The following is a 72,089-nucleotide window of genomic DNA, read 5'->3' as shown; positions in this document are numbered from 1 at the left end:
TAAGAATATGTCAGGCCAAGGGATCAAAAATTGTGACTGAATACAAGTCTCCTGTTGCTCATGTCCCAGAACACCTCAGATTCTATATTTGAGTTGCTAGGTCTATTTTGACATGATGAACAGATAAGAGCATAAGACATAGGAGTGGAAGTAAGGCCATTCGGCCCATTGAGTCCACTCCACCATTTAATCATGGCTGATGGGCATTTCAACTCCACTTACCCGATGCAAGACAGAGCTGGCACCAGGAAACACCTTTCAAGCTCCTACAGCAGATTTAACTCTAACATTTCTTCTAACCATTTTACACTTTTAAACTTAAATTCTAAATCTGTAAACTAGTAATAATGTTCTTTTAAATCAAATTATAGATTTGAAGATCCCACTGACATCCAGGCCCAACCACTGGCGACGCTGGACTCACAGACCCAAGACAGACCCACCTGTTTCCCGCAAGACCCACGAGAACAGTGAACCAACCCTTGACCCCACAGTGACCTGGCCACAACCCAGAACGGAATCAGTTCCGACAGCTACTCAGCTCATTGGAACTCCAACCAATCTGAGACCGGCAGCAGCATGACACTGTGCAAGTAACAAGGTGTGGAGCTGAATGAACACAGCAGGCCAGGCAGCATCAGAGGAGCAGGAAAGCTATCCACTCCTTGTTATCTCAGACTCCAGCATTGGCAGTTCCTACTATCTCTGAATGACACTGTGGAAGCCTGGCTTTCCTGAGACGGCCCGACCGGCCTGGGACCAACATCAGTGCCACACCAAGGAGGCCCAACCGGCCAAGGCCCAATCCCTGATCCGCCAACTACCAGACCCCTTGGAGGCCCGGCCCAACCAGGCCCAACTCACTCAGCTGGAGGAAAAGACGACTGGGTCCAGGAGGACCTGGGACTGCACAGGACTGGAAGCTCCACCGCCACGACCCATCCCCGAGGAGACCAGACCATCCCAGGCCCAAACTCTGACCGCCCCGGGGAGGGCCAGACCAATCAGAACTGACTCACATGCAGGAGCTGCAAACTCGCATCACCGACTCCCAGGAACATCAGGATGCAGGAAACCTACAAGGAAATGGGGAAATGTGCAGGCCTAAAGGTGAGGTTGAAACTACATGGTTTCAAGACTCCACTTCCCAGCCATACTCCTAGCAAATGTCCAAAGTATCAAAAACAAAATGGATGAACTCAGATCTAGACTTAAACCTCAATTCTGAGGAAGGGTCACCAGACCCGAAACGTCTCTGTTTTCTCCTCCACAGATCCTGCCAGACCTGCTGAGCTTTTCCAGCAACTTTGTTTTCTTTCAGATCTAGACTTAACCACCCTAGGAACGGAGAGACTGTTCTGTGCTCTGCTTCCCGGAGACTTGGCTCACCCCAATCATTCCTGACTGTGCCCAACATGCTGACGGGTTCTCCAAACACTGCGTGGACCACGTGGCATCCTCATGTAAGGTGAAGGGCAGTGGGGTTGGCTCCCGGTGCGAGGACATGGCAAGCCACTGCTTCCCGGACCTAAAATACTTTACAGTAAAAAGCCGTCCCTGCTACATACCTCAAGAGTTCACCTCTGTCATCCTGACAACAGTTTACATGCCACCTCACGCATGTGACAAATACCCAAGATGTGATCTACACTGCCACAAGCACACGAGACAAAATTCCCCGAGGCCCTACTCATTGTGGCCGGCAACTTCAACCAAGCCAACCTCAAGCAGGTGATGTCAAAATACCACCAACACATCTCCTACCCAACCAGGGGACCAAACATTCTGGACCACAGCTGCACAACCATCAAAGATGCCTATGATTCAATTCCCTGCCCACACTTCGGAAATTCAATCACAGCACTGTGTTCCTCCTCCCAGCTTACAAGCAGAAGCTGAAATGGGAGAATCTTTCACGAAAAGTACAGTGCTGGTCTGAGGCAGAGGAAGACAACCTCCGGGACTGCTTGGACTTGGTTGACTGGACCACATTCAAGTGTTCAGTGGAAAACTTAGACGAGTACGCCACCACTGTCACAGTCTTCATTAGCAAATGCATGGGAGGACTATGTAACAAAGAAGTCAATCTGAGTGTTCCACAACTGTAAACCTTTGATGGGTCAGGAAATCCACTCCCTACTGAAGACCAGAAGTGCAGCATTCAAATCAGGTGACACGGACCAATGCAGAAAATCCAGATATGACCTCAGCAAAGCCATTAGGGAGGCCAGGAGGCAGTACTGGACCAAATTAGAGGGCCAGACCTTCCAAACAGACTCCCGCCATCAATGGAGGGGCTTAAGCGACATTATGGGATACAAAATGAACAGTGCAAGATGGCGAACAATAACACATCCTTCCCTGACATGTTCAATGTTTTCTATTCTCAGTTTGAGAATACCACCAGCGTGACGACATCTGCCGCAACAGTCCCAGTCCAGTTCCCTCTGTCACCACTTCAGAAATCAGATCAGTCTTCCTGGGAGTCAACCCAAAGTAAATGACAACCCGGACAGTGTCCCCGACCGAGCACTCAGATCCTGTGCAGGCCACCTAGTGGAGGTATTCACCGACACCTTCAACCTCTCCCTCCTAAATGCCAAAGTTCCCACCTGCTTCAAGAAGACCAGCATGATCCCCAAATCCAAGAAAACACGTGCAGTGTGCCGTAATGACTACTGTGCAATAGGTCTGACTTCAATAATCATGACGTGCTTTGAGAGACTGGTAATGGCCCACATCAGCTCCAGTCTTCCAACATGCCTCGAACCCCTACAGTTTGCCTACCGATGTAACAAGTCCACGGAAGATGCCGTATCCTTAGCCCAGTGCTCATCTCTGGAACATCTGGACAACAAAGACATCTGTGTCAGACTCCTGCTAGTTGACTACAGCTCTGCCTTCAAGTCCGTTATCCCCTCCAGGCTGACCTCAAAACTCAGTGACATTGGTCTCCACTCCACCCTCTGCAACTGGATCCTCAGCTTTCTGACACAAAGACCGCAATCAGTGATGATAGGTAACTGCACCTCCACAATAACACTCAACATTGGAGCTCGCCAAAGATGCGTCCTCAGCTCCCTATGGTACTCCTGCACACCTGCGACTGTGTTGCCTAATCCCAACGAACGCCATCTACAAGTTCACTGGCAACACCACCACAGTGGGACAGATATCTAACAACCACAAGTCAAAACACAGGGGAGATAGTGGGCTTGGTGTCGTTGATGCAATGAAAACAATCTGTCTTCCAATGTCGGCGAAACTAAGGAACAAAGATCAACTTCAGAAAGAAAGAGGAGAACACACCCCCATCTACATCAACGGAACTGAGTTTAAGAGAGTGAACAGCATCACGTTCCTCGGAGTGACGATAACCGACGACCTGTCCTGGACTTCCCACGTAAATTCAAGAAGGCACAACAACGCCTCTTCTTCCTCAGGTGGCTCAGGAAATCTGGCATGTCCATAAGGTCCTTCACCAACCTCTACGGATGCACCATTGAAAGCACACTGTCCAGGTGCATAACAGCCTGGTACGGCAACTGCTCTGCCCAAGACCATAAGAAACTACAGAATGAAGTGTGCACAGCCCAGGCCGTCACGGAAGCCAACCTTCCATCCATGGACTCCATTTACATGGCTCACTACGGCAGAAAGGTTGCCAACATCATCAAAGACCCACCACATCCTGGAAATGTCCTCCTATAACCATTTCCGTCAGGCAGAAGATATAAAAGCCTGAACACACACACCAGCAGGTTCAGGAACAGCTTCTTTCCGGCCGTTATCAGACTGAATTGAATGGCCTCTAGTTTCAAATAACGTAATGCAACTGCAATATTACCTGTATGCCTCTAAGCCTTTTTGATCTGTACACCCTTTGCTTGCTGTGACCTGCCTGCACCACACGTAAACAAGGCTTTTCACTGTATTTCAGTAAACATGACAATAAATTAATCAAAATAATCCTGGTGACAGAGGCACAGCACAATGGACGGTATCCTCAATGCAAAGATAGAGCTTTTTCTCCTCAATTATTGAACGACGATCGCTACTACAAATACCGTTACGGACAAACATACATAGGACAAATAGACTGGTGAGTGTGAGGTCAGTTGGCTTTCCTCTCATGATGGTATTCTCATCACTTGTCTAACTTAATCAGCTGTGCTGCTGCTGCCAAGTTACTTTGCAATTGACATTGCAGTCCCTCACCTTGATTACAATTATACATATTATCCTCAGTGATGAATGAGTACTAATTTATGATCAGAGGAAGGATAGTGATAATCGGATTTTCTATCCCACGTTTAGAATACTATCGTGAGATTTTATTTCATTCAATGATGGGCTGTGGACTTCACTGGCAGCGCCAGCATTTATTGTTCATCCCTAATCACTCAGAGGGCAGTAAATCATCAACTACATTGCTGGAGGTTGGAGTCACATGTGGGCCAGACCGGGTAAGGACAGCCAATTTCCTTTCTTTAAGAACATTAGTGAAGCAGATGGTTTTTCAAGACATTCAACATCGGACATGTGATCATTACCAAATTCACTTCCTTAAAATTCCAGATTGTTACTCAATTCAGATTTCACCATCTGCCATTGAATGATTCAAACCCACGACCTCAGAACTTTAGCCATGGTTTCCAGAGATTATTCCAGTGACATTGCCACTAAACCAACACCTCCTCTGAATTAAATTTGGGATCAATGGGTTGAACTGCAGCTTGATTGTACTATATTAAGTTGCCAACACTGTTGGGCCTATCCTGTTTGGAGTGATGACAGAAAAGCTTGGGATGTCAGCTCGAAGATGTGATGCTGGAAGTTGTTGCTTGCCTTGTATGTGCCATAAGCTATTAGGAAGGAGGACTTTGGAGGGCTGACTGGGCCATATGTACTTTTGTTATATCTAATGCCTAGATTGAATGGAGTTGTCCATTCAATTTTATTTTTATGAGCTTTTTTTTCCTTCAGGTTTTCAGAATCTATAATCTGGATGCTAGTTATGCCTCAACTGGATTTCTGTGGAACTCAAAGTCACATGTAGCTTGACTGAGTAAGTAAGGATGAATTTCATCCTTAGATGACAGATGACAGGTTAGATAGAGGATCTCAATCGGCGCAGGCTTGGAGGGCCGAAGGGCCTGTTCCTGTGCTGTAATTTTCTTTGTTCTTTGTTCGTAGCAAACTATGAGGATCTTTCCAACAATCTAGTAATTACACGGTCACCATTACTGGTACATTTCCTTTAATTCCCAATTTATTTAAGTTGTTAAATTTAAGGCTGTGTTGTCATAATTGGATTTATTAGAACTCACATCTCCCAATTTTAGTCAGGCATCTGGATTACAAGTCCAATAATGTAAACACTGCTACCATTCCTGCAAACTAAGGTGAAAGTATAATGTTTTTACGGGCTACAGCTAACTCCCTGTCCACTTTCAAATTCTTTGCCACAGATTTCTTTTTTCCCTTTGAGACAGGCTCATCCCAAGCAGTCCAAAGCCATGCTGACTCCCTGTGGAGCAATCCAATCTGTCCCCTTCCTCTGCTCTATCAACAATGATCTGCACATTCATTTCCTTCAAGCTTCCATCCAATTTTCTTTAGAAGTTATTAATCATTGCCACTTCCACTACCCGGTTGGCATCATACAGGACCTTATTGCAGATACTGTGTAGGGCAAGATCGACTGGCTATCGAATGGACTGTTCAAATGCTGTAGCATCTCTTTTGAGCCAATCTGACTTAATCCTTGATTGTTCCTTGATTGGGTGTGGCAAATTTTCCTCACCCCTCCAGATCTCAAAGATACTGTGGCCAACAATACCCCAGAAACAAATCAGGGAGATGTTCTAACTCCCTTCAAATAACTCAGGTGATAAGGGCAACCTAAAAACAACTGGGTGAAATAAATAGTGGCTCTTACTGTCTTTCATCCTTATCTTGAACTTAACTTCATCACTGACAAATGTTGGAAAGACGAAATCACATATTGCGAATGAGAGATCAGCCAGCATTTGGATGTTCGTTGGTTTCAAGTTTCTATGGAAGGAATACATTCAATAAATGTAAACGACATTGTAAATTTGTTTGTTATTCTTCTTATAATTCACACACGATTTCTTTTTCCCTACGTATGCATATGCATCTAAACAGAAAGCTATTAAATGGTGGAGTAGAGAAGCCAGTCTAGCCTACCACATTCCTACAGTTCAAGTGATAAAAAGCAAGATTTGCAAATATGTAGCATGGTTTTCAACTTCAGGACACCCAAAGCACTTTATAGCCAACAAAGTACTTTTTCACAATTGCAATATAAGAAACACATCAAATCAATTTGCAGTCAGCAGGATCCCATAAATAGCAATAGGATAATTACCAAAAAGTGATGTTAGATGAGGGATAAATATTGATTCCAGGATATTCGAAAGAACATATCCCACCCATCTTTGTAACAACATCCATAGAAACAGGTTTCAGTTTAATGTCTCAACTGAAAGATTCATCCAGCACAATGTCCCAAACTAGATTTGAGTAAAAATTGGTGAGGACAATGGGAAAAATCTCAAACATGGCTGGCACAGAACAGACTTTGGTGTCAATATAATAGGTCAACAGCACTCGTTATTGTTAATGCACACATCAGACTGCATTATCTAATAAATGCACATGATACACAAATCTGCAAGTTTCCATTTGCTATGCCCTGCTCTTCCAAAGCTATGTGATTGTGCTTGCTGTTTAAATACATACAGAACATGAATTTGTTGTTCTGAATTCATAGATATGCACCAAGCATTCCTGAAAAGATTAAAGAGAAATAGATGGAAGAAGGCTTCTTTATTTTTTATTAAATCCATTTTTGTGGGATGTGGGCATCACTGGTTGGCCAGCATTTATTGCCCATCCCTAGTTGCCCTTGAGGTGGTGGTGGGCTGCCTTCTTGAACTAGTGCAGTCCACCAAAATAATCTGTTTTGTGATGTTAATTGAGAGATAAATATTGGCCAGAACACTAAGGAGAACTCTTCTTTTCTTTGAAACATTGCCAAGGGATGTTTAGCATCTGCCAAGCAGGTTGGCAGAGGTTTTTAAAAACAACTTTTTTCACTATTTTTAAACTTCCTCCTTCCACACTTTAAAATCTCTTTACTTGCACCTTTCTTTCTATCTCATTCTTTTTACTTTATGCGTTGGGTTTAATATTGAATTAGATATTCTAACATCCTGGTCAGGTCCCTTGAGCAAATTCAATTCTAATGATAGGCATCGCTCATTCACTGCTCACATCACAACCACTGCGTTGATATTAAGGAAACCACAAGACTCAAAATGTTAACTTTGCTTTCTCTACACAGATACTCCCGACCTGCTGAGTTTTCCCAGCAATTTCTGTCTTTGTTTCTGATGTTGAAATTAAGCATCTTCAGAAATTTAGTCTGATCTTCTTAATCACGTTGCTATATCTGTCCTGGGAGTGATTAATCACAACATTACCCTTTACCTAATCCCCTGGTGCACATACCATAACAGTGCTTTATCATGACTGAGTAGAGGTAGCTTTGCTCTTTATCTAACGCTAGCACCCAAGTTCAGTTGATTCTGTCCTGTGTTGACAGTGTGAAAAATCATGTCATTTGCCAGCACCAGCAGCCTTCAAGTTAGTGAATGTGAAATACGCCAGCAACTACTAACCTGTGAATAATATGTCTGGAGTGCAAGTAGATAAGACTGTCCACCATCTGTCCCAGAAAATTCTTGATCACCTAAGGGAACAAAGGCACTATGTATAAACAGAGCTGAACAGAACAGTCTGGGAGGAAGAAATCACTTTTATACTACTGATGGCTTGACAAGTAAATTTCCTGCTCTACTTGGCCAGATCAGGGAGGGGATGGGCAGACATGTTGTTCAGGTTGTACTCAGTGGCTAATCCAAGTTGAGGTGATTGTGGACTGGGACTCTATGATTGATGCAAATTCATCTGGGTTTACGGAGCACTCTCTGATGCGTCCCGTACTAATCGCCACTGAGCAGCCTCCAGAGTCAAGTGAAGAGAGATCATGTTTATTTATAATGCCTTCCATGGCTCAATATCCCACAAATACCTGCTGTCTGGGTTCACACGTCTGCAGAGGCCACTTATGAGAGGTATGAAGTTACTGACATCTGTGAATGTTGTTCATGTTCAATGACGTGATGGCGATTCATATCTAAAGGTCTTCACTAATGATGACAGAGATGTTTCCTTGCAGGCATCAGCGGTTTGTGAATAGATAATGAACTTCTGGCCAACTGTTTCCCCCATTTTCCATTCTCACCACCTTTGAAACCTTCCCAAAATCTTTACAACTAATCTGTTCACAGCTTCTGTTACTCTCATGTCCTGCCCCTGTTCCATAAAATGCCAGGAATAATCTTCCATTTTAAAAGCTTTACATAAAGCTCACTGGTTTGACATCAGCTGAGTATTGTGTCCCATTCTTCCCACTGCATCTTAAAAGAGATGACATGGCCTTGGAGAGGATGTGGGGCAATTTACTAGGATGACCAAAGCCAGTCATTTTAACACAGTATCCTGCTCACCTGCCCATTTGTCTGCAATCAGCATGCTGCAATGCTCCAGCAAATCACAACCCGAACACGGAGGAACAACATCTCATCTTCAGACAAAGCATTTTATAACCTTCTGGACTTAATATTGAGATTAACAACTTCGGGTTGTTAACTCACTCCATTTCTTCCTTTTCCTTTAGCTGTACTTGAATTCTCTGTCACAATGTCCCCCACCCCCAACTCCAGTGGGACCATCTGTCACCAGACTCAAAATGTCAACTCTGATTTTTCTTCATAGATGGTGCCAAACCTGCTGAGCTTTTCCAGCAACTTCTGTTTTTGTTCTTTCCAGTTTAGCAGTGGGAAAATTCATTGTTCTGCTATTCTCACATCTGATCACTTAATCTGTACCATCAGCACCTTCTCCCTCCCAGCACTCCACTCCCACACTACTGCATAAATGCTGCCCCCTCTACCCTTCACATCAGCTCTGATGAAGAGTCATCTAGACTCGAAATATTAGCTTGCTCTCTCTTCACAGATGTTGCCTGATCCACTGTGATTTCCAGCACTTATTTTTGCTTTCAGGTTGGAAAAGCTATCAACAAGTTAATTTAATAGAAATCTTCAAAATTATGAAAGGTTTTGATAGAGTAAAACAGGGACAAACTGTGTCCAGCATCAAAAAGGGTGGCATTCAGAGGGGCAGAGATTTTTTTTATGGATGATGATTGAAAAATCAGGATCAGTGTGGTTAATTGAACAGCTCTTTCAAGGGATGACACAGTAATGAACAACTTAATGATCTCCTGTGCTGTAAGATTCTATGATAAATACAAATTGCATTATTGATTATGTTTGGCACATTCTTAGTGAGCTACCAGGGAGTACTAAGAAACCAGCTGCAAAAGTAACAACGTCTTAATTTGTGACAAACACAAAATTAGGGGGCACGGTTAATACTAAGGAAAACATGTAGCCATAATAAACCTTCAGCTGATTTCTGAAAGATGATGGGAATGCAACCTCATAACTTCTGAGAGGTCAGACGAAACGATTTCCGGCACTCACTGATGGCTGAACAAGCTGATCTTGGAAATGTCAATATCTGCTAAAAATAGGGTCTATGAATTTGGTTCTTCAGTGGTTTGGGACAATTTCTGCTCATGCCATGTCTGCAGAGCTGGTAGCTGTTTTAGAACTTCTGAAACTACATATCACTGTAATGATGAACTTCTGCATATGGCCAATGTCAATTGCAGTTTCCTGCATTTCATGATAAACAATCAGAATTAACAGATAAGCACATAATTGACAAAAAATGTTCAATAAATAAGTGCAAGGTGGTATATTTTGATGGAAAGAATAAGGATGCAATGTACTCCTTGGAAAATACAAGCCTAAACTGGAGAAATACACAAACTACTAGAAATAGTGATATAGGTTAATTAAAGCCATAAAAATTTAAACAAACACTAATAGAATGGAACTGAGAAGTAGAGACGTTAAGTTAAATTGGTATAGAACCTCGAAAAAAAAGAATATTGTGGACTCTGGAGATCTGAAATAAAATAAAATGCAGGAGAAACTGAGCAACTCTGGTAGCATTTATGAGGAGACTCCATTTCAAAGAAACATCCACATATGTACTTTGTTTTCTTTCTAGATGCTGCTAGACCCGCTGAGTTTCCCCAGTTTTTATTTCAGATCTCCGGCATCCACAGTTCTTTGTTTTATTATAACGATTAATAGCAAATCTGCTGCCTGCATTACACCCTGGCTATACTAGGATGTTGACGATAACAGATGTTATCATCCATTGCTACATGGTCAAGAAAATTTTGATTCTACATGGTTCTCAGCCAGCTGAAAGTTAGCAGTCAGCTATTTCTCGGCCTCTTGGTTGTTAAGAGAAATATGAAGCTGGTTGAAAGTCTTTCCTCTTCCATCTTACCATCTCCCTGATTTTCTCCTTCATCTGTCTCTTGGTCTGGATGAGTGAAGCCAGATCTCCCACAGGAGAATAGTCCATGACCATACAAACTGTGATAGCTGACACCTGTACAGCAAACAACACAATATAATATGAAGGATAAAGAACTGGTGTTCATCCCGGCTACGTCGAAAGTATGGGAAAAGCTTGCATTTATCTAGTGCCAGAGACGTAAGAACTGCCGATGCTGGAGTCAAAGATAACACAGTGTGGAGCTGGAGGAGCACAGCAGGAAAGGCAGCATCAGAGGAGCAGGAAAGTTGACATTTCGGGTCGAGAAGGGTCTATCGAGTGCCTTTCACTTTTCAGGACTATATAAGCACTATACAAATCATGAAGTATTTGTTGCTTGAGGAGTTTGGAAACAAACAATCTTTTTTTACCTACCAAGATCTCAAAAAAACAGAAATAAGGTGAATGAAGAAATTGTCCACTTATTTTGATGTTAGTTGAGAAACAAACATTGGTCCAAGACACAAAGGAGAACACCTCTGCTTTTCAGCAAAATAGATCTGTTAGATCTTTTGTAACAAGTTGAAGAGGGGAAAGGAAGCTCAGTTTAATATTTCATTTCAAGGCACCACTCCACTGGTGCAATAATCACTCAGAGCTGCCTTAGCACTGACCCTCCAACACTGCAGGGCTGCCTCAGTACTGCTTCTCTGACTGTGCAGCAATCCCTTGGTTATGCCTCTCCATTAGTGAAACATTCCTCAGTACTAGCCCTCTGACAGTGCAGCAGCCCTTCAGTACTGATGCTCTGAGAGTGCAGCACTCCCTCAGTACTGGCCCTCTAATGGTTAAACACTTAGTTAATGCTGCTTCTCCATCTGTTCAGCAATGCCTCAGTACTGCTTTCCCAACAGTATAGTGCTCCATTGTATTGATTCTCAATCAGTACAACATCCTGTTACTACTGGCCCTGTGACAGAAAAGCACTCATCACTACTGCCATATAATGTGTGGGAAGTCAGAGGCAACAATACAATGTGTGGAGGTAAGCTGCTGTTATTACTGTAATGTGTGGGAAGTCAGAGGCAACAATACAATGTGTGGAGGTAAGCTGCTGTTATTACTATAATGTGTGGGAAGTCAGAGGCAACAATACAATGTGTGGAGGTAAGCTGCTGTTATTACTGTAATGTGTGGGAAGTCAGAGGCAACAATACAATGTGTGGAGGTAAGCTGCTGTTATTACTATAATGTGTGGGAAGTCAGAGGCAACAATACAATGTGTGGAGGTAAGCTGCTGTTATTACTATAATGTGTGGGAAGTCAGAGGCAACAATACAATGTGTGGAGGTAAGCTGCTGTTATTACTGTAATGTGTGGGAAGTCAGAGGCAACAATACAATGTGTGGAGGTAAGCTGCTGTTATTACTGTAATGTGTGGGAAGTCAGAGGCAACAATACAATGTGTGGAGGTAAGCTGCTGTTATTACTGTAATGTGTGGGAAGTCAGAGGCAACAATACAATGTGTGGAGGTAAGCTGCTGTTATTACTGTAATGTGTGGGAAGTCAGAGGCAACAATACAATGTGTGGAGGTAAGCTGCTGTTATTACTATAATGTGTGGGAAGTCAGAGGCAACAATACAATGTGTGGAGGTAAGCTGCTGTTATTACTGTAATGTGTGGGAAGTCAGAGGCAACAATACAATGTGTGGAGGTAAGCTGCTGTTATTACTATAATGTGTGGGAAGTCAGAGGCAACAATACAATGTGTGGAGGTAAGCTGCTGTTATTACTGTAATGTTGCCAGGAACTTTACGGGTATTCAGCGTCAGCCTGGATGCTGGGATCAGGTTTCTGGATTGTGTTGAATCCAGAATAAACCAATGTCATCAGCTAGCACTGGGAGGGATGACTGAACCTTACTTAATGTAAATTTGGGATACATGTCGCAGTGTTTGGATGAACTGTAGTTTACTTACAGTAGAGCTGGGATGCCGACCAGGAGAACTCTGGAATAGTCAAATCAAAAAATGCCAAAGGCAGGGTAAGCACTTCAGAAGCAGATGAGCCCATTAACAGCCACGTTAACACAGGCAGGGCTAAAATCACTCTGCCCAGCAGGATCTGGGGTTTGAACCCGCTGACTTTGCAAACTGTATTCAACACATCACCATACAGGAGGTGACCCCACTAACTGATTAGAGAGGTGAACAGAATATGATTACATGCACAGAACTGTCAAGCAATCACACCTCATACCTCATGATCCCAAGCAACAAATATCTCCTCATAACGGCAGATATTGGGATGATCCAGTTTTAACAGGATCATTGCCTACGAAAAGAAAAGGTAACAAATTAACACAGGGTTACACATCACTGACATAAAACTAACAAGGTACACAAACGTAATGCTAAAAATGGCTTCCTTTGAGACACACCTTTGTCACTACTCATCTCTCCAACTGAGGAATGAGTGCAGGAATGGAATAAAGCAGAATCATCACATGCAAAATCACCCTACACCCCAGAGTGAAGTTTCCTCCAGTCATTTAAATTGCAAGCAAAGTCCTCAACAATGTCCTAATCAGACACTTCCAGAACAGGAACAAAAAACAGAAGGTGCTGGAAAAAGTCAGCAGGTCTGGCAGCATCTGTGAAGAAAAAATCAGTTGAAGTTTCAGGTACAGTGACCCTTCAGAACTGAGGAAGGGTCACTGGACCCAAAACGTTAATTCTAATTTTTTTCTTCACAGTGTTTGATGGGAGCAGTGAAGATACGGCTTTTCCATTTATCTGACCCTGTGCTGTGGCTACTCTGGAAGTAAAGCAGAAGTTGCTAGAAAAGCTCAGTGGGTCTGGCAGCTTCTGTGAAGAAAAAAATCAGTTGAAGTTTCAGGTACAGTGACCCTTCAGAACTGAGGGAGGGTCACTGGACCCAAAACGTTAATTCTAATTTTTTTCTTCACAGATGCTGCCAGACCCACTGAGCTTTTCTAGCAACTTCTGCTTTACTTCCAGAGCAGCCACAGCACAGGGTCAGATAAATGGAAAAGCCGTATCTTCACTGCTCCCATCAAACACTCCCAGGACAGGTGCAACATGGGGTTGGACACAAAAGTGAGCTTTCTCTACATTGTTCCCATCAAACACTCCCAGGACAGGAAAGGCACAGGTTTGGATGTAGAGTAAAGCTCTGTACTGATTGGAATGAGGGCTAGGTAGGACTCACTGAGTACGTGATCCAGGCTGTTAACCTGGGCCAATCAGGGAGCCCTGGCTGACGGATATAAACAGCAATGTCAGGGGCTCTCCTCACTTTAACTGGGTGAGTGTCATATACTATGCACATGGAAATAAAGGGTGACAGGATAACAGCCTCTGGCTATTATTTCAGTTGTGATGAGAGAAAACATTATGCTCCTGAAGAAAATTTGCTTAGAACAGCAGTCTGAGTTGGGGTAAGCATTTCTGACATCATGCCTTTATTTAGGAAGCTTAACTTGTTTCATTCTGCTGTTGAAGGCTGGGCCCAGTATGTGGAATGAATGCATTGCTTTTCATTTGCCCAGAAAAAAAAGAGGAATCCTTCTGACTGCTTGTGGATCTGCAGCATTTTTGGTTATCAGGAGCCTGACTTGCCTAGAAGCACCACAGAGGCTAAAATGTTTCAAGAGTTGATAGATTTGGCTAAGAAATAGTATGACCCAAAGCTTCCCCTAATTCTGAGATGCTACTGGTTTTATGTGGCAGGTGAGAACTGGGGAACCCAAATTGGGAATTTTGAGGCTAAGATGACTGGCAGAGGCATATGATTTTGGGTTAACCCTGAATGAGATGCTGAGAAACTGTTTGGTATGTGGGATTAAAGATAACCATGCAAAAGATTCTACTAGCGTAAGTCCCAATGGACTTCGAACAGACACTACAACAGGCTCTGTTGTTAGAAAATGTGGCAAGTGGGGAGCATGTGAGCTATATGAAGTCCCAATGGAAGCGAACACCCTCAGTGTACAGGATAGCATATTATGAGGAAAATTAACAAGTCATCAAGGGTACATGAGGGGTTTTTGAAAATCAGTGTGACTGAAAATGAGAGGCATGGATAGACTCGATAACCAGAGACTTTTCCCCAGAGCAGGATTGACTGCCACGAGCGGTCATAGTTTTAAGGTGTTAGGAGGAAGGGATATAGAACATAGAACATTACAGCACAGTACAGGCACTTCGGCCCTCGATGTTGTGCCGACCTGTCATACCGATCTCAAGCCCATCTAACCTACACTATGCCATGTACATCCATATGCTTATCCAATGACAAATTAAATGTACCTAAAGTTGGCGAATCTACTACCGTTGCAGGCAAAGCGTTCCATTCCCTTAGTACTCTCTGAGTAAAGAACCTACCTCTGACATCTGTCCTATATCTTTCACTCCTCAATTTAAAGCTATGCCCCCTCGTGCTCGCCGTCACCATCCTAGGAAAAAGGCTCTCCCTATCCACCCTATCTAACCCTCTGATTATTTTATATGTTTCAATTAAGTCACCTCTCAACCTTCTTCTCTCTAATGTAAAAAGCCTCAAGTCCCTCAGCCTTTCCTCGTAAGATCTTCCCTCCATACCAGGCAACATCCTAGTAAATCTCCTCTGCACCCTTTCCAAAGCTTCCACATCCTTCTTATAATGCGGTGACCAGAACTATACACAATACTCCAACTGCAGCCGCACCAGAGTTTTGTACACCTTCACCATAACCTCTTGGTTCCGGAACTCGATTCCTCTATTAATAAAAGCTAAAACACTGTATGCCTTCTTAACAGCCATGTCAACCGGGGTGGCAACTTTCAAGGATCTGTGTACATGGACACTGAGATCTCTCTGCTCATCTACACTACCAAGAATCTTACCATTAGCCCAGTACTTTGCCTTCCGGTTACTCCTACCAAAGTGCATCACCTCACACTTGTCCGCATTAAACTCCATTTGCCACCTCTCAGCACAGCTCTGCAGCTTATCTATGTCTCTCTGCACCCTACAGCATCCTTCGTCACTATCCACAACTCCACCGACCTTAGTGTCGTCTGCAAATTTACTAACCCATCCTTCTACGCCCTCATCCAGGTCATTTATAAAAATGACAAACAGCAGTGGACCCAACACCGACCCTTGCGGTACACCACTAGTAACTGGTCTCCAGGATGAACATTTCCCATCAACTACCACCCTCTGTCTTCTTTCAGCAAGCCAATTTCCGATCCAAACTGCTATATCTCCCACAATCCCGTTCCTCCGCATTTTGTACAATAGCCTATTGTGGGGAACCTTATCGAATGCCTTGCTGAAATCCATATACACCACATCAACCAATTTACTCTCATCTACCTGTTTGATCACCTTCTCAAAGAACTCAATAAGGTTTGTGAGGCACGACCTTCCCTTCACAAAACCATGCTGACGATCCCTAATCAATTTATTCTTTTCTAGATGATTATAAATCCTATCCCTTATACCCTTTTCCAACACTTTACCAACAACTGAGATAAGGCTCATTGGTCTATAATTACCAGGGTTGTCTCTACTCCCTTTCTTGAACAAGGGAAACACATTTGCTGTCCTCCAGTCGTCTGGCACTATTCCTGTAGACAATGACGAGTTAAAGATCAATGCCAAAGGCTCGGCAATCTCCTCCCTGGCTTCCCAGAGGATCCGAGGATAAATCCCATCCGGCCCAGGGGATTTATCAATCTTCACCCTCTGAAGGATTTCTAATATCTCTTCCTTGTGAACCTCAATCCCACCTAGTCTAGTAGCCGGTATCTCAGTATTCTCCTCAACAACATTGTCGTTTTCTAGAGTGAATACTGTTGCAAAATATTTAGCGCTTCCCCTATCTCACCTGACTCCACACACAACTTACCACTACTATCCTTGATTGGGCCTAATCTTACTTTCGTCATCCATATAGAGAAGTCAGAGGGAGGTTCTTCACCCAAAGTTGTGAGCGCATGGAATAGTTTACCAGTGGTAGTCGTAGAAGCGGAGTCATTAGTGACATTTAAGCGACTGCTGGGCATGCACATGGCCAGCAGTGAATTGAGAGGAATGTAGGTTAGGTTATTTTTGGATAAGGAGTATTCCACGGCACAACATCGTGGGCCGAAGGGCCTGTACTGTGCTGTACTTTTCTATGTTCTATGTTCTAAAACTGCCATTGGAAGACTAAAACTTCGGTGGTCACTGAAATCTTTAAGCTTTCAGATTAAGTACCTTCTAGAAGGTGCTATGATACCATGATTCAACAGAAAAAGTTCCTGACTGAAGAATAGTGGAAAAAACACAGCATTCTGAAAAATGCATTCTGACTGTAGTTTAGAGAGTCTAAGTTTTAAATTATTTTTCTTATTACTTTGGTTTATATAAGTGGTACTTATACTTATTGGAACAGCATGACATTAGAATTTTGTACTGTTCAGGAACAGTCAGTAGTTAAGGGGAGTTGCTCAGTTTTTTAGCTGGTCTGTTAATTTGTTCACTGTTACAGTTAGGTAAATAAATTGTTGTGTGTTGCTGATAGTATCAGATTAATTTCATTTAACCGTCATTTCATTTAACCATCCCCTCTGTAACATACAACAGATTGGGAGATGAAAGGCAGGTTATACCATTTTTCCTATTTCCTTTAGCAGATTACAAGGCAAAGCAAACTTCTATGGGTGTTTTGGTTTTAATTATCAGTGGGGTTTGACCACCAAAACCACCACCTCCTCCCTAACACTCTATACCATTACCGCCGGAAGAGGATTCTCTCCTGAGCCATCCCAGGCACAGGAGATGAGCGACAGTCCGGTGCATGTTGTTATGTCCAAATCAGAGTTAGAGGAACTGGACTTGGAGCAAAAAAAATCCCTGGAGAAAAAGGCCTACATCCCAGACTGGGGTGATGTTGGTGCTGGGGGGATGGACTGAATAGGTTGGTTGGGTGAGTGTAGTGATTGAGTAATGAGATCCCTGATTGGGACTGTTAATCTGGGCCAATCTGGGGGGCCACGGCAGACGGATATAAACAGGAGATTCCGTCTCCTCTCTGTAGGGACTGGCTCTGAGCTGATTGGTCAATCCATGTATTGGGCACGTCAATAAACAGTGACTTTGTTAGGATACTGGTCTCTGGCTGTTTTTCCAAGCTCCCTCTACATTATCCCCCAACAAACACTTCCATAGAGGGACGGTATTGAGTTAGATCAGGAGTAAAGTTTACTCCACACTGTAACTCACAAAAGTAGAACTGGAGAAACTCAGCGGATCTGGCAGCATCTGTTGACAGTTAATGTTTCAAGTTCAGTGACCCTTCTCCAGAACTGATGAGAACCAGCAGATTGTGGTATTTATGCTGATGAGTAGGTGGGGAGGAAAAGTAGTCAGCAGATAGAAGACAAAACCTACAGAGAGGTAACGGATTGTTGACAGTGAGCCAGGGAAGAGAAGCCAGATAGATGATGGGGGGGCTAGGCGCAGTTGAAATTGGGTTGTCTGTGGGTATGGATAATAGACATGGTGAGAAGTGTTCACACTCTAAAATTGAATTCAGAGTTGTGTCCTGAAGGCTTTGTAAGGTCCCCAAGTGGAAAATGAGATGTTGTTCCTCCAGCTTGCATTAAGCCTCGCTGGAACATAGCAACTGGCCTAAGACAGATATATTGGGATGGAAACATGGTGTTGAAGTAGAGGCAACTGGAGGCTTGGGATCATTTTTTACTGACTGAACATAGGTATGACTTAGACTTGCTCACCGAGCTGGCATGTTTGATTGCAAACATTCTGTCACCCTTCTAAGTATCATTGTCAGTGCCCCTCCAGTGAAACGTTCGTGTTCTGTCCTGCTTGTCATTTGGACCGCTTTGCGGAACACCTACACTCGGTTCACACCAAGCAACTGCACCTCCCAGTCGCAAACCATTTCAACCCACCCCTCCCACTCCTTGGATGACAAGTCCATCCTGGGCCTCCTGCAGTGCCACAACAATGCCACCCAAAGGTTGCAGGAACAGCATCTCATTTTACTTGGGAACCCTGCAGCCCAAAGGTATCAATGTGGACTTCACAAGCTGCAAAATTTCCACTCCCCTGACTGCATCCCAAAACCAGCGCAGCTCGTACCTGCCTCCCTCACCTGTCCTCCCACCTGTCCACTCCTCCCACCTCAAGCCTACCCCCATCTCCTACCTACTGGACTCATCCTGCACCCTTGACCTGTCTGTCCTCCCTGGACTGACCTATCCCCTCCCTAACTCCCCCCCTACACTCACCTTTACTGGCTCCAACCCCACCTCCTTGACCTGTCAGTCTCCTCTCCACCTATCTTCTCCTTTATCTATCTTCTATCCGCCTCCCTCTTTCTCCCTATTTATTTTAGAATCCTGTTCCCCTCCCCCATTTCTGAAGAAGGATCTATACTCTCAACGTCAGCTATCCTGCTCCTCTGATGCTGCTTGGCCCGCTGTGTTCATTCAGATCTACACCTTGTTGACTCAGATTCTCCAGCATCGGCAGTTCCTGCTATCTGTCATTTATATGCCTTGGTTTTCTGGGGCGGTTGGCATCATTTCTCATTGTGTTTTTCAGTGGTTTGCAATCTGGTCCAGTTCAATATTTGGAGTTCCAGTTGGCATGCCAGTTTCCTGGCATTTGTTTGGCTTGTGCTATTATGGATGTGAGAGATAATGGGAACTGCAGATGCTGGAGATTCCAAGATAATAAAATGTGAGGCTGGACGAACACAGCAGGCCAAGCAGCATCTCAGGAGCACAAAAGCTGACGTTTCGGGCCTAGACCCTTCATCAGATGGATGTGTTGTCCCAGTAAATTCATGTTCTTCTTTGTCCATGCGTATCAAGACCAATGAGATTGGTCATGTCTCTTGGTGGCTAGTCAGTGTTAATGTGTTCTTATTGATAGCTAACACAGACTGGGTAACTGCTTTGCAGAACCGTCTACATTTTGTCCATAAAAATGTTAAGTTTCCAGTTCCTCGCCACTTCAACACACCCCAATGTTCCCATTCCAATATTTTGGTGAGGCTTGCTGCAGTGCTCCTGCAAAACTCAACACAACCTAAAAGAACAACACCTCATTTTCTGCTTAAGGATCCTACACCGCCTTCAGGATTCAACATCAAGTTTAACAATTTTAAAGGATGAGCACCTCCCACTATGTCGATTACCCATCCCCACACCCCAGGTCCTGTCATTACATGGGTTCCTTTCAACACAGCAAACCCATTTTCAGCCACTCAATATCATTATCACCCATTTATCTTGTCATCTTCTCTGGCTAGCTATTAACCCTTTGCGCACTTACCTTTCTTCCCCTTTTTCTCTCTTTCTAGGTTCTGTCTTTTACGTCACTCTGCAATGTCCTCATCAGACACTTCAAGGTCATCCACAGCACAGTTAGACGCGGAGTGAAGTTTCCTCTACATTGTCCCCAACAAACACTTTCAGATACCCACAGAAAAAGGGTTAGGCACAGAGTAAAGTTTCCTTGACTTCGATGGCTACACTCTGTGCAGTACAGCTGAACCCTATCCTATACACCAAACCCTGCAACGCAGGCTATGTACTTACTTCTTCAATAGCATGGTTGGCAGTTGCCTCGTCCATACATTCAACCTAGATTTAGAAGATGGGTGAAAATGGAACATAGTCAAAATTAAGCACTTCAAGGAATGCGGGCAACATAAAATTACATTGAGTCATAGAACTACACAGCACAGAAACAGACCCTTCTGTCCAACTATTCCTCACCAATCTGACCGAGTCCCATTTGTCAGCATTTGGCCCATATCCCTCTAAACCCTTCCAACTGATATACCCATCCAGTTTCCTTATATGTTGTAACTGTACTCTCCTCCAACATTTCCTTCGGCAACTTGTTTGCATGTGCACCACCTTATGCATGAAAAAGTTACCCCTCAGGTTATTTTTAAAGCCTTTCCCCTCTCTCCCTAAACCTATGCCCTCTATTTTGGATCAACCCCTCATCTGAGGAAAGGATCTTGGCTATTCATCCTATTCATGCCCATCATGATTTTATAAGCCACTATAAGGCCACCCCTCAGTCTGACGCTCCGGGGAAGAAAGCCCCAGACTATTCAGTCTCTTCCTATAAATCAATCCCCAGACCCAACAATATCCTCTTAAATCTTTTCTGCGCCCTCAAATTTAACAAGATCTTTCCTATAGAAGGGTAAGCAGAATTGTATGCAGCATTCTAAAAGTTGCCTCCCTGATGTCCTGTACAGGACAGCAACACGACATTCTAACTCCTATGCTCAGTGTTTTGACCAATGAAGGTAAGCAATGAAGATGAAGAGAAGATTGAGGGCAATGACACATTTCTGTTTGAACCCTGTATTGACCTCAAAAAGGCAATAAGGACCTTTGCTGACATCTCATCATTGAGGAGACAAAGGACACTAATAAATTTCTCTGGACAGCCAGGCTTTGAGGGTCTTCCAAGCCTTGGTCAACGTAAAGCAGTCGGTGCTGTTCCTAGCATTTTTCTTGGAGTTGTTGAACAATGGAAATCACGTCTATAATACTAGGATTTGGTTGGAAGACACTAAGTTTCCTGAAGGATTTCTCCAGAGACTGGGGAGATGATCACTAACAAGGATTTGGGCAATTGTCATCCCAGCGATAGAGTAGGAAAATTAAAGTTTTTGAAGATTTGCAGCACAGGCTGTGCATGAGGTTGTAGACTTGCTCGCTGAGCCGGACTTGGTTGCAGACATTTCATCACCCTGCTAGGTAACATTGTCAGTGCACGTCTGGTGAAGTGTTGGTGCTGTCCCTCTTTATGTGCCTCTGTTTGCTGGGGTGGTTGACACTACTTCCGGTTTTGTTTTTCATCGGGTTATATATCGGGTTCAGATCTTACTTTTGACTCTCGGCTATTGAAGTGTGGACAGGAAGAGCCTATCTCACCTCCTCAATTCATTCACTTCAATTAAATCCAACCTCTGCTTTCTCTGTCTCAAGTGAACAAACCCAGCACATTCAGTCTTTCACTACCACAAATTCTCCATTCCACTGTAACATCCTCAAATCCCCTGTGCCATTTCCAGTATCACCACATCCTTTCTGTGATGTGACAGGCAGAACCGTACAGTACTCTTGCTCAGGCCTGCCTTGTATCCATGTCAGGATTATACTCCTCACGATCTCTTTCTACCCTCTTCTTTTAAGCTCAATGACAGATCTGTTTGCTCATCCCCAACTCATTTCATTTTGTTATATAATAACTGATTCTTATGTCTGTCCTTGAATGGCTTTATCAGCATTAAAACTGGATGAGGGCAAGTCTGGCTGACAAGCAGGGGTCACATATTATTGCTGTGATTGTCTGTTGGAAACAATTTGGATGATTTTTTTTTTCCTTTTTTGTATATTCTTTCTTGGGATTTGGCTGGCACTGATATGTCCAAACTTTGTTGTCCATCCATTGAGTGCCACTGAACAGAGTGGCTCTCTAAGCCATTTCAGAGGGCAACTGCAAGTCAACTAGGACTTGAACATAAGAACTAGGAGCAGGAGTAGGCCATCCTGCCCCTCAAGCCTGCCAAGCCATTCAATAAGATCATGGCTGATCTTTTGAGACTCAGCTCCACTTACCCACCTGCACACCATATCCCTTAATTCCTTTACTGTTCAAAAATTTATCTACCCTTGCCTTAAACACATGCAATGAGGTCGCTTCAACTGCTTCTCTGGGCAGGGAATTCCACAGATTCTCAACCCTGTGGGTGAAGAAGTTCCTCCTCACCACCGTCCTACATCTGCTTCCCTTTATTTTGACGCTAAGCCCCCTAGTCCTAGTTTCACCTGCTGGCGGAAACAACCTCCCTGCCTCCACCTTATCTAATCCCTTCATAATCTCCCCTCATTCTTCTGATTTCCAATGAATACAAGTCCCAGACTACTCAGGCTCTCCTCATAAACCAACCCTCTCAACTCTGGAATCAACTGAGTGAATCTCCTCTGCATTCCCTCCTGTGCTAGTATGTCTCTTCTCAAGTAAGGAGACCAAAACTGCACTGTACTTCAGGTGTGGCCTCAACAGGACGCTATGCAACTGCATGATGAGAGATTACTTCATTGAGAGTATCATTTGCACCAAAGAGCTGTAGACACTTGGGTGTTGAGTATAGTCAAAATAGAGATCAATAGGTTTTTGGTCACTGTGGAAATTTGGGGCTAGTGTCAAAACATAGATGGCGTAAAAGGTCAATCATGATTCTTCTGGTTAGCAAAGCAGGCGTGGGGCTGAACAATTTACTCTTGATCCTATTTCTAATGTCTGTTGATTTCATACATAATCAAGGGACCTCAGGTTACATCACATCACTGCGCATCATGTCACTATATGTAAATTCCATGTCCAAGCCTGTATCATGTGAAGGATACCCATGTCACATTGTCATTGATGCACACATCACATGTGCCTAGGCATGTATCACATTACCATGGACATGTGTCATATCGGTCACAGATGTGTCACTTCACCATGGACACCTGTAGAAACCAGGCTTACCACTTTCATGGCAAATGTCTTCTCATCTTTAATACGCTTCACGATGTGCACAAGCCCATAGCTGCCTCTCGACTCTGTTTTCTGAATCTGGGTGGGGATGGAGCAGAGAGCGTTTCTGCACAGTAACTAGAAGTCAGAACTTTTGCTGAAAAGAGTATCATTAATGGGAAGTGAGGGAGGGGACGGCAACGGGGCTGAGGCGGGAGCTCGGGGCGGCCGGGTTTACCTCATACTCCTCCATGGCGGCAGCGATCGACGGCCTTCCCGCCCGTTACCGGGGCAACCCGACCCGCGCACTGCACCATGGGGCGAAGGGCAGCCCAAGAACACAAGCCTTTGGCGACAGTAACTCCAAGGGGAAAAAAGACACACCATTTCACACACTTCTGTTCGATATTTATTTTGTAATTGTCGGGTTTCATTGTTCCTTTCAAACTTGCACACGATTACAAAACGCGGGTGACCCGTAGGAACATACTGGGCATGCGCAGCGAGGGAAGCCTCAGCAGTCACGTGCCCTCCTGTCCCTCTTTCTTTCCTCCAATGTCCCCCAGAGACACTGAGGGTCAATTCACCCCCACCACCACCTTCCCAATGTCCCCCAGAGACAGGATCAATTCTCCCCCACCACCACCTTCCCAAGGTCCCCAAGAGACAGGATCAATTCACCCCCACCACCACCTTCCCAATGTCCCCCAGAGACAGGATCAATTCACCCCCACCACCACCTTCCCAATGTCCCCCAGAGACAGGGTCAATTCACCCCCACCACCACCTTCCCAATGTCCCCCAGAGACAGGATCAATTCACCCCCACCACCACCTTCCCAATGTCCCCCAGAGACAGGATCAATTCACCCCCACCACCACCTTCCCAATGTCCCCCAGAGACAGGATCAATTCACCCCCACCACCACCTTCCCAATGTCCCCCAGAGACAGGATCAATTCACCCCCACCACCACCTTCCCAATGTCCCCCAGAGACAGGATCAATTCACCCCCACCACCACCTTCCCAATGTCCCCCAGAGACAGGATCAATTCACCCCCACCACCACCTTCCCAATGTCCCCCAGAGACAGGATCAATTCACCCCCACCACCACCTTCCCAATGTCCCCCAGAGACAGGATCAATTCACCCCCACCACCACCTTCCCAATGTCCCCCAGAGACAGGGTCAGTTCACCCCCACCACCACCTTCCCAATGTCCCCCAGAGACAGGGTCAATTCACCCCCACCACCACCTTCCCAATGTCCCCCAGAGACAGGGTCAGTTCACCCCCACCACCACCTTCCCAATGTCCCCCAGAGACACTGAGGGTCAATTCACCCCCACCACCTTCCCAAGGTCCCCAAGAGACAGGATCAATTCTCCCCCACCACCACCTTCCCAAGGTCCCCCAGAGACAGGGTCAATTCACCCCCACCACCACCCCAAGGTCCCCCAGAGACAGGGTCAATTCACCCCCACCACCACCCCAAGGTCCCCCAGAGACAGGGTCAATTCACCCCCACCACCTTCCCAAGGTCCCCAAGAGACAGGATCAATTCTCCCCCACCACCACCTTCCCAAGGTCCCCCAGAGACAGGGTCAATTCACCCCCACCACCACCCCAAGGTCCCCCAGAGACAGGGTCAATTCACCCCCACCACCACCTTCCCAATGTCCCCCAGAGACAGGGTCAATTCACCCCCACCACCACCTTCCCAATGTCCCCCAGAGACAGGGTCAATTCACCCCCACCACCACCACCCCAATGTCCCCCAGAGACAGGATCAATTCTCCCCCACCACCACCTTCCCAAGGTCCCCCAGAGACAGGGTCAATTCACCCCCACCACCACCCCAAGGTCCCCCAGAGACAGGGTCAATTCACCCCCACCACCTTCCCAAGGTCCCCAAGAGACAGGGTCAATTCACCCCCACCACCACCTTCCCAATGTCCCCCAGAGACAGGATCAATTCTCCCCCACCACCACCTTCCCAAGGTCCCCCAGAGACAGGGTCAATTCACCCCCACCACCTTCCCAAGGTCCCCAAGAGACAGGATCAATTCTCCCCCACCACCACCTTCCCAAGGTCCCCAAGAGACAGGGTCAATTCACCCCCACCACCACCTTCCCAATGTCCCCCAGAGACAGGATCAATTCTCCCCCACCACCACCTTCCCAAGGTCCCCCAGAGACAGGGTCAATTCACCCCCACCACCTTCCCAAGGTCCCCAAGAGACAGGATCAATTCACCCCCACCACCACCCCAAGGTCCCCCAGAGACAGGGTCAATTCACCCCCACCACCTTCCCAAGGTCCCCAAGAGACAGGATCAATTCTCCCCCACCACCACCTTCCCAAGGTCCCCAAGAGACAGGGTCAATTCTCCCCCACCACCTTCCCAAGGTCCCCAAGAGACAGGATCAATTCACCACCACCACCACCTTCCCAAGGTCCCCAAGAGACAGGATCAATTCACCCCCACCACCACCACCCCAATGTCCCCCAGAGACAGGGTCAATTCACCCCCAACACCACCTTCCCAATGTCCCCCAGAGACAGGGTCAGTTCACCCCCACCACCACCTTCCCAATGTCCCCCAGAGACAGGGTCAATTCACCCCCACCACCTTCCCAATGTCCCCCAGAGACAGGGTCAATTCACCCCCACCACCACCTTCCCAAGGTCCCCTAGAGACAGTGTCAATTCACCCCCACCACCACCACCCCAATGTCCCCCAGAGACAGGGTCAATTCACCCCCACCACCACCTTCCCAATGTCCCCCAGAGACAGGGTCAATTCACCCCCACCACCACCACCCCAATGTCCCCCAGAGACAGGGTCAATTCACCCCCACCACCTTCCCAAGGTCCCCAAGAGACAGGATCAATTCTCCCCCACCACCACCTTCCCAAGGTCCCCCAGAGACAGGGTCAATTCACCCCCACCACCACCCCAAGGTCCCCCAGAGACAGGGTCAATTCACCCCCACCACCTTCCCAAGGTCCCCAAGAGACAGGGTCAATTCTCCCCCACCACCTTCCCAAGGTCCCCAAGAGACAGGATCAATTCTCCCCCACCACCACCTTCCCAAGGTCCCCCAGAGACAGGGTCAATTCACCCCCACCACCACCTTCCCAAGGTCCCCAAGAGACAGGGTCAATTCACCCCCACCACCACCTTCCCAATGTCCCCCAGAGACAGGGTCAATTCACCCCCACCACCACCTTCCCAATGTCCCCCAGAGACAGGGTCAATTCACCCTCACCACCACCACCCCAATGTCCCCCAGAGACAGGGTCAATTCACCCCCGCCGCCACCACCCCAATGTCCCCCAGAGACAGGGTCAATTCTCCCCCACCACCACCTTCCCAAGGTCCCCCAGAGACAGGGTCAATTCACCCCCACCACCACCTTCCCAATGTCCCCCAGAGACAGGGTCAATTCACCCCCGCCGCCACCACCCCAATGTCCCCCAGAGACAGGGTCAATTCTCCCCCACCACCACCTTCCCAATGTCCCCCAGAGACAGGATCAATTCTCCCCCACCACCACCTTCCCAATGTCCCCCAGAGACAGGGTCAATTCACCCCCACCACCACCACCCCAATGACCCCCAGAGACAGGATCAATTCACCCCCACCACCACCACCCCAATGTCCCCCAGAGACAGGGTCAATTCACCCCCACCACCACCTTCCCAATGTCCCCCAGAGACAGGGTCAATTCACACCCACCACCACCTTCCCAATGTCCCCCAGAGACAGGGTCAATTCACCCCCACCACCACCTTCCCAATGTCCCCTAGAGACAGGGTCAATTCTCCCCCACCACCACCTTCCCAATGTCCCCCAGAGACAGGATCAATTCACCCCCACCACCTTCCCAATGTCCCCCAGAGACAGGATCAATTCACCCCCACCACCACCTTCCCAATGTCCCCCAGAGTCAGGGTCAATTCACCCACACCACCACCACGCTTCCAGAGACACTGAGGGTCATTTCACCCCCACCCCCAATGTCACCAGAGAGACATGTGTTTGTGTGTGGCTGTGTGCAAATGTGTGTGGGAGTATACAGTGTGGTACACATGTGCACATGCACATACACAGACTCATATATGAATTAAATCATCCAAGATGTTTGTGTAGTTGTTGATACATTATGTTTTGCTCAAAACAAGAAATGACCCCAGTTTAAAACATATAGATTCTAAGCAAGACCTCACACCTAAAATGCATCATCTGCCCTAAGATGTCACCTCTTGTATACATTGATAAAACCTCTAATTATCTCAGGACAATGACTTGAGAGAATCTGGATTTTGCATTCTAATCAGTAGTCTCCTTCATAACTAAATAAAGATTTAACAGGAGGTGGTCAGTTTTAGGGTTGTTACCTTTCTGCTTATAAATTCTGCGTCTTGTACTCTCTCTCATACTCTACTTGAGGAAGGAGCGGAGCTTGAAAGTTTGGGTTTTCAAATAAACCTGTTGGATTATAACCTGGTGTCGTGTGATTTTGACCTTAAAGAGTACAAGGCAGTGCCACCCATAGCTGATCTGTAAACGGATAAGTCAGACTACCTTCTAGGAGGCCGTGTTGTGAACTCGGATGCATAGAGATACCTGTCGTCAGTAGATACACCACCTGTGGGTGGGCCTCCAGTAGAAGAGTTTGTAATGATATTAAATTTTCTGGACAAGGTCCCAGTCACAGTTAACAATATCAGAATTTGGACAAGGAACGATCCAGTCCTTTTCAAACTGAAATATCTAGTATTAATGGGAGGAAACAAAAGGCCATCACAAGTAGAATGTAAACCTTTTATGGACCGGAGAGACTAGTTCATGGTTAACAGATGCCCTACTGTTATGGGTAGCAAGACAATACTCCAGTGCAAAGTCACTGTGAAGTACTGGCTGAACTCCACCAGGACCATCCAGGTGTCTCCAAACCGAAGATGTTGGAAAGGCATTATGCAGACATAGCCACATTGTTGGGGCATTGCCCGGACTGTCAACAAGGACAAAAATTACCATCAGCAGCACCCACATCCATGGAATGGCCAGGTAAATCTTGGACTTGGCTGCACATTGACTAGGCGGGTCCTTTCGTGGGTTCGATGTTCTTAATCATTGTAGATGCCTCACTGAGAGTGTTTGGATTTGCATCAGTCCCATAGTCAAACACTGGAACGGTGACAGGAAAACTGCACACATCTTTTTCAATACACAGAATCCCGGAAGTGTTGGTCACAAATAACTGGCCAACATTGACCCGCAGGGAATTTGGATATTTGACCTATAAGAAGGGCCATATTCCACCATCATTCCAAGGCCTGGCAGAGCGAGCAGTCCAAACTTTGAAGGCTGCCTTGAAGAAACAGCCTACAGTCTCACTAGGTACCAAGCTGTAATGGTTCTTGTTTGATTATGGGACGGCCCCACATGCAACTACAGGGACAGCGCCGACAGAGTTGCTTAGAGGTAGAAAACTTTTCACCAGGTTAAACCTGATCTTCCCAGACCTTGATGGGGGCACGCGGTATTGGAGGGTGAAATGGTATCAGGAACTTCAATGATAATGGGAACTGCAGATGCTGGAGAATCCAAGATAATAAAATGTGAGGCTGGATGAACACAGCAGGCCCAGCAGCATCTCAGGAGCACAAAAGCTGACGTTTCGGGCCTAGACCCTTCATCAGAGACCCTTGACCGCGTCTCCCACATTTCCCGCAACACCCTTGACCGCGTCTCCCGCATTTCCTGCAACAGTCAAGAACGCCCTTGACCATGTCCCCCACATTTCCCGCAACACATCCCTCACACCCCGCCCCCGCCACAACTGCCCAAAGAGGAACCCCCTCGTTCTCACACACCACCCCACCAAACTCCGGATACAACGCATCATCCTCTGACACTTCCGCCATCTACAATCTGACCCCACCACCCAAGACATTTTTCCATCCCCACCCTTGTCTGCTTTCCGGAGAAACCACTCTCTCCGTGACTCCCTTGTTCGCCCCACACTGCCCTCCAACCCCACCACACCCGGCACCTTCCCCTGCAACCGCAGGAAGTGCTACACTTGCCCCCACACCCCCTCCCTCAACCCCATCCCAGGCCCCAAGATGACTTTGCATATTAAGCAGAGGTTCACCTGCACATCTGCCAATGTGGTATACTGTATCCATTGTACCCGGTGTGGCTTCCTCTACATTGGGGAAACCAAGCGGAGGCTTGGGGACCGCTTTGCAGAACACCTCTGCTCGGTTCGCAATAAACAACTGCACCTCCCAGTCGCAAACCATTTCCACTCCCCCTCCCATTCTTTAGATGACATGTCCATCATGGGCCTCCTGCACTGCCACAATGATGCCACCCGAAGGTTGCAGGAACAGCAACTCATATTCCGCATGGGAACCCTGCAGCCCAATGGTATCAATGTGGACTTCACCAGCTTCAAAATCTCCCCTTCCCCCACCGCATCCCCAAACCAGCCCAGTTCATCCCCTCCCCCCACTGCACCACACAACCAGCCCAGTTCTTCCCCTCCACCCACTGCATCCCAAAACCAGTCCAACCTGTCTCTGCTTCCCTAACCTGTTCTTCCTCTCACCCATCCCTTCCTCCCACTCCAAGCCGCACCTCTATCTCCTACCTACTAACCTCATCCCACCTCCTTGACCTGTCCGTCTTCCCTGGACTGACCTATCCCCACCCTTCCTCCCCACCTATACTCTCCTCTCCACCTATCTTCTTTTCTCTCCATCTTTGGTCCGCCTCCCCCTCTCTCCCTATTTATTCCAGAACCCTCACCCCATCCCCCTCTCTGATGAAGGGTCTAGGCCCAAAACTTCAGCTTTTGTGCTCCTGAGATGCTGCTGGGCCTGCTGTGTTCATCCAGACTCACATTTTATTATCAGGAACTTCAATGCTGGACCTCGAACTCCACTAAACGTGAAAGACAGTTTTGTACGGGGACAAAGTTTAGTTTAAGAATCATGGAATTGGCCCTGCATGGGTAAGAAGCATTTTCAATGCTAGGTCAGGACCAGTGATGTATAAAGTTCAAGTAGGTGCAACTATCTGGAATAAGCATGTGGACCATATGAAAGCTTGCTGTAGTTCTGTTTGGTTGACACCTTTCTTAGGAATATATCTGGTGATGCTCATGGTATGCCCTACTGTACTCTCCATTGATTCCCTGGCTTGATGGCAGTGATTGAGTGGGGTGAAATGCCAGGCCATGAGATTGTAGATTGTGTTGGGATATGATTCTGCTGCTGATGGCTCACAGTACCTCAAGGATGCTCAGTCTTGAGTTGCTATATTGTTCAGAGTCTGTCCCATATAATTTCCTGGGTTATCCCTGTTGCCTTTCTGAAACAAAGGAACAACATTGGCTACTTGCCAGTCTCCTAGAACCTTACCTATAGGTAAAGAGGGTACAAAGATCTCTGTCAGGGTCTCAGCACCTTCTCCCTTGCCTCCTTCAGTATCCTGGGATAGATGCCATCGGGCCTTGGAGACTTATCTGCCTGTCTCTCAACATCAGTGAAACTAAAGGTCTGATCATTGACTTCAGAAAGAAGGGAGGAGAACATGCTCCTACCTACATCAACAGAACTGAGTTTGAGAGGGTGAAGAGCATCAAGTTCCTAGGAGTGACGAAAACTGACAACCTGTCCTGGATTCCCGACGTAAATGTGACAGCCAAGAAGGTACGACAACACCACTTCTTCCTTAGCCAGCTCAGGAAATGCAGCATCTCTGTAAGGTCACTCACCATTTTCTACTGACAGCACAATGTCCAGGTGCGTAACAGCCTGGTACGGCAACTGCTCTGCCCAAGACCATAAGAAACCACAGAATGTAGTGTGCACAGCCCAGGCCGTCACGGAAGCCAACCTTCCATCCATGGACTCTATTTACATGGCTCACTACCGCAGAAAGGCTGCCAACATCATCAAAGACCCACCACATCCTGAAAATCAACCTCCTATAACCATTTCCATCAGGCAGAAGATACAGAAGCCTAAACACACGCACGAGCAGGTTCAGGAACAGCTTCTTTCCAGCTGTTATCAGACTGTTGAAGGGGCTCTAGCCTCGAGGAAGATAACCTGCAATATAACCTGTATGCCTCTAAGCCTTTTTGATCTGTACACCCTTTGCTTGCTGTGATCTGCCTGCACCACACGTAAACAAGGCTTTTCACTGTATTTCAGTAAACATGACAATAAAACCAAACGTTCAGTCAAGACACCCAACATATCCCACTTCTTAATATCAATATGCCCCAGAATATAACATACTTCTTCCTAACATTACCATCATCCCTGCCCCTCTCTTTGGTGAATACTGATGTGAAATCCTCATTAAATATCTCACCCAGTTCCTCTGGTTCCATGCATAAATTCCCTCTTGTGTTTAAGTGGACCTACAGTTTCCCAGCTACCCACTTGCTCCTAATATATGTATAAAATGCCTTGGGATTCTCATTAATCCTACTTCATAGATTCCTACAGCACAGAGACAGACCCTTCAGCTCAAGCTGGTCCATGTCAGCCAAAATGTCCATCCATGCCAACCTCATTTCCCTGCACATGGCCCATATCCTTCTAAATCTATTGGCTAAGGACATTTCATGGCCTTTCCTAGCTCTCCTAATTTCTTGGTTATTTTCTGCCTCCTTTACATTCCTAAAAAGCCTTGTTTGATTTGTGTTTCCTAAACTTTACATTTGCTTCTTTTTTTCTTTTTGACTAACCTTTCAATATCTCTTGTCGTCCAGCTTTCCAGAATCTTGCTATCCTTATCTTTCATCCCCATGCGAACATGCCGGTCCTGATCTCTAATCAAGTGGCCTTTAAAAGACTCCTGTGTGTCAGATGTGGATTTACCCTCAAACAACTGGTCCAATCTAATTTTTCTAATTCTTGCCTAATACTATTGTAATTAGTGATAATAAAGTGTGGAGTTGGATGAACGCAGCAGGCCAAGCAGCATCTTAGGAGCACAAAATCTGACATTTTTGGGCCTAGACCCTTCATCAGAAAAGGGGGATGGAGGGAGGATTCTGAAATAAATAGGGAGAGAAGGGGAGGCGGACCAAAGATGGATAGAGGAGAAGATAGGTGGAGAGGAGAGTATGGGTGGGGAGGTAGGAAGGGGATAGGTCAGTCCGGGGAGCACAGACAGGTCAAGGGGGTGGGATGAGGTTAGTAGGCAGGAAATGGAGGCCCGAAACGTCAGCTTTTGTGCTCCTAAGATGCTGCTTGGCCTGCTGTGTTCATCCAGCTCCACACTTTGTTATCTCGGATTATCCAGCATTTGCAGTTCCCATTGTCTCTGATCACTATTGTAATTAGCCTTCTCCCAGTTTAGCACTTTCACCTGTGGACCATTCTTACCCTTATCCATAACTGTCTTAAAACTTACATAATTATGATCACTCTTTCCAAAATGCTCACCCACAGAAATTTTAATTGCCTGGCCAGGGTCATTCCCCAACACAAGGTCTAGCATGGGCCCTCCCTAATTGGACTATCTACAGATTGTTTCAATAAACTCTCCTGGATGCACCTCACAAATTCTGCCTCATCCAAGCTCCGAAGGGAATCCCGGGTCACATGGTGAATCAGTGGTTAACACTGCTGCCTCACAGCATCGGGGAGTCTGGTTTGATTCAAGACTAGCGATACTGCTGGTGCAGAGTTTGCATGTTCTCTCCCTGTCTGTGTGGGGTTTCCTGGGGATGCTCCGGTTTCCTCCCACAGTTCAAAGATGTGCAGGTTAAGATGGATTGGATGTACTAAATTTCCATACAATGTCTGTGGATATGCAGGCTGGTTGGATTGGTTACAGGGATAGTGTGGGGTTCTGGGTGGGATGCTGACTTGATGGGCCAAACGGTCTCCCCTACATTGCTGCGAGTTAACATTGGGGAAGTTAAACTGGCAGCCCTAGCCTCTAGATCCGCCATAATAATAAAATGTGAGGCTGGATGAACACAGCAGGCCCAGCAGCATCTCAGGAGCACAAAAGCTGATGTTTCGGGCCTAGACCCTTCATCAGAGAGGGGGATGGGGAGAGGGAACTGGAATAAATAGGGAGAGAGGGGGAGGCGGACCGAAGATGGAGAGTAAAGAAGATAGGTGGAGAGGAAAGTATAGGTGGGGAGGTAGGGAGGGGATAGGTCAGTCCAGGGAAGACGGACAGGACAAGGAGGTGGGATGAGGTTAGTAGGCAGGAAATGGAGGTGCGGCTTGGGGTGCGAGGAAGGGATGGGTGAGAGGAAGAATAGGTTAGGGAGGCAGAGACAGGCTGGGCTGCTTTTGGGATGCAGTGGGTGGAGGGGAAGAGCTGGGCTGGTTGTGTGATGCAGTGGGGGGAGGGGACGAACTGGGCTGGTTTTGGGATGCGGTGGGGGAAGGGGAGATTTTGAAGCTGGTGAAGTCCACATTGATACCATTGGGCTGCAGGGTTCCCAAGTGGAATATGAGTTGCTGTTCCTGCAACCTTCGGGTGGCATCATTGTGGCAGTGCAGGAGGCCCATGATGGACATATCATCTAAAGAATGGGAGGGGGAGTGGAAATGGTTTGCGACTGGGAGGTGCAGTTGTTTATTGTGAACCGAGCGGAGGTGTTCTGCAAAGCGGTCCCCAAGCCTCCGCTTGGTTTCCCCAATGTAGAGGAAGCCACACTGGGTACAGTGGATGCAGTATACCACATTGGCAGATGTGCAGGTGAAGGGGAGATTTTGAAGCTGGTGAAGCTAGATCCGCCTCCGGGTCTAGCTCCGCCTTCTCTCCGCCCCCTCCACGTCTAGCTCCGCCCCCGGTCGCCGACGTGGCGGCGCGATGTGTTGTGGGAGACGGGCGAGGCCCCGCCCTCTGACGGTGTGAGCAGGCGTGCGGCCCTCAGTTCCGGCGGCGCGGCGGGAAGGCGACATGGGCCACAGCGACATTATGGGCGCGGCGGAGGACATCGCGGACCAGGTACCGGGGGGGGTTGCGACCCCACCTCCGCCCCTGCGCTGTCACATTCTCGGCCCGCGGCTGGGATACCGCGCGGTCGCCCAACCCCCTCACCTCGCCGACAGGCTCCGCCAGGCCTCAGCCTGGGGGGTGGGGGTGGTCTCGCACATCTTTACTTCGGAGTCCGCACCCCGGGCCGTGTACATTGGGACCGCAGGAGTCAGCGTGGCTTACCCCGGGCCCCCACATTCTTTCTGAACGGTAAAACCACAGCAATCTCTGGTGTTGGCAACAGGTTTCGCTTCAGTCTGTAAATGAAAGCTACTTGTGCCTGTGTTTACAAAGTACAGGGCCTCGAGTTTCTGCCTTGTTTCTCTGCGTCTCTTTGGAGTGCTGCTGCTTCTGAATGAACTTAACTCTCACCATCGAATGTGCCCAGGGTGCACTTCATTTTTAGTCTCTACTTAACATGTCTGTTGAAACCTGCGGGTATTTACAACTTTCTGGTGTGAATCCCTCTGTTTACTTGTACAATGCACATCCCTTCGTAAACAAGTCACACTAATTAAACCTTCCTGTCAGCAGTAGGTTTTACAGCTCTGGAAAATTGTACACGTATACTCATAGGACATTACAGCACAGTACAGGCCCTTCAGCCCTCGATGTTGTGCTGACCTGTCATACCGATCTGAAGCCCATCTAACCTACACTATTCCATGTACGTCCATATGCTTGTCCAATGACGACTTAAATGTACCTAAAGTTGGCGAATCTACTACCGTTGCAGGCAAAGCATTCCATTCCCTTACTACTCTCTGAGTAAAGAAACTACCTCTGACATCTGTCCTATGTCTTTCACCCCTCAATTTAAAGCTATGCCCCCTCGTGCTTGCCGTCACTATCCTTGGAAAAAGGATCTCCCTATCCACCCTATCTAACCCTCTGATTATTTTATATGTTTCAATTAAGTCACCTCTCAACCTTCTTCTCTCTAATGAAAACAGCCTCAAGTCCCTCAGCCTTTCCTCGTAAGACCTTCCCTCCATACCAGGCAACATCCTAGTAAATCTCCTCTGCACCCTTTCCAAAGCTTCCACATCCTTCTTATAATGCGGTGACCAGAACTATACGCAATACTCCAAGTGAGGCCGCACCAGAGTTTTGTACAGCTTCACCATAACCTCTTGGTACTGAAACTCGATCCCTCTATTAATAAAAGCTAAAACACTGTATGTCGCTTTAACAGCCCTGTCAACCTGGGTGGCAACTTTCAAGGATCTGTGTACATGGACACCGAGATCTCTGCTCACCTACACTACCAAGAATCTTACCATTAGCCCAGTACTTTGCCTTCTGGTTACTCCTACCAAAGTGCATCACCTCACACTTGTCTGTATTAAATTCCATTTTCCACCTCTCAGCACAGCTCTGCAGCTTATCTATGTCTCTCTGCAACCTACAGCATCCTTCGTCACTATCCACAACTCCACCGACCTTAGTGTCATCTGCAAATTTACTAACCCATCCTTCTACGCCCTCATCCAGGTCACTTATAAAAATGACAAACAGCAGTGGACCCAACACCGACCCTTGCGGTACACCACTAGTAACAGGTCTCCATGATGAACGTTTCCCATCAACGACCACCCTCCGCCTTCTTTCAGCAAGCCAATTTCCGATCCAAACTGCTATATCTCCCACAATCCCGTTCCTCCGCATTTTGTACAATAGCCTACTGTGGGGAACCTTATTGAACACCTTGCTGAAATCCATATACACCACATCAACCGATTTACTCTCATCTACCTGTTTGATCACCTTCTCAAAGACCTCAATAAGGTTTGTGAGGCACGACCTTCCCTTCACAAAACTGTGCTGACTATCCCTAAGCAATTTATTCTTTTCTAGATGATTATAAATTCTATCCCTTATAACCTTTTCCAACACTTTACCAACAACTGAGATAAGGCTCATTGGTCTATAATTACCAGGGTTGTCTCTACTCCCCTTCTTGAACAGGGGAACCACATTTGCTATCCTCCAGTCGTCTGGCACTATTCCTGTAGACAATGATGAGTTAAAGATCAATGCCAAAGGCTCAGCAAACTCTTCCCTAGCTTCCCAGAGCATCTTAGGATAAATCCCATCCGGCCCAGGGGACTAATCTATCTTCACCCTCTGTAGGATTTCTCATACCTCATCCTTGTGAACCTCAATCCCACCTAGTCTAGTAGCCTGTATCTCCGTATTCTCCTCGACAACATTGTCGTTTTCTAGAGTGAATACTGTTGAAAAATATTCATTTAGCACTTCCCCTATCTCCTCTGACTCCACACACAACTTCCCACTAGTATCCTTGATTGGGCCTAATCTTACTTTCATCATTCTTTTATTCCTTAAATACCTATAGAAAGCCTTAGTGTTTACCCTGATCCTATCCGCCAACAGCTTCTCATGTCTCCTCCTGGCTCTTCTGAGCCCTCTCTTTAGGTCTTTCCTGGCTACCTCGTAGCCCTCAAGCGCCCCAACTGAGCCTTCACATCTCATCCTAACATAAGCCGCCTTCTTCCTCTTGACCTGAGATTCCATCTCCTTCGTAAACCATGGCTCCCGCGCTCTACAGCTTCCTTCCTGCCTGACAGGTACATACTTATCTAGGACACACAGGTGCTTTTCCTTGAATAAGCTCCACATTTCTAATGTGCCCATCCCCTGCAGTTTCCTTCCCCATCCTATGCTCCCTAAATCTTGCCTAATCTCATCATAATTTCCTTTCCCCCAGCTATAACTCTTTCCCAGTGGTTTACACCTATCCCTTTCCATCACTAAAGTAAACATAACAGAATTGTGATCGCTATCACCAAAGTGCTCACCTACTTCCAAATCTAACACCTGGTCGGGCTCATTGCCCAGTACCAAGTCTAATGTGGCTTCACCCCTTGTTGGCCTATCTACATACTGTGTCAGGAAGCCCTCCTGCACACACTGGACAAAAACTGACCCATCTATAGTACTCGAACTATAGCCTTCCCAGTCAATATTTGGAAAGTTGAAGTCCCCCATGACAACAACCCTGTCTCTCTCACTCCTGTCAAGAATCACCTTTGCTATCCTTTCCTCTACATCTCTGGAACTATTCGGAGGCCTATAGAAAACTCCCAACAGGGTGACCTTTCCTTTCCTGTTTCTAACCTCAGCCCATACTACCTCAGTTGACGAGTCCCCAAACATCCTTTCTGCAACTGTAATACTGTCCTTGACCAACAATGCCACACCTCCCCCCCTTTTACCATCTTCTCTGTTCTTACTGAAACATCTAAATCCCGGAACCTGCAACAACCGTTCCTGTCCCTGCTCTGTCCATGTCTCCGAAATGGCCACAACAGCGAAGTCCCAGGTACTAACCCATGCTGCAAGTTCACCCACCTTATTCCGGACGCTCCTGGCGTTGAAGTAGATGCATTTCAAACCGACTTCTTGCTTGCCTGTGCCATCTTGCTTCCCTGAAACTTTATTTTGTACCTCCCTACTGTCAACCTTTTCTATACTCAAACTACAATTTTGGTTCCCATCCCCCTGCTGAATTAGTTTAAATCCACCCGAATAGCCTTTGCAAATTTTCCCTCCCAGGATATCGGTACCCCTCTGGTTCAGGTGAAGACCATCCTGCTTGTAGAGATCCCACCTACCCCAGAAAGAGCCCCAATTATCCAAGAATCCAAAACCCTCCCTCCTGCACCATCCCTGTAGCCACGTGTTCAACACCTTTCTCTCCCTATTCCTCGCCTCACTAGCACGTGGCACGGGCAACAAACCAGAGACAACAATTCTGTTCGTCCTAGCTCTCAGCTTCCATCCTAGCTCCCTGAATTTCTGCCTTAAATCCCCATCTCTCTGCCTACCTATGTTGTTGGTGCCAATGTGGACCATGACTTGGGGCTGCTCCCCTCCCCCTTAAGGATCCCAAAAATACGATCAGAGACATCACGCACCCTGGCACCTGGGAGGCAACACACCAACCGTGAGTCTGTCTTGTCCCCACAGAACCTCCTATCTGTCCCCCTAACTATGGAGACCCCAATGACTACTGCTCTGCTCCTCTTTCCTCTTTCCCCTTCCCTTCTGAGCAGCAGGGACAGACTCTGTGCCAGAGACCTGTGCCCCACTGCTTTCCCTTGGTGAGTCGTCTTCCCGCCCCCCCCTAACACACACACACAGTATCCAAAACGGTATACTTATTGTTGAGGGGAATGGCCACAGGGGATCCCTGCACTGCCTGCCGGTTCCCTTTCCGTCCCCTGTCCGTAACCCACCTGCCTTTTTCTTGTACCTGAGGAGTGACTACCTCCCTGTAACTCCTCTCAATAACCCCCTCTGCCTCCTGAATGATCCGAAGTTCATCCAGTTCATCATATGGCACAATTATTGTGTCTCTAATATTTCAGCCAACCTCATAACTATGAAGTGGTGGTGTTCGCTGAGTAGGTAATCAGTCAAACAAATGGAGTTACAGTATGACTTTACTATGTCTGGACTGAATTTCAGAGAATCTCTACAATGTGGGATCAGGCCATTTGGCTCATTGAGTCCACATCAACCCTCCAAAGAGCATCCCATCTCCCTACCCGAGCCCTGTAATCCTGCATTTCCTGTGGCCAATCCACCCAATTTGCACATCTTTGGACTGCAGGAGGGAACCCACACAGACATGGGGAGAATGTGCAAACTCCACACCGACAGTCACATGAGAGTGGAATTGAACTTTCGCCCTTCTGGGATATCTTCCTTAGCCAAGAGCCTTTAGTGAGGGAGATGAGTTACTTTTGACAGATAACAACTTCATGTTCGCCTTTAATTGTCCCATGTCTGTTTCCAGATCTAAATGGAATTTGGGTTCTTAAGTTGACTGCACTGGGGTGAAAACTGCTTTTTAGATTTTTAGTCTAGCAACATAACTGTTACACTATGTTTGTCATTGAATTCTGAGCTCCCAGGTCAAAGAGCTGGTTAAAACAGTAGTTGGTTGATGTATGCAGCCTCCTGTTACTTTGCACCGAGCTCTCCAGGATTGCGGTGTGAGCAAACTCTGGTGAAGTAATTCCTATTCTTTTTTTGATCATTATCTCATGTGGTATGGTTATCACTTACTGAGGCAACATTTATTGCCTGTCTGTAGTTGCCCTTGAGAAGGCGGTAATGAGCTGCTATTTTAAAATGTTGCAGTCCATGTGCTGTAGGTCAGAGACACAATGCCCTTAGGGAGGGAATTCCAGGATTTTGATCCACCAACACTGAAGGTATGATGATATATTCCCAAGCCACAGTGGTAAGTAGCTTGGGGGACTTGCAAGTAGTGTTGTTCCCTTGTGTCTGTTCCCCTTAAACTTATTGACGGAAGTGGTTTTGGGTTTGAAGTTGCCTTGCGCATCTTGGACATTGTATACATGACTGCTACTGAGCGTTACTGGTAAGGGAGTGGATGTAGTGCCAATCAAGCAATTTGCTTTGTCCTGGACGGTGTCAAGCTTCATGAATGCTTTTTGGAGCTGCATCCATCCAGGCAAGTGGGGAGTATTCCATCGCACTCTTGACTTGTGCCTTGTAGACGGTGGATAAGCTTTTGGGATTCAGTAGGTGAGTTACTTCCGGCAGTATCCCTAACCTCTGATCTGCTCTTGTAGCCATTGTGTTTATGTGGCTAGTCCAGTTCTGTTTCTGTTCAGTGGCAATCCCCAGGATGTTGGTAGAGAATTCAGTGATGGTAACACCATTGAATGTCAAGGGCTGGTGGCTAGATTGTCTTTTGTTGGAGATGATCATTGCCTGGCATTTGAGTGGCTCAAATATTACTTGCCACTTGTCAGCCCAAATCTAGATATTGTTCAAATTTTCCTGCATTTGAACGTGGACTGTTTCAGTATCTGAGGAGTCACAAATAGTACTGAACACTCTGCAAGCATCAGCAAACATCCCGACTTTTGATGTAATGGAAAGATCATTGAGGGCCGAAGATAATTGAGCCTAAGACACAATTGCGGCTCTTCTGCAGAGACAGTCTGGGGATGAAATGAATGTCTTTCAACAAGCAACCATCTTGCTATGTGCCAGGTATGACTCCAGGTGTGGTTGTGAGAATAGGAACTTTTAGAACAGCACTGCAAGTCTTTGGAGAGTGAGATCACAGGAAGTCTCTTGCAGACTAACACGTTGAAACATTAAAATATCCCTTGGATTTCTTTTAAGAAAACTGTATAAAGGAACTTAGACTTCTAGAATGGCTTTCACAGAGCATTTAACTCTGTGAAAGCCATTCTAGAAGGAAGTACATTTTGGTTTCAAGGATAGTGAGTGTTGTAATTGTCATAAACCTGGCAGCCACTTTGTGCACAGCAAGCTCCTACAATCAGTGGTATGACAATAGATGATCTGTGTTTTACTAATCTCTAAAGATAAATATTGTCAAAGGATATGGGGGAGAACTCCCTGCTCTTCCCGTAGTAGCTGTGTGGATCATTATATCCACCCTCAGAGGGCAAACAGGACATCAGTGTCCCATCTAAAGCACTGTGTCTCAGATGTTGAGGGAATGCTGCACCACTGCACTGCAAGTGCTAATATGAATTATGAGATGAAGTCTCTCGAGAGGGTAAAAACCATTTTGCAGGCGGGATCTACAAACCCAATTTGCCTTTTTGCAGCAGGACTAACCACAAGAAATAAACTTGATGTCAGGAGCTGCTTTTGGAGCCTCTGGAAGTTAACTGGTCACCTCTGTTGGGTTAATGAGCTTTCAGTTGTGAGGCCCATATTTAGAGAGAGGGAACAGCCTTCCTGCTGTCACTGACCTATTCATAGCTTCTTACAGTTTGGACTACAGCATATGGATAATTTGCGGCAGGATGTCATGGGAGAATGTATTTGGTAGGAACGATTGATTTAAATTGATAGTCTGTTGTAATCTGTGTGCTAGAGCTTGATCATTGTGTTTAGTCTGAAGCGCTATTATCATTCTGTTATGGGGTCCCCATGATGCCTGAAGATCTGCTGAATTCCCGTCTTCATTGGGTGGGTAGAAATAATCTTATGGCCACCGTTTTGAAGAGCAATAAGGGAGTTGTCCTATGTCCTGGACAATACTTATCCCTTAAGCAGAGTTTTTATTTTTCCACATAAACAATTTAGTAAACATCATACTGCCATGCATAGTTGTCTGCCAACTTTCTTAGCTAAATATTGGAATGTGCTCTGGATGTGAAATGTTGTTTGTAGAAGAACAAATTTTCGCTGCATTTGCTTACATGATGCGGCTAAAGTCTACATTTACCTGTTGTTTTTAAGTGTCACTGATTGACTCCCACACCCCATTCTGCCAGCAGACTGTATGGTAATGCTGAGAGCTGGATCTAAGTTTGTTCCAGAAACAAGGGAAGTAGAGTCAGTGGAGTGAAGACTAGCTGCTGAGGCTGCAAATGCTTTGGTAGAATCCAAACTAAACAAGCAATATACAGTTACTGGTCCACCTAGGAGGGGGTAAGTTCATTCCTCAAACCCCAGAATGAGGAGCTATGGAGTGGAAGGTATGTTAACTTGAACACATAGGATCTGAAGGGGAAACCATTTTACATTGCCGCTTGGGTTCCGCTTTTGCAGGCCTGTATGGAATTCTCTCTATCTGTTCACTGTAACATCTACAATCTCAAGGACACATACAGAACTGAATGGTGTAGGAGAGATTCTAATTGTTTTGTTGAAATCAACACTGGAGCAAGTATTTGAAAATGTATTCACAAGGAGAGGGTTTCTATATTTTGATAGTGCCTTTCATGAGCCTCAAGCAGTCCAATTAAGTGCTTCTGAAGTTTAGTCCCTGCTCTGATGACTGGGGTGACACGATGGTTCAGTGGTTAGCATTGGTGTCTCAAAGCACCAGTGACCTGGGTTCAATTCCAGCCCTGGGGCGACTGATGGAGTTTGCACATTCTCACCATGTCTGTGTGGGTTTCGTCTGGGTGCTTGGGTTTCCTTCCACTGTCCAAAGATGAGTAGGTTAGGTGGATTAGCTGTGCTGAATTGACCTTAGTGTCCAGGGATGTGTAGGTTAGGTGGATTAGCCATGCGAAGTGCAGAGCTACAGGATTGACGAATGGGGATGAGTCTGGGTGAGAGTCATTATGGACTTACTGGACCGAATAGCCTGCTTCCACTTTGTAGGAATTCTGTGAATCTATGAAACTCTTCTTGGTCTTGCACCTCCACCTCTAATCTCTTTCAGCCTCTCAATACTTCAAGGTTTCTGCACTGCTGTAATTCTGATATCTTCAAGAATGGTAAATTTCTGCCTTTTGGTTAAATTCCAACTGAGTGTTGAGCTCCACCTTTTTAAATACTTCTCAGAACATAGAACAATACAGCGCCGAACAGGCCCTTTGGCCCTCGATGTTGCGCCGACCTGTGAACTAATCTAAGCCCATCCCCCTACACTATCCCATCATCATCCATCTGCTTATCCAAGGACTGTTTAAATACCCCTAATGTGGCTGAGTTAACTACATTGGCAGGCAGGGTGTTCCACACCCTTACCACTCTCTGAGTAAAGAACCTCCCTCTGACATCTATCTCAAATCTATCACCCCTCAATTTGTAGCTATGTCCCCTTGTACAAGCTGACGTCATCACCCTAGGAAAAAGACTCACTGTCCACCCTATCTAATCCTCCGATCATCTTGTATGTCTCTATTAAATCCCCTCTTAGCCTCTTCTCTCCAATGAGAACAGACCCAAGTCCCTCAGCCTTTCTTCATAAGACCTTCGCTCCAGACCAGGCAACATCCTGGTAAATCTCCTCTGCACCTTTTCCAATGCTTCCACATCCTTCCTGTAATGGGGCGACCAGAACTGTAGACAATATTCCAAGTGAGGCCGCACTAGTGTTTTGTACAGTTGCAGCATGCCATCACAGCTCCAGAACTCAATCCCTCTACCAATAAAACCTAACACACCGTAAGCCTCCTTAACAGTACTATCAACCTGTGTGGCAACTTTCAGGGATCGATGTACATGGACTCCAAGATCCCTCTGCACATCCACACGACCAAGAATCTTTCCATTGACCCAGACCTTCCTATTATTCTTCCGAAAGTGAATCACCTCACATTTATCCGCATTGAACTCCATTTGCCATCTTTCAGCCCAATTCTGCAGTTTATCCAAGTCTCCCTGCAACCTGCAACATTCTTCCACACTGTCCTTCACTCCACCGACTTTAGTGTCATTTGCAAACTTACTAACCCATCCATCAATGCCTGCGTCCAAATCATTTACAAAAATGACAAACAGCAGTGGTCCCAAGACAGATCCTTGTGGCACACCACTAGTAACCAGACTCCAGGCTGAATATTTTCCATCAACCACCACTGGTTGCCTTCTTACAGAAAGCCAGTTTCTAATCCAAACTGCTAAATCTCCCTCAATCCTGTGGCTCCGCATTTTCTCCAATAGCCTACCATGTGGAACCTTACCAAAGGCTTTACTGAAGTCCGTGTACACCACGTCAACTGCCCTACCCTCATCCACATGCTTGGTCACCTTCTCAAAAAACTGAGGTTTGTGAGACACAATCTGCCCTTGACGAATCCATGTTGACTATCTCCAATCAAATTGTTGCTTGCTAAATGATTATAAATCCTACCTTTTACAATCCTTTCCAAAACTTTTCCTACAACAGACGTAAGGCTCACAGGTCTATAATTACCTGGGTCATCTCTACTGCCCTTCTTGAACAAGAGCACAACATTTGCAATCTCCAGTCCTCTGGTACTAAACCTGTAGACAATAAATTCTCAGGCCTGAGCCCCTCCTAGTAGGTTAATCTTGGATTGGATGGAAGTCCTTCATTGACTGGTGACAGGAGTATGAAATTGTGGTCAAAAGGCAGCATCGTGGGGCACAAAGATTAAATGGTACTTCACATCCGTTTTTAACTTGAGGCGTATGCAAGGCCAGAAGTCAAGAAGATGGACCGTGAAACTCTTGAGCACATTGACCTAAGAAGTGTGGAGGTTTTGGTTGATGTAAAGGTAGACAAATCCCCAGCTCTGGCTGAATTTTGTGGGATGAGGGAGGAAATTGTAGGGGCCCCTACCCAAATTTTTAAATCCTCTCTGGTCGTAAGAGAGGTGCCAAAGGACTGGAGGACTGTTAATATGACTCCACTTTACAGGAAGGGTGGTAGAGAGAGACTAGGGAACTATAGACCAGTGAATATAATATCAATGGGAGGGAAACTATTAAAAGTAAATAGTGAAGGAAAAAATTAATCCTCATTCAGAGAGGCAAGTTTTGGTCGGCATGGCTTTGTTAGAGGTGTCTGGAATTTTTTGAGTCAGAAACAAGGTACGTATTTGAGGTGAAAGTCAGGAGGTTTAGAGGGTGGTGGGTGTCTCGGATGCTCTGGCTGGGAGGTTGGTTGAGGTGGGAAACCTCAAACCTTTAGAAAGTTCTTAGATGAGCACTTGAAATGTCAATATTCAACACTATGGGCCTGATGCAGGTAAATAGGACTAGTGTACGTAGCATATTTTTGGCAGTATAGCCTTGATGGGCCAAAGGGCTGCTTGTGCAGTATGATTCAATGAAAAATCCCATCCGGGGTGGAGCGGGCTGTGGGGGTGTTTTGAGATTATGGGAAGTGGGAGTGGGGTTTAAGCACTGACGCTGTTTAAAGAGCAAGAGCTCTGGATGATACTTGATTATTTGTCAGAAAATCTCAGGCTTTTGCTTTTCACCAACTCCCATCCCTGCATCTTGTGCATCTGACTTCAGATCATCTGGTTACATTGTCCCAGTTAAACTGATGGCCTTCATTGTCTGAGCGTACTGATTTTAAGGAGAGTTTGTCGTGCTGTATCGCTGCTAGCTGATGTTTGTGTATTCTGATGGCTGATTTCCTTCCTGTCTGTCCATTAATGCTTGTAGCCGTTGTTGCATGGTATTTTGTTGGTTCTGCACGTTGTGGGAATGGGGTTTTAAATCCTTGAGTGTTTGTTATAGGGTGGCTGTGGGCTTGTAGGCCGTCCTGATTCTCAGTGGTCTTAGGAGTCTTGTCAGTTCTGATATGTTCCTGAAGTGGGGCAGTGTGACCAGTGTGTTAGGGTGTATTGTGTCCTCCTGTTGTTAATTTAATAGGCATCTGCTGATGAAGTTGTAGGTATATCCGTTGGTGGCAAAGGTTTTATATAGGTGCTGTTCCACTTTCTTGTCTAGTTTCTGGAGTGGTGCAGTGTGTTCTGGCCGGTTTAAATAGTCTCCTATTTAATTGAGGATTTAAAAACCCCATTCCCACAACATGCAGAACCAACATGGTTTACAAAATACCATGCAACAACTGTTACAGACCTTACTTTGGGCAGACAGGAAGGAAACTTACCATCAGAATACATGAATGTCAGCTAGCAGCAAAACAGCACAATGAACTCTCCTTAATATCAGTGCACTTGGACAATGAAGGCTATCAGTTTAACTGGAACAAGGTAACCATAGTACCCCAATCCAAACATAGACATGCACAGGAATTCCTGGAGGCATGGCTCTGCACCAGTAATGCAATGAACAAACATCTAGAATTGGAGTCCATATACAAACTGCATACAGATCAAAACCAGAAATGACACTACTCACCATAACAGGCCAGACAGTATAAATGCCAAGCGGAGTAGAACAACATTGCTTCATCAGAGGCCTCACTGTCACCTAGCATGACAACAAAATGTCTGAACGAAAACAAGCCAGCTTGGCAGGCAAGTCAACACCCTCGTCCACAATCCAAGCTACAGATCTTTGCTAAAAGTGTGATAGTAGTATCCTTGTCGATGATCTGACATGCCTTGCAGAAGTTGCCATGGCAAGGTTGCGTGGTCTTGTGGTGGATGTGGTCCTGAAGGCTGGGCAGTTTGTTGCAAACAGTGACCTGTTTAAGGTTTTGGTAGTTGTTTGAAGGTGTAGGGATGATCTTGGTGAGATGTTTGTTGCCTTCGACATGTTGAAGGCTGTGAAGAACATGACATAGTTTCTCAGCTCTGGGGAAGTACTGGATGATGCGTACAATATCAGTCATATCCTGTTTCTGTCTTCTGAGGAGGTCATTGCAGTTTTGACCTATGGCATGTCAGAACTGACGATCAATGAGTTGAACATCATATCCTGTTCTTATGAGGGTTTCTTTCAGAATCTTTAGGTTTTTGTTGTGTTCGTCCTCGCCTGAACAGACCCTGTATATGCGCAGGCCTTGTCCGTTGTGGGTAGCTTCTTTAATATGTTTAAGGTGGAAGCTAGAGAAGTGCAGCATCATGAGGTTATCCTTGGGCTTGTGCGAGAGTGAGATACTGAGGTGCACATCCTTGATGGAGATTTATGTGTCCAAGAATGAGACTGATTCTGAAGATTAGTCCATGGTACATCCAGCCGGATGAAACCTGTTGATGTTGCAATGTAGTCATTTAAGTGATTCCTTGCCATGAGTCCAAAGGAAGAAAGTGTCATCAATGTATCTGGTGTACAGCATTGTTTGGAGGTTCTATGCAGCAAAGAAGTCTTGCTCGAACTTGAGCAAGAAAATGTTGGCATATTGGGGAGCAAATTTGTTCCCCATGGTTGTTTTGTGTGTCTGGATAAAGAACTTGTTGTCGAAGGTGAAGACGTTGTGGTCAACAATGAAGCAGAAGAGTTGTAGGATGGAATCTGGAAATTGGCACTTGGTGATATTGAATACTGAGGATTTTGCAGCGATGCTGGTGTAGAGTTTTGAAACGGCTGTTGCAATGAGGAATGTTCCTGATTCGACTGGTCTGTGGGTGCTGAGTTTTTGTAAGAAATCTATCATGTCATGCCAGAAGCTGGGAGTTCCTTGTACAAATGGGTTTCAAGATGCCCTCGACATAGCCAGAGAGGTTCTTACATGGGGTCCCATTGCTTGAAACGATGGGACATCCAACTGCGTTGGTTTTGTGTATCTTTGGAAAGTAGTCCTCCACCTTTTTGTCTACACCTGAGTCATCCATTTCCATTGTGAAGACTAGTGCAAAATATTCATTGAGGATTGTGCCTCAAGTCTTCCAGATCTCTCTCTCTTCCCCCAAACCCCGAATGCACCTGCACAGATGCACGCACACAGACACACTACTTCTGCGGTTCTTCTCCATACACTTTTTTTGGGGAGTGAGCTGTATAACACTGCTGTTGCTGGGGTGGGATTGGGTCTCTCTCTTGTGAGATCAGTACAAAGGGACTGAGAGAGACTGGACAGTGTACTGGTCCCAAAGCTGTTGCAGTAGTTGAGCTGTACTCTCCGTTTGCTCTTTCACGGCTTTCATTCAGTTTTATATATTTGCAGTTTCTGCGGATGACCAAGCATTATCTGCCTCACCTTGCTCGCCTGTGTCTAATAAGCACCTTTCTGGAGGATGGGATACGCATGTGGTTTCAGTGGAATGAGCAGCGGGACTATATCGAGGCCACCTGGAATTGTGGCCATTTCCTGGCTATCTGTTTTGTACTGATCAATCTCTTTGGACAGTTAGGTAAGAGGCTATCAATAGTTCTTTTCACTGTCACCCTGTTTTATGCTGCGTCTTGGTCTGTTGACTTGTCTTCTATTCCACAGGTGGATGTATCCTGATATTAAGTCGAAATTTTGTGCAATATGCCTGCTTTGGACTGTTTGGAATTATAGGATTGCAGGTAATAAGGAAGATCTCTCTCACTACTTTTAATAATTAGTAACTTGAGCCTGAAAACTGTAGCTGGAGTCTGATCTCTCTGAATTCATTATCATTGTATAAATTTGTATAAAAAAGCTTAAGCTGCGCTTAATACATCCTCCCTCAAAAAAAGCTGTCAAGTTTATGATGGTGCAGAGATGTAGTGAGGCGTGAAGTAGCATCTCTGTCATTAGCTCAGAGACATAGGTCAGCCTCTACTCGTGGGAATATCAGCCCAGAGTCCTGCTCTTTGTCATAGTTCTGGTGTTTCTGCTGAGTTATACAGATTTCACTCCCTTCTAATGCAACCATAATTGAATACTGCATCTAACATGAGAGTTTTATGTAAAATTTCTCATCTGGGTGCCATTATCCATACCGTTTATTGCTGTTATTTAAACAGGACCATGGCTCACTTTTTTTATCTCCATGTGTCCACTCACCCTTTGGTGGTCTTTACTGCGCAGGCTGCCTGCCCTGTCTCCCCTCCTATGCTGCACAGCTTCGCTGTTTGAGTCAGTGTGAAGGCATTGAAGCCTCCACTGTCACAATGGCTTGACATGAATTAGTGTATGACGATATTTTTTACAACTCCATTTACCTGCTCTGGCTCCAGGACCCAACCCCATTTAATAATTAAACTATGAAGCACATTCTTATTGGCTTAGGAGTGCTCCTTCAGAATATTTGCTGCCCCTGTGACTGACGACATGCTCTGCTTGCTTGCACTCTGAGAGTGCAGATGACACAAAAATGGTGGGGTGACAGGTAGTGTTGAGGAAACAGGGAGCTGCAGAAAGACTTAAATAGGTCAGTAGAGTGGACAAAGAACTGGCAGATGGAATACAGTGTGGGAAACTGGGTTATGCACTTTTGGTAGGAAGAATAAGGCATAGAGTATTTTCTAAAAGGGGGAAAGGCTTCAGAATCTGAAGCACAAAGGGATTTAGACATCCTGGTTCATGGTTCTCAAGTTTAGCACACAGTTGTAGTTAGCACATGCAGTGTTAGCATTCATTTCAAGGGTGCTAGAATGCAGGATCAAAGATGTACTACTGAGGCTATATAAGGTTCTGGTCAGACCACGTTTCAAATATTGTGAGCAGTTTTGGGCCTTGTATCTAAGGAAGGATGTGCTGGTGTTGGAGGGGTTCCAGAGGAGGTTTACAAGAATGTTCCTGGGGTTGAAGGGCTTGTCATATGTAGAGTTGTTGAGGACTCTGGGTCTGTGCTCAGTGAAGTTCAGAAGGAAGAGGGGTTTTCCTGGCACGTTACAAAATACTGATGGGTTTGGATAGACATGGAGAAGATGTTTCCACTAGGAGGAGAGCGTAGGATCTGGGGGACACGGCTTCAGAGTGAAGGGACAACCCTTTAGAAGTGAAGTGAGGAATTTCTTCAGCTGGAGGATGGTAAATCAGTGAAACTCATTACCACAGAAGGTAATGGAGGCCAAGTCATTATGTGTAGTTTAGACAAAGATAGGTTCCTGATTAGTCAAAGGAATCAAAGGTTATGGGGAGAAGGCAGAATGGGGCTGAGAAGCATCAGCCATGATTGAATAGCAGAGTGGCTCAATGGGCTGAATAGCATAATTTGACCCCTATATCTTGTGGTCTTACAGTCTCTCACCCCTACTCTCTTGCACTCACTCATTCACCCTCTCTCTTGTGCATGCCTTTTGCCAAGTTAGGGAAAGCTCCTTTCAGAGTGGATCATACACTGTCCCTCTGTACTCTGCAATGAGGCTGGGGTGTGCACTAATTGCTCTGTTTCTTTGATTTCAGACTGTTGCCTACAGTATCTTATGGGACCTGAAGTTCCTGATGAGGTGTGTATTCCATTCTGGCCCCACCCCGCCCGACCTGTCTGCCACCCCTGTCTTCTCCCAGAAGTGTTGCTCTGCTGTGCATTCCAGCATCTCCCTTGCAAGCAAGGAAACTTTGAGGGGAACAGGGTAGTGAATCTGCAAGAACTGGTGGAGGGGTCGGAGACAACCATTAAAACCAAACATGTTTTGTAACACTTAAGTATGAAACACATTGCAAGGAAGGTAAGACTTGTCAGTGGGGCATCAGACAGGCTTGGATAGGATGTTACAGGTTTGGATGTGGGGAGAGGGTAGAGTACTAATGTGGTGGGGTGCTGGCGAGAACTGTAGGGATAGTTGGTGACCTGAGAGGACTTGGACCTGCTCTTTTCACCCACTCTGGGCTTGCATGTGACTGTACACAGCAACGTGACTTATAATTGCCGTCTGAAATTGTCTGAAACCTGCTAGCCAGGGATTTATGAAAATGGCTTACCACTGTTGTCTTGGGGCAGTTAGGGGATGGTCAAACATGTCAGTATCAGCAATGATGCCTCCATCCCACGAATGAATAACTTCTGAGTGGTGGCTGCGTGTGCATGCGGACGGGGGTGTTGAGGGGAGGGCTGTCTGTGCTCTCTAGGTGTGAAACAAACAGGTAAAGCTAAAACTGCTGTCACTTTATATTTTATAACATGCTGGAATGTGGCCTTTGATGTCCTGTTTTAATACTCTGTCCCTCTCTCTTTGCTCTGGTTAGAAACCTGGCTCTAGGGGGTGGCCTGCTGCTGTTGCTGGCCGAGTCCCGGTCAGAAGGTAAAAGCATGTTTGCTGGCGTTCCAACAATCGGCGAAAGCTCCCCGAAACAATACATGCAGCTGGGGGGCCGTGTGCTGCTCATCCTGATGTTCATGACCTTGCTGCATTTTAACGCCAGCTTCTTCTCGGTGAGTGGGGAGTTGGCATGTTGGGATGGGTTGTCAGAATGTGATGCTTAAAAATTACACATGGCAGTCGCAACAGGAACGTACTAACTTAGTTGAAAAGCACAATTCTTGTGCCAAAACAGTCCAGTAACTTGCAAAATTGAGTATGTGTAGCCCCAGTCATGCTGGATGGAGTAACTTTCACCTCTCTTCCACTTTTGGTACTTCTGATGCTTTTTCAGTTTGATTCTGCTCTTCCACTTACACCACCTCGAGGCACAACTTTTCAGTTTTTATTTCTTACTCTGTTTTGTCTTGGAACATCATTGCTTCTGTCCTTTAATCTCCCCTGCATTCTGGGCTATCTCAGATCTTTCTGTTGTTCTTTGCACCCTCCCTCCATACTTGCTTACTGTATCTTGGCCTGTCCTTGAATGTTGCCAAAAATAAGTTCCAACCTTTGTTGTCTGCTGCTCCCAGTTTTGAGAATAATGTCTACTTTGGATCTTGAGATGCTACTGTGACTGAACTAGCTGGTTTTTGACCTGGAGATCTGTGGGCACATGGGGTGTGGCAGGATATCCCATGAGGTCGTGGAACCTGGAGTACAGGATTTGCTTCCTTTTCTGCTGCCACTCTCTCAGCATTAAAACACTTAAATTCAAAGTGTGGTGTAGATTGATGGGCAGGTTGCCATTTACAACAGCTCCCCCTTGTCATTAATCGCAGTGCTGCTGAGCTTCAGGGTGCCTTGGAGCTATTCTCATTGTTTTTCCCCAGAACACTGGCCATTTGAGAGTTGAAATTTGTCCTGTTGGAAAAGATGCTTCCCTGTATCCACAGACAGTGCTAAAGTTGTAATGTTATAAGCCTTCATTTACACAACTGGGGAATTCTGAAAACGCATCCAAGATCCTATACAGGATGGGAAAATGAATTCCGTGGATCTAAGCAGTGCTGCCTTTCCAGTAGAAAGTGTATCCCCTGCTTGTTCCTTCAGCTCCCCTCTCCAGGAAAATGAGGCTCAATGGAGATAGGTGTCAGTGTGGAGTCTTGATAGTTCACATATGCATTTGCAGCTCTTCTTCCCAGACAGTCACACTCAAGATTAACCATTAATGTTTTAACATTCTATGTTGCAAAAGCTGAGTGTTCTTTCATTGACCTCTAAGGTAGTGATCCCACAGTGTGCTGTTCCCCAGGTGAAAGTGCGGCAGCCCCCTTTTAGAACACCTTTTCTAACTGCTTCCCATATGTGGTAAGCAGAGAGTATTCTGAAAGGGAGTACCATCTCATGCTGCTGCCAAAAGACTTTGCAGACCCAGCACCAGTGGCCTGCATGCATCTGTCACCTGTGTGCAAATTCTTGACTAGGGATTCCTAGGTTTGTAGCTCTGTTTCCATCACCACGGGACTTGTCACGGGGTTCACTTGCCGTTGAAGTGGAGACCATGGGGAATGGTCATTAAATGGTCAGATTCCAGTGACATGTCAAGCTGTGATGATTGAAGTCACCTTCCTGCTGCACTTGTTGTCTGTCCTTACAGCTGGTGTGACATGCACTCTTCTATTACTTGAAGACCCACGGTAGATGCTTTCAGCCCTGACCAAATGTAATCTTCAAACCGGTGTACAGTTGAGGTAGCAATAAAAACATGTTACATCTTTTTCTCAGTTTGAATGAAGGTCACAGATCTGAATAGTTAATAGTTTCTCTCCTCCACAGACTCTGGCTGACCTACTAATAGATTCCACAGTTTTCTGATTTTATTTCCGATTCCCAGCTTCTGCAGTATTCTGCTTCAGTAATTGTGTGTGTTGTGTGGTGCTTCATATAGCTGAGTAGTTAGTTGTACCTGGGGAAATGGTTTCTGAACCTGAAATCCCAGCAAGGGTCAGCACTGCACTGCAGAAGGATGTAATAACGTGGTCAGGATTAGGGTTATGTTCCTATCGAATCCAGAATGTATATATTGTTTTTCTCTTTGTAGATTATCCAGAACGTGGTGGGAACGGGTTTGATCGTCCTGGTGGCAATCGGCTTCAAAACGAAGCTGGCCGCTCTGACTTTGGTCATCTGGCTCTTCAGCCTTAACCTCTACTTCAATGCCTTCTGGACAATCCCTGCCTACAAACCCATGCACGACTTCTTGAAATATGACTTCTTCCAGAGCATGTCCGTGATTGGGGGGCTCCTGCTTGTGGTTGCGCTGGGCCCCGGTGGTGTGTCGATGGATGAGAAAAAAAAAGAGTGGTGATTGATGTAACATCTGCGAAACTGCTGCCACCCTTCACCTGCCTTCATCCTCATACCCTGTCCCCACCCCACCAACTTTCATCCCTCCCCTCTTCCTTATCAACCATCCTTCTCCACTGTTTTGTACAGTTTACAGTTTCAGTGCATTGTCATTCAGAACATGTATTGCTCCACTTGCTCATTGGTAACTTTACAAAACACAGCCTTATTTTGGCTTTCAGAGATAAAAGACAATGTCCAAAAAGAGAAGTATTTCAGGTTCGTACTTTTGACATTGGCTGTGTATTAAAGAATTAACTCCCTCTCTTTTTTAGGGGGTGAGAAAAGGTTAAAATTCAGTTCCAGTTCTGTTTCCTGCTACTGTGCAGAGTTAGTTCTCTTTGCATATTCTTATTCCAGGAGGAAGGGAATTGGAATGTTTCCCCAGCGCCTCTGAGTCAATTTGTAGCCATCCGCATCCCCTTATTTAATTACATTTCACTAAAAATGGCTATGTTCTCTGATAGGATCAGAACAATAATGCTTTATATAAAAGAACACTAAATTGTGCCAAAATGAGGTACCCCAATTATTTACAAGCCATCCCTGGTTCTGCCTGTCCAATTTCAAGCACATGCCGTGTTGCTCATTCCTTCTGAGAATGCGGTTTCTGTCATCTTTATTGACCAAAGCTTTTCTAAGTAGAAGCAGAGATCATGGAAGGCTGTTACCAAGCCCTAGTCCTCTTGCTAAAGGTTTAACAGCGGGCACTGCAAGCTGCCTGTGTAGTTGATGTACAGGTCAGGTGATTCGGAAAAGAGTGGGCTTTGATTTCCCCACTGTGTATGTGGAGTTAAGTGATTGGACTCAATTGCTTTGATAATCGCTGAGGGTTAAGAAGGGGGAAATTAACCCGGATTCTTGGTCCTCATCCAATTGTGCATGTAAGCAAAGGCATGCTGAGATGTATTTAATGTGTTCAGTAGGTTTGGCTTAATTCTCTTCCATCATATTTCAATACCTATCCATCAATCTCCAGGCTCCTACATAGTGTCCCTGTTGGTTAAGATATCTGTGGAAACTGTGCTACACACAGACAGCCCCTTCAATCCAGGGACAAAGCTGAATATTTCTGCCACCACTTCAAGAAAGTGCAGAATTTAACCTTGGGAGTGAATGATATGCTACATTAAAGTTTTTGAGAAGAGTTGTAGCTCGGGTTGTGGATGGGATTGTAGACTTGCTCACCGAGCCTGTGTGTTTGGTTGCAGACGTTCCGTCACCCTGCTAGGTAACACCGTCAGCGCACCTCCTGTGAAGTGTTAGTGTTCTGTCCCACTTGTTATTTCTGTGTGCCAGTTTGCTGGAGTGGTTGATATTACTTCTGGTTTTGTTTCTCAGCGGTTTCCACAACAGGGTCTAATGTAATGTGTTTGTTTGCAGCACTGTGACAAAATGTTTGCAATGGGACCCACTGGCTGACAAGCATGTCTGCAACCTGATCTGCTACATTTCCAAGTGAACTTTGCAGTGGAATGCTGATCATGTTAATGATGGATTTGGTCTCAATGAATACTGCCACTGAATATTCTTGTTTTAAAATTACTCTTGCTGTTGCTGCATATATTGTAATTTCCAAAAATGTGTTCTCAACTTGTCTTGTTCTTTATTTTTTTCTCAACAGTGGTTGCATCTTGGTATTCTACTAGTGTTTCTTTAACCCTGCACAGTGGCAGAATAGGGTAACACTTCATGGCTGACCCCTGTATAAATTGTTTGTTTTAATTAAATACTTTCAAAATGTCCAGGTACCCCAGGATTCACCCCCTGCTCCTCACGTAAGTGACTCTTGTATGGAATTGTGTGGAACACAAGGGTCAAACTTGACTGTGAAGCCTTCTGCAGTTGAAAAGCTGAAACGGTCAGCTAGCACCCAATGAACTGGAAATTCCTGACAAAACGTTGACTTCAGGAGAGGAGGGATAGAAAATAATTTATATATATATATTATACACAGCAATAAAGATGGACTGTTATTCTGAAGAAGCTCAGTGCAATAACTGTCAGTATTAGTCAATGTGCCTGATTGGGGTGGGGGCAAGGGGTGGTACAGGGCACCTGCATTCTGCGGGAACATGTTTACACAGCTTCCTTTTTTAAAATAATTTGACATATGGAATTCAAGGTCACTGGATTGGAATCAAGCTCTTGTTGCTGTGTCCACAGCAGCTCCAAACCAGTGGGTAATGGTTACTGCAAGATCCTAGAAACCTTTATTCTCTACTGAAAATTGTGCTATTGAATTTGTTGTTAAAATAAAAGCTGTGAATTTCCCTGCGACCCCTCCGCATTGTAGCATTCATCCCACTTGTTACTCAACTGAAGGAATGGGACTTGTTCTTTGTTCTGAATTAGCAGCTGCAAGGCAACAAGCGCACAGAGTACTTCCGTGTATTAGCCTCCTCACCTAAATATAGGTATCATTGCTGCATCAAATCCTTGTAAGCTCCCCTAGATCAGCTTTTCCTATATTCAGGAATGAAAGTGAAACCCCTCACTCAGTTGTCGCATGTCCATCCATTAGTGCCCACGTTGCAACTTGAACAACTTGAACTAAAGCATTGCTTCATTTGGAGCCAGTTTTGAAATTCACCGCTCAGTTCCAACCCTGCAACCTTGGCCTTAGAACATGCCCAATTTCAATCTTCACCTGCTTGGACCCACTTCCCTCACGCTCCAAGTTCTCTCTTTGACCAAGTCTTCTGGTCACCTGTTCAGTATCTCATGACAGCATCAAATTATGTTCGATTATCCTCCTTTGAAGCAGATGCAGCTATGATGCCATGTTATAGAAATAATTTTGTAGGCTGAATCCTTCTGAACCAACATGATTAACATAGAGGGAAGGTGTCTCAGTTATAGTTGAACAAAAGGTACAAAGATGCTCACAGCTTCACTTTCATGTATGCTTTACTTCCTACACAAATACAAATTGAAACTGTACAGTTAATACTCAGCACATTGCACTAGACCACTGAAGGGGAGGGCTGAGCTTTTCCCAGGGTTAGTTCTGACTTCCAGCTTTCAATTTTGTTTTAGACTTGCTGTGACTGTTGGGTCTTTGAGAGGCTCCTTTCTTCAATTTCTTCATGTTTGGTTGTGCTTGTGGCTGTGAATGGGGAGAAATATATACTGGATATTAGATGAAGAGCAATTTCATTTCCCAACTTTACATTCGTGAAAGAAAAACACCAAATGCCACTCAAGCCTTTCCCATGGCACAGCTGGACTCAGGCTGGTGTGTGCCATTACAATATTTAGTCATACTGCCAACTTCGCTCCATTTTCCTCCATACACTCACTAACAAAATTCTGTTCATCTCAGTCTTAATCTCCCTCCTATTTGGAGTGACTGCATCTTAGCTGGGAAAGACAGACTATGACAGGTGGGTAGTGTACATTTGCTAGAATAATCCTGGGGTTAAATTTGAGGAGAGGTTGCGCATACAAAGCTTGTCAGCTTTCTAATCAGCCCAGCCAAGTTCTTTTTTCCCAGGATAGGGGAATCCAAAACTAGGAGGGGCATAAGTTTAATGTGAGAGGGGAAAGATTTAAAAAGGGACCCAAGGGACAACTTTTTCCACACAGAGGGTGGTGCATATATAGAACAAGTTGCCAGAGGCAGATATAATTACAATTTTCAGAAGACATTTGGACAGCTACATGGATAGGAAAGGTTTAACAGGGACGTGGGCTAAACGCAGGACTAATTCAGTTTAGGAAAACTGGTTGGACTGAAGGATCTCTTTCTATGCTGTAGGACTCTGCAGGGATGTTATTGAACCTGGGCCTTTTGGCTCGCAGGCAGGCAGACCACCACTGCACCACAAGAGCCCAAGTATCACCTTGCTCAGAACAATACATGTCTGGCCCAGGTGGAATTTGAATCCCAAAGCCTTCTGAAACACAGGTAGAGACAGTATGACTGTGTCACACTATTCAGACTAAATGTGTACTCACCAGTACAGAACATTGAAAGAATAAAAACTGCTGGAGATCACAATGGGTCAGACAGCAAGCTAATATTCAGTCTAGATGACTTTGAAAGGGTGATCTAATTGAGGCAATTAACAGATTTGATAAGTTGGTGGAACTCTGATGTACTGGCAGAAGTGCGTATTAATGGGGTGGGGCAGTGGGAAAAATCTTTACAATTGAGCTATACATTATTATTAGTGCTTGGATGGTCAGCGTTGCTAACAAGGTCAGTATTCGGTGTCCCTTCCTAATTACCTTTGGGGGGCAATGTCAATCCACGGCACAAAAAGATTTATAATTGTTTGAAGGAATTCCAGACAACTCAATTTCAAAACAGTTTGAAGTCACACAACACCAGGCTATAGTCAAAGGTTTATCTGAGATCAAGTTTTCAGAGCACTGTTCTTTTGTCAGGTGAAGTGGATGGAAGTGCACAGGCACAGAATTCCATACACACACACACACGAGGTTGTGTGACCTCAGACTTTGTCCACCCTAGTCCTACGTTGGCACCTCCACAAACTAGTTTGATACATTTTTTTGGATAATGAAACTGAAAAAAAAGAAAAAGTTGAGAGAAGGAATTTAGAGCTAAACTAGAGATGCAATTAAATGGTAGAACAGGCCCAATAGGCTGAATGACCTCCCATTGGAATTGGCTTGTGGAATTCATTGCCGCAGAGTGCAGTGGAGGCCGGGACGTTGGATGCCTTCAAGGCAGAGATCGACAAATTCTTGATCTCAAAAGGAATCAAGGGCTACGGGGAAGAGTGCAGGGAAGTGGTGTTGAAATGCCCATCAGCCATGATTTAAATGGCGGAGTGGACTTGATGGGCCGAATGGCTTTACTTCCACTCCTGTGTCTTATGGTCTTATTCCTAAAATGAATGAAACACATTACTGTTTCTGTGTGATGGGTGCAGGGTTTACCTTTTTCCGTTTCCTTGGCAAGTCTATGTCAACCTCCATTTTCTCACCATCGCTGTGCTCCTCGTTTGGGAGCACCTCTTCCTTTGTGTCATCTTTTCTGCTAAAGAGGTGTTCTGCAAGACAAAATTTAACTGTTAGGAATCAACGGATCACTGAACCCAAGAATTAACATTAGTAGTAATACAATCAATCAATAAGTAGCAAAGGGCAGGGGCTGGTGTTGTGGGGGGGGGGGGGGGGGGGGGGGGCATGAATTACTGATTAATTATTTTTTCTTTAAACGTTCATTCATGTGACATGATCGTTGTTGGATGGGACCAGCATTTATTCTCCCAAAGGGCACTGTGGGTCTACCTACAGCGTTTCAAGAAACAGCTCAACATCTTCAAGGGCATCTAGGGATGGGCGATAAATGCCCAGCCAGTGATGCACCTGTCCTAAAAGTGAATTAAAAAAACTTATCGTTCATATCTTGTTGACATGGCAAAGGTATGGCTGCCTCCTTGAACTGCTGCAGTCCATGTGCTATAGGTTGACCCACGCTGCCGTTAGAGAGGCAATTCCAGAATTTTAACCTAGCAACACCGAAGAAACAGTGATATATTTCCAAGTCAGGTTGGTGAGTGGCTTAGGGGAGAACTTTCAGGGGGTGGTGTTCCCCTAGCCTTCTATTGTAGGTTTTAATTGATCGTGTGCTTAGCACTTTTGGCTGAAAATAGATGCAAGTGTTTCAGCCATATCTTATACTTGGAGGTCCTGGTCTCCCACCATCACTGGAGGATATGCTGGGGCTTGAGGGCACAGATTATGTTAGCTGATAGTTCTGAGAATGATCAAAGAGCTCATGGATGCCCAGTCTTGCCAGATGAACAAACTACTGGGTATGTTTAAAGTCTACCATTTAGCATGGTGACAATGCCACACAACATGAAGAGCACCCTCTATACAGACCAGACTTCAGACCAGGTCACTGATCGACAGGAAAATAAGTTAATATCAGGTGGGGGGAGGGGGAGGAGGCTGGGGGTTCTCAACTAACATTGATTCTGCACCCAGCGGTATGTTCACATAATAAATTAAGGGTAAGACATACGTTTTCTGAGGAGAGATTAGTGAAACACCAATTCTCTTCAGAGAAGTGTTAAGAAAGTGATATTCTTTTCTAAACTCAGTGAATTGTGATATGAAATCTGAGATACCCTCTTGAAAGGGGACCTGAAAGCTCAGAACCACTACTGGGATTCAGGCTGAAGGCTGCAGTCAGAGTTCCTGTTAAGTCACTCACCTGGGTACAAATCACTCATACTGTCACTTGAATCATCACTTTCACTTCCTTCACTCTTGTCTGGCTCCCAGAACTCCTTCCGATTGTGACGAGATTCCAACCTGTCGGATTCTCGATCCCGCTTTCTCTTCTGAGACAGACAGGCTGGAACAAAGGGCACCCCGAGGGCAGCACACTCATTAACTGGACCAAGACAGAGGGACAGTGTGTTAGTGGAGGTGGCCACCTCAATCCAACAGCTCACCTACACCCTGCCTGCCCACATCTACTGCCAGGCTAAAACTGATACTGAACACAACTAATCAATTACCACCCATCCACCACCAGCTTCCCTGTGTGTGCCAGGTCTGAACAGCAACATTCACACAAAGAGCTCACCAGGAGAGTTACAGACTGGGATCTGATCGAGGGTTTTGAAGTGACATATATAGAATAAAATGAACTTCAAAAATCATTCTATCAGTGCATTATGCACTTACATTTTAGTGCCTCCCTCCTCTCCCTGTCTGAACAGTACACTCACATTTCTTCAGTGCTTTCTGGTAGCGCTTCCCATTCACATGGCGAAGAACATGCTGTGGAATCTTGTTAATGTGGCGAATTGTTAATGTGCAGAACAGCTGGTGCCTGAACAAGTAGAGAAACATCCCACGTCACTTCATAGTCAACAATGCACTTTGTGGAACTACAGACAGTGTTGGAATGTAGGAACTGCATCCAAAGTGCGCATACTAAGACCTCAGAAGCAGCAACAGAATAACCACAAGATAATCTGCTTTTCTTAAAGTGACTTGCTTGATAAATACTGGCTAACACAACACGCTCCATTTCCAAAAGGTTGCAGTGACATCAGTCACACCCCCCCCAGCGCTGACTGCCCCCCCCCCCCCCACGACGACACGGCTCTCCCCCAGTGCTGACACCCCCCCCCCCAGCGCTGACTGCCCCCCCCCCCCACGACTCTCCCCCAGTGCTGACCCCCCCCACCCCCACCCGACAGTGCTTTGCTCTGTCTCTGACCCCATGCTGTACCTGTCCTCAGGAGTGTTTGATTGCCTTAAACCCCTGGATGCTAAGTATCTGACACTTACAGATTTTTAGTGCTGGGGACAATGTGTGGCTCAAATTGACGGAAATTAAATGGCTCCTTCATTGCCAGACGTTGGTATTTCTTGCCTTTGGTGTAGGTCTGCAGATCTGCCAGTCGGCATGGCAACTCATGCCCAGTCAGAGAACATTTCACCTTCACCAAACAACAAAACAAACATTACTCAGATGAAAATATTTGCAGTAATTTTAACTGAATGGAGAGCAAGAGGGTTAGTGTGTTCTCTCTGGTATCCTGGCCCAATATCCCTCACTCACCCAAAACCACAATGGCTGCCCCTGTGTTGTACAATACACCTGGGATCTTCTTATGCAGCTCTCTGCATATTTTTCTTCCCTTGGATCTTAATCAGTCAACTGATTACTGCCCTAGGGACCATCAGATTGAGAATCTGATGAATTTCTTCTGAGGTCCACAAAACTGAACTGACCATCTCCCTCAGTGAAATTGATCGAATGTGAACATTTACCTTAAAGTTGGCTTGTTGTTCTACCCTCTGTGTTCATTCCTGGTGCCACTGTTTAGGCTCACAATGCCTCAAGCTAACTAACAGCAACTTATTTTTCAATGATTCCAGGGATGAGTGTGCCACTGGGCTGATTCGTAGAATAGAAACACAAAAGATAAGGACAGGTGTAGGCTATTAAACCCCTCCAGTCTGCTCTCCCATTTACTACGATTATGACTGACCATCAAGCTCAATACCATAATCCCTCCCTCCCCTCATGTCCCTTGATCCACTTAGTCACGACAGCTATATCTACTTTCTTCATGGAAAGTGTTTTGGCCTCAACTAGGTTCTGCGGAAGTGAATTCCACAGGCTCACTACTCTCTGGATAAAAGAATTTCTTATCAGTACTGAAAGGTTTCCCCTTATTCTAAACTATCGTAACTTCCCATCCCCAGGGGGCCAGAGAAGGGAGGGAGGGGGGGTGCGTGGGTGGCTTGCCAGAGACGTTGGGGAGTGGGGTGGCCTGCCAGAGAAGTGGGCTTGGGTTGGGTGGTGGGGGGGAACTGCAATTTATTGTGACAGAGGTTAGTGCAAGAGGCCAATGTAACAATGGGGGCATTTCAATGAACGACTTGTTATTAAAAGGGGTAATTTCAAGGGAACGTGGAGGTATTTAAAGGCATCCTGGGGGCATGTAAACTGACAAGCGGGTGTTTAAAGGGTCGTAGGGCTACTTAAAAGGACCAAGCGGGTGTTTAAAGGGGCAACAAGGTGCGGAGCCGGATGAACACAACAGGCCGAGCAGGAAGGCTGACGTTTCGGGAAAGGGGTTGGGGGCACTTAAAGAGTAATGAGGTAGTAATAAAACACTCTGTCTCGCACTTACCCGGTTGTTGCTATCGGGCTGCAGCGCTGGGTGTTGCTGCAGGAAGGCGACTATCTCCGGGGCCAGTGGAGCAGAGACCACGCCAGGAGTCACCTGCATTAAGCTGGAGTCCATTCCGTAAGCATCAAGTATAACAACTGAACTTCCGGGTCAAACACGTGGGCCACCAGGGACTGGAAACATAAAGTGACGACACTTCCGGATTTAAAACCTAATAAACTTAACTAACAAACGAGAGAATAAAACATCATTTAATGTTATAATTTGAATTAGATTGTCAAAGTCCAGTGCCCAGATTCAGGACGACTGCCTCCTGACTCCAACAACAATGTTTTCGGTTCCAAAAGTCTCTTTGGAGTGTAGATAGAGAACTTCCGGTAAGATGGCGGATTTGAAAGTGCCCTATCTCCAGTAGCGAGTGAAACATCTGGAGCTTATTCGTGAGAATGGGCCCGTTCAATAAAAGTAAAACTTGAGGAATATCATTGTTTCCTGCTGCGAAATGCAGGTCTGTGTCCTTGCAAATGAAAATATTGTAAACTGTAACTCTGGCCGCAAAGAAAGAAGCAGAATTTTTTTAAAAATGTATAAATAGTCAAATGACTTCTTCAGAACTGAAGGGACAGCGAAATGATTGTGCCAATGCTGTTGACAAAGTGAAACCGGCTATAGGGTCCATGTTTCACACAACCCACCTATCTCTCTTGTATTTCTTCCTCTTCTGTTATTCCTTAAATGACCATTCACATCAACCATACTGCAGCAAGTTCTGACATGCTCTAGGTTAAATAAACAAATTACCTATAGCACTTTTCAGTGCTAACGGCCCAGAGTTTAGGCCTCCTCACGACTTCAGTGGAAAGATTTGTTCCACGGTCACCCTGTAAATCCCTTTCAGAATTCTGAGGGTCTCCATCAAGCCACCTTTCAATCTCTTTCAAGGGAGGTCAGCCTGTTCATTTCCGTTCAAAATCTCTGCTGCAGAAATCGTGTTACACCTTCTCAGGGCCTCCATCTCTTTTTCATGACATGCAGATCAGAGCTGGTCACAGCAGTGCTTCACATGCAGTCTGATCCCCACCATCTTTGTAACTTCAAACTCTCAGTGACTCTGACTTTGACTCCTTCTTTGTACACCACATCAAAAATATCATTATGAATTTATCTGTGGAGTGAGGCTTGAACACTCGGTCACTGAGCTTGGATACAAGAGAGTATACCACCAACTGAGCCATGGAAAATAGCAAGTGTGATGCCACTGTTTGAAAAAGGGGGTAGAGAAAAGGCAGGTAACTATAGCCTTGTCAGCTTAATATCTCCATTGAGGAAAAGTTTAATATCTCCATTGAGGAAAAGTTTAATATCTCCATTGAGAAAAAGTTTAATATCTCCATTGAGGAAAAGTTTAATATCTCCATTGAGAAAAAGTTTAATATCTCCATTGAGGAAAAGCTTAATATCTCCATTGAGGAAAAGTTTAATATCTCCATTGAGGAAAAGTTTAATATCTCCATTGAGGAAAAGTTTAATATCTCCATTGAGGAAAAGCTTAATATCTCCATTGAGGAAAAGTTTAATATCTCCATTGAGGAAAAGTTTAATATCTCCATTGAGGAAAAGCTTAATATCTCCATTGAGGAAAAGCTTAATATCTCCATTGAGGAAAAGTTTAATATCTCCATTGAGGAAAAGTTTCAATTAAGAATCAAGGAAGAAGTAGCGAGACATTTCGAGAGAAATTATCCTATCATGCAGACACAGCATGGATTCATGAAAGGCAGGTTGTGTTTTACTGGAATTCTTTGAGGACATTACGAGCACAACAGTGGGGAACTAGTGGATGTTGTGTATCTGGATTTCCAGAAGGCATTCAATAAGGTGGCACACAAAAGGGTGCTGGATAAGATAAAGGTACTCAGTGTTATGGAACATGTATTAGCATGGATAGAAGATTGGTTAACTAATAGAAAGCAAAGAGTGGGGTTAAATGGATGATTTTCTGGTTGGAGGTCAGTGCTGGGACTGCAATTGTTCACAACTTACATCAATGATTTAGAATTGTGCACCAAGTGTAGTGTGTCAAAGTTCACAGATGATGCTAAGATGAGTGGTGTGTGCAGAGGTCACTGAAAGTCTGCAGAGGGATATAGATAGGTTAAGTGAGTGGGCAAGGGTCTGGCAGATAGAGTACATAGTTGGTAAATGTGAGGCCATCCTTTTTTGTAGGAATAACAGCAAAATGGAATATTACTTAAATAATGAAAAATTACAGCTTGCTGCTACCCAGAGGGACCTGGGGTCCTTGTGCATGAATCACAAAAAGTTGGTTTGCAGGTGCAGCAGGTAATTAAGGCAGCAAATGGAATTTTGTCCTTCATCGCTAGAGGTACTGATTTAAAAATAGGGAGGTTATGGTGCAGCTGGATAGGGTGCTGGTGAGGCCACACCTGGAGTGCTGTGTACAGTTTTGGTCTCCTTACTTGAGAAAGGAGGTACTGGCACTGGAGATAGTGCAGAGGAGGTTCACGAGGTTGATTCCAGAGTTGAGAGGGTTGCTTATGAGGAGAGACTGAGTCAACTGGGACTATATTCATTGAATTTTGAAGAATGAGGAGGTTGATTCTACTAGTGGGTGAAACTAGAACAAGGGGACACAGCCTCAAAATAAGGGGAAGCAGATTTAGGACTGAGTTGAGGAGGAACTTCTTCACCTAATTGGTTATGAATATGTGGAATTCCCTGTTCAGTGAAGCAGTTGAGGCTTCCTTGTTGAATGTTGTAAGGCTAAGATAGATAGATTTTTAAACAGTAAACAAATTAGGAGTTATAGGGAACGGGCGAGTAAGTGGAGCTGAGTCCACAAAAAATTCAGCCACGATCTTACTGAATAGTGGGGCAGGCTCTCGTCCTGATGGCCTTCTTCTGGCCATATTCCTTATGGTCTTATGGCTAACACAGGGAAATCCATAGCCTATTAACACCACCTTTCAAGGAAACCAGCCAAGTGGCTGAATCATAACATTTTGGGATACCCTGTGATCTTGAACAGGGAAATCATAGCCACAGCAGCCAGGGACGGTCAGCATTTATTACCGACAAGGCATTATTTAGCAAGTTTGGTAGGCTGTGATACAGTACTAGATCAGGGATTAGATGCTCTGCACTGACCAATAAACAGGGGAAATGAGGGAACCAGTAAGCATCAGTCTGAAGGATGAAAAACTTTCCTCTCAGACACAGAAAATTGTCAAAGAGACAGACAGTGATGAACACTGCCCTAGAGGGTTTAAAGCAAAGTCCTATCAGAGTGTTACAGTAAGGCATGTGGGGTATATCAGTGTTACAGTGAGGGGTGTGGGGTATATCAGGGTGTTACGGTGAAGAGTGTGGGGGATATCAGGGTGTTACGGTGAGGGGTGTGGGATATATCAGGGTGTTACGGTGAGGGGTGTGGGATATATCAGGGTGTTATGGTGAAGAGTGAGGGGGATATCAGGGTGTTACGGTGAGGGGTGTGGGGTGTATCGGTGTGTTACAGTGAGGGGGGTGGGGTATATCGGTGTGTTACAGTGAGGGGTGTGGGGTATATCGGTGTGTTACAGTGAGGGGTGCGGGGTATATCGGTGTGTTACAGTGAGGGGGTGGGGTATATCGGTGTGTTACAGTCAGGGGGGTGGGGTATATCAGGGTGATACAGTGAGGGGTGTGGGGTATATCGTTGTGTTACAGTGAGGGGTGTGGGGTATATCAGCGTGTTACAATGAGGGGTGTGGGGTATATCAGTTTGTTACAATGAGGGGTGTGGGGTATATCGGTGTGTTACAGTGATGGGTGTGGGGTATATCGGTGTGTTACAGTGAGGGGTGCGGGGTGTATCGGTGTGTTACAGTGAGGGGTGTGGGGTATATCGATGTGTTACAGTGAGGGGTGTGGGGTATATCGATGTGTTACAGTGAGGGGTGTGGGGTATATTGGTGTGTTACAGTGAGGGGTGCGGGATATATCGGTGTGTTACAGTGACGGGTGCGGGGTATATCGGTGTGTTACAGTGAGAGGTGCGGGGTTTATCGGTGTGTTACAGTGAGGGGTGCGGGGTTTATCGGTGTGTTACAGTGAGGGGTGCGGGGTGTATCGGTGTGTTACAGTGAGGGGTGCGGGGTGTATCGGTGTGTTACAGTGAGGGGTGCGGGGTATATCGGCATGTTACAGTAAGGGGTGCGGGGTGTATCGGCGTGTTACAGTAAGGGGTGCGGGGTGTATCGGTGTGTTACAGTGAGGGGTGCGGGGTATATCGGCGTGTTACAGTGAGGGGTGTGGGGTCTATCGGTGTGTTACAGTGAGGGGTGTGGGGTTTATCGGTGTGTTACAGTGAGGGGTGTGGGGCATATCGGTGTGTTACAGTGAGGGGTGTGGGGTATATCGGCGTGTTACAGTGAGGGGTGTGGGGTGTATCGGTGTGTTACAGTGAGGGGTGCGGGGTATATCGGTGTGTTACAGTGAGGGGGGTGGGGTATATCGGTGTGTTACAGTGAGGGACGAGGGGTACATCGGTGTGTTACAGTGAGGGGTGTGGGGTACATCGGTGTGTTACAGTGAGGGGTGTGGGGTATATCGGTGTGTTACAGTGAGGGGTGTGGGGTATATCGGGGTGATACAGTGAGGAGTGTGGGGTATATCAGGGTGATACAGTGAGGGGTGTGGGGTATATCGGCATGTTACAGTGAGGGGTGCGGGGTATATCGGTGTGTTACGGTGAGGGGTGTGGGGTATATCAGTGTTACAGTGAGGGGTGTCGGGTATATTAGTGTTACAGTGAGGGGTGTGGGGTATATCGGTGTGTTACAGTGAGGGGAGGGGGGTATATCGGTGTGTTACAGTGAGGGGTGCGGGGTGTATCGGTGTGTTACAGTGAGGGGTGCGGGGTGTATCGGTGTGTTACAGTGAGGGGTGTGGGGTATATCAGCGTGTTACAGTGAGGGGTGTGGGGTATATCGGTGTGTTACAGTGAGGGGAGGGGGGTATATCGGTGTGTTACAGTGAGGGGTGCGGGGTGTATCGGTGTGTTACAGTGAGGGGTGTGGGGTATATCAGCGTGTTACAGTGAGGGGTGTGGGGTGTATCGGTGTGTTACAGTGAGGGGTGCGGGGTGTATCGGTGTGTTACAGTGAGGGGTGCGGGGTGTATCGGTGTGTTACAGTGAGGGGTGTGGGGTGTATCGGTGTGTTACAGTGAGGGGTACGGGGTATATCGGTGTGTTACAGTGAGGGGTGTGGGGTGTATCGGTGTGTTACAGTGAGGGGTGTGGGGTATATCGGTGTGTTACAGTGAGCGGTGTGGGGTGTATCGGTGTGTTGCAGTTAGGGGTGTGGGGTGTATCGGTGTGTTGCAGTGAGGGGTGTGGGGTGTATCGGTGTGTTACAGTGAGGAGTGTGGGGTATATCGGTGTGTTACAGTGAGCGGTGTGGGGTGTATCGGTGTGTTGCAGTGAGGGGTGCGGGGTGTATCGGTGTGTTGCAGTGAGGGGTGTGGGGTGTATCGGTGTGTTACAGTGAGGGGAGGGGGGTATATCGGTGTGTTACAGTGAGGGGTGCGGGGTGTATCGGTGTGTTACAGTGAGGGGTGCGGGGTGTATCGGTGTGTTACAGTGAGGGGTGCGGGGTGTATCGGTGTGTTACAGTGAGGGGTGTGGGGTGTATCGGTGTGTTACAGTGAGGGGTGTGGGGTATATCGGTGTGTTACAGTGAGGGGTGTGGGGTGTATCGGTGTGTTACAGTGAGGAGTGTGGGGTATATCGGTGTGTTACAGTGAGCGGTGTGGGGTGTATCGGTGTGTTGCAGTGAGGGGTGTGGGGTGTATCGGTGTGTTGCAGTGAGGGGTGTGGGGTGTATCGGTGTGTTGCAGTGAGGGGTGCGGGGTGTATCGGTGTGTTGCAGTGAGGGGTGTGGGGTGTATCGGCGTGTTACAGTGAGGGGTGCGGGGTATATCGGTGTGTTACAGTGAGGGTAGGGGGGTATATCGGTGTGTTACAGTGAGGGGTGCGGGGTGTATCGGTGTGTTACAGTGAGGGGTGCGGGGTGTATCGGTGTGTTACAGTGAGGGGTGTGGGGTGTATCGGTGTGTTACAGTGAGGGGTACGGGGTATATCGGTGTGTTACAGTGAGGGGTGTGGGGTGTATCGGTGTGTTACAGTGAGGGGTGTGGGGTATATCGGTGTGTAACAGTGAGCGGTGTGGGGTGTATCGGTGTGTTGCAGTGAGGGGTGTGGGGTGTATCGGTGTGTTGCAGTGAGGGGTGTGGGGTGTATCGGTGTGTTACAGTGAGGGGTGCGGGGTATATCGGTGTGTTACAGTGAGCGGTGTGGGGTGTATCGGTGTGTTGCAGTGAGGGGTGCGGGGTGTATCGGTGTGTTGCAGTGAGGGGTGTGGGGTGTATCGGCGTGTTACAGTGAGGGGTGCGGGGTGTATCGGTGTGTTACAGTGAGGGGTGTGGGGTGTATCGGCGTGTTACAGCGAGGGGTGTGGGGTGTATCGGTGTGTTACAGTGAGGGGTGTGGGGTATATCGGTGTGTTACAGTGAGCGGTGTGGGGTGTATCGGTGTGTTGCAGTGAGGGGTGTGGGGTGTATCGGCGTGTTACAGTGAGGGGTGCGGGGTGTATCGGTGTGTTGCAGTGAGGGGTGTGGGGTGTATCGGCGTGTTACAGTGAGGGGTGCGGGGTGTATCGGTGTGTTACAGTGAGGGGTGTGGGGTGTATCGGCGTGTTACAGCGAGGGGTGTGGGGTGTATCGGTGTGTTACAGTGAGGGGTGTGGGGTATATCGGTGTGATACAGTGAGGGGTGTGGGGTATATCGGTGTGTTACAGTGAGGGGGGTGGGGGATATCGGTGTGTTACAGTGAGGGGTGCGGGGTGTATCGGTGTGTTACAGTGAGCGGTGTGGGGTATATCGGTGTGTTACAGTGAGGGGTGTGGGGTATATCGGTGTGTTACAGTGAGGGGTGTGGGGTATATCAATGTGTTACAGTGAGGGGTGCGGGGTATATCGGTGTGTTACAGTGAGGGGTGTGGGGTATATCAGGGTGATACAGTGAGGGGTGTGGGGTATATCAGGGTGATACAGTGAGGGGTGTGCGGTGTATCGGCGTGTCACAGTGAGGGGTGTGGGGTGTATCGGTGTGTTACAGTGAGGGGTGTGGGGTATATCAGTGTGTTACAGTGAGGGGTGTGGGGTGTATCGGTGTGTTACAGTGAGGGGTGCGGGGTATATCGGTGTGTTACAGTGAGGGGTGTGGGGTATAACAGGGTGTGTTACAGTGAGGGGTGTGGACTATATCAGGGTGATACAGTGAGGGGTGTGGGGTATATCGGTGTGTTACAGTCAGGGGGGTGGGGAACATCGGTGTGTTACAGTGAGGAGTGTGGGGTGTATCGGTGTGTTACAGTGAGGGGTGTGGGGGATATCAGCGTGTTACAGTGAGGGGTGCGGGGTATATCGGTGTGTTACGGTGAGGGGTGTGGGGCATATTAGTGTTACAGTGAGGGGTGTGGGGTATATCGGTGTGTTACAGTGAGGGGAGGGGGGTATAGCGGTGTGTTACAGTGAGGGGTGCGGGGAGTATCGGTGTGTTACAGTGAGGGGCGCGGGGTGTATCGGTGTGTTACAGTGAGGGGTGTGGGGTATTTCAGCGTGTTACAGTGAGGGGTGTGGGGTATATCGGTGTGTTACAGTGAGGGGTGTGGGGTGTATCGGTGTGTTACAGTGAGGGGTGTGGGGTATATCGGTGTGTTACAGTGACGGGTGCGGGGTTTATCGGTGTGTTACAGTGAGGGTGCGGGGTGTATCGGTGTGTTACAGTGAGGGGTGCGGGGTGTATCGGTGTGTTACAGTAAGGGGTGCGGGGTGTATCGGTGTGTTACAGTGAGGGGTGCGGGGTATATCGGTGTGTTACAGTGAGGGGTGTGGGGTGTATCGGTGTGTTACAGTGAGGGGTGAGGGGTGTATCGGTGTGTTACAGTGAGCGGTGTGGGGTATATCAGTGTGTTACAGTGAGGGGTGTGGGGTGTATCGGTGTGTTGCAGTGAGGGGTGCGGGGTGTATCGGTGTGTTGCAGTGAGGGGTGTGGGGTATATTGGTGTGTTACAGTGAGGGGGGTGGGGTGTATAGGTGTTTTACAGTAATGGGTGTGGGGTATATCGGTGTGTTACAGTGAGCGGTGTGGGGTGTATCGGCGTGTCACAGTGAGGGGTGTGGGGGATATCGGTGTGTTACAGTGAGGGTTGTGGGGTATATCGGTGTGTTACAGTGAGGGGTGTGGGGTATATCAGTGTGTTACAGTGAAGGGTGTGGGATATATCAGTGTGTTACAGTGAGGGGTGCGGGGTATATCGGTGTGTTACAGTGAGGGGTGTGGGGTATATCGGTGTGTTACAGTGAAGGGTGTGGGATATATCAGTGTGTTACAGTGAGGGTTGCGGGGTATATCGGTGTGTTATAGTGAGGGGTGCGGGGTGTATCGGTGTGTTACAGTGAGGGGTGTGGGGTGTATCGGTGTGTTACAGTGAGGGGTGTGGGGTATATTGGCGTGTTACAGTGAGGGGTGTGGGGGATATCAGGGTGTGACAGTGAGGGGTGTGGGGTGTATCGGTGTGTTACAGTGAGGGGTGTGGGGTATATTAGTGTTACACTGAGTGATGTGGGGTATATCAGTGTTACAGTGAGGGATGTGGGGTATATTAGTGTTACAGTGAGGGGTGTGGGGTATATTAGTGTTACGGTGAGGGATGTGGGGTATATGAGTGTTACGGTGAGGGGTGTGGGGTATATTAGTGTTACGGTGAGGTGTGTGGGGTATATCGGTGTGTTACAGTGAGGGGTGTGGGGTATATCGGTGTGTTACAGTGAGGGGTGTGGGGGATATCGGTGTGTTACAGTGAGGGACGAGGGGATATCGGTGTGTTACAGTGAGGGGTGTGGGGTGTATCGGTGTGTTACAGTGAGGGGTGTGGGGGATATCGGTGTGTTACAGTGAGGGTTGTGGGGTATATCGGTGTGTTACAGTGAGGGCTGTGGGGTATATCGGTGTGTTACAGTGAAGGGTGTGGGATATATCAGTGTGTTACAGTGAGGGGTGCGGGGTATATCGGTGTGTTACAGTGAGGGGTGTGGGGTATATCGGTGTGTTACAGTGAAGGGTGTGGGATACATCACTGTGTTACAGTGAGGGTTGCGGGGTATATCGGTGTGTTATAGTGAGGGGTGCGGGGTGTATCGGTGTGTTACAGTGAGCGGTGTGGGGTGTATCGGTGTGTTACAGTGAGGGGTATATTGGCGTGTTACAGTGAGGGGTGTGGGGTATATCGGTGTGTTACAGTGAGGGGTGTGGGTTATATCAGGGTGTGACAGTGAGGCGTGTGGGGTGTATCGGTGTGTTACAGTGAGGGGTGTGGGGTATATTAGTGTTACACTGAGTGATGTGGGGTATATTAGTGTTACAGTGAGGGGTGTGGGGTATATTAGTGTTACGGTGAGGAATGTGGGGTATATGAGTGTTACGGTGAAGGGTGTGGGGTATATTAGTGTTACGGTGAGGTGTGTGGGGTATATCGGTGTGTTACAGTGAGGGGTGTGGGGTATATCGGTGTGTTACAGTGAGGGGTGTGGGGTATATCATGGGTGTTACACTGAGGGGTGTGGGGTATATTAGTGTTACAGTGAGGGGTGTGGGGTGTATTGACGTGTTACACTGAGGGATGTGGGGTATATCAGTGTGTTACACTGAGGAGTGTGCGGTATAGCAGTGTAAGAGTGAGGGGTGTGGGTTATATCAGTGTGTTACAGCGAGGGTGTGGGGTATATCGGTGTGTTACAGTGAGGGGTGTGGGGTATATCGGTGTGTTACAGTGAGCGGTGCGGGGTGTATCGGTGTGTTGCAGTGAGGGGTGCGGGGTGTATCGGTGTGTTGCAGTGAGGGGTGTGGGGTGTATCGGTGTGTTACAGTGAGGGGAGGGGGGTATATCGGTGTGTTACAGTGAGGGGTGTGGGGTGTATCGGTGTGTTACAGTGAGGGGTGTGGGGTATATCAGCGTGTTACAGTGAGGGGTGTGTGGTGTATCGGTGTGTTACAGTGAGGGGTGCGGGGTGTATCGGTGTGTTACAGTGAGGGGTGCGGGGTGTATCGGTGTGTTACAGTGAGGGGTGTGGGGTGTATCGGTGTGTTACAGTGAGGGGTGTGGGGTATATCGGTGTGTTACAGTGAGGGGTGTGGGGTGTATCGGTGTGTTACAGTGAGGGGTGTGGGGTATATCGGTGTGTTACAGTGAGCGGTGTGGGGTGTATCGGTGTGTTGCAGTGAGGGGTGTGGGGTGTATCGGTGTGTTGCAGTGAGGGGTGTGGGGTGTATCGGTGTGTTGCAGTGAGGGGTGCGGGGTGTATCGGTGTGTTGCAGTGAGGGGTGTGGGGTGTATCGGCGTGTTACAGTGAGGGGTGCGGGGCATGTCGGTGTGTTACAGTGAGGGGTGTGGGGTATATCAGCGTGTTACAGTGAGGGGTGTGGGGTGTATCGGTGTGTTACAGTGAGGGGT

The 72,089-nt window shown here is 46.5% G+C and overlaps 2 protein-coding genes across 2 annotated transcripts; one reads left to right on the top strand and one right to left on the bottom strand.

The window, feature by feature from the left end:
* Positions 1–33,974: 33,974 nt before the first annotated feature.
* surf4 (surfeit 4) lies at positions 33,975–55,152 on the top strand. The gene is made up of 6 exons (XM_059638234.1): positions 33,975–34,107; positions 47,474–47,660; positions 47,744–47,820; positions 49,628–49,671; positions 50,411–50,597; positions 52,568–55,152. Exons 1-6 carry the CDS (start codon positions 34,060–34,062, stop codon positions 52,832–52,834), a joined length of 810 nt encoding a protein of 269 aa, XP_059494217.1. The 5' UTR covers positions 33,975–34,059; the 3' UTR covers positions 52,835–55,152.
* Positions 55,153–55,764: 612 nt separating this feature from the next.
* On the bottom strand, positions 55,765–61,665 carry surf2 (surfeit 2). The gene is made up of 6 exons (XM_048558620.2): positions 61,512–61,665; positions 60,157–60,308; positions 59,589–59,692; positions 59,066–59,248; positions 57,781–57,893; positions 55,765–55,981 (listed from the first exon to the last, which is right to left on the bottom strand). The coding sequence occupies exons 1-6, from the start codon at positions 61,623–61,625 to the stop codon at positions 55,877–55,879; spliced, it is 771 nt and encodes a 256-aa protein (XP_048414577.2). The 5' UTR covers positions 61,626–61,665; the 3' UTR covers positions 55,765–55,876.
* Between the last annotated feature and the right edge of the window lie 10,424 nt (positions 61,666–72,089).

The sequence above is a fragment of the Stegostoma tigrinum genome, chromosome 29 (assembly GCF_030684315.1).
Source record: "Stegostoma tigrinum isolate sSteTig4 chromosome 29, sSteTig4.hap1, whole genome shotgun sequence".
NCBI lineage: Eukaryota > Metazoa > Chordata > Chondrichthyes > Orectolobiformes > Stegostomatidae > Stegostoma > Stegostoma tigrinum.
Note: the sequence above shows the minus strand (reverse complement) of the source record. Positions and strands in the feature narration are given on the sequence as shown.

Coding starts and splice junctions, on each gene's coding strand:
- surf4 (XM_059638234.1), top strand. CDS start 34,060: ATGGGCCACAGCGACATTATGGGCGCGGCGGAGGACATCGCGGACCAG. Junction 34,108..47,473: donor CGGAGGACATCGCGGACCAG/GTACCGGGGGGG, acceptor ATATATTTGCAG/TTTCTGCGGATGACCAAGCA. Junction 49,672..50,410: donor GACCTGAAGTTCCTGATGAG/GTGTGTATTCCA, acceptor TGCTCTGGTTAG/AAACCTGGCTCTAGGGGGTG.
- surf2 (XM_048558620.2), bottom strand. CDS start 61,625: ATGGACTCCAGCTTAATGCAGGTGACTCCTGGCGTGGTCTCTGCTCCA. Junction 59,249..59,588: donor CCAGAAAGCACTGAAGAAAT/GTGAGTGTACTG, acceptor GTCTTGGTCCAG/TTAATGAGTGTGCTGCCCTC. Junction 57,894..59,065: donor TATGAGTGATTTGTACCCAG/GTGAGTGACTTA, acceptor TTTGTCTTGCAG/AACACCTCTTTAGCAGAAAA.